Here is a 72,089-nt window from a genome sequence, read left to right as displayed (position 1 = left end):
GGACTGTCTTCTGAAATGCCTTTCTAATTTAAGACTGATTAAACTTATGAGACGATCAAACAATAAGAAGCTGACGAAAGTGTGATGAGTTCCTCACAGTGCTCCTTTTGTCACTCAGTATCGCCAGTAGATGTCACCATTTGCCTGATTTTGCTTTGCCAAGCTTAAGCTCTCTATCTCTTTGAGGCAAATTGTGGCCAACAGAAGTCTTATTCCAAATCTTCTGGAATGAATTTTGCTCGCAATCCAAGGTTCCACCGTATGGATTAGTAATTATAGACACGACCATCATTAATGAATTTGGTTATGTAGTGTAATATGGAGTGATTGTGATAGGTGTAGTAGTAAAGGATAGTAATGGATTTAGTTATTGATTATTGATCCCTTTTTTTAGCTTTAAAAAAGGGACGTCTGGACGTCTGTTCTCTGTCTGGAAAAAAATGAATTCAAACATTATTTCTATCAATTTGCAATCCTGTACCTTTTGAATTAAATTAGAAGCACCACTTTATTTAACATTACATTGAACAATGCCTTTATCTAGTTTGCTTCCATCAACAGTGGTGTCCACCAGCACAGACCAGAGTTACTGCTCAGATAGGCTTCCTGATCCAGCTGTCCTACAGATACCTCTGCATCGTCTCATGGCAAATTTAAAGGATTTCACCAACAGCTAAACAACTTTGAGAAGAGAAAAAGTCACCACATGCATCCTAAGCAGACCACATGGGCCCGCCATGTGACAAATCTTCAACCAGAAGGATGCCGACTCCATGCTGCTGTTGTTCAACCGCTAGTGCGGCAAATACACAGTCTCCAGTTTAAGGGAATCAAAAATAATGTCCAGGTTCTCAAAACGGGTTCTTATTCACAGTCCATAGGGACTAAACAGGAGAAGTCCTACAGGCAAGTCACAGTCCCTCTGAGATTTGTGTTAAAATTAAAACTTAAAAGAATTATCAAAAGTAAATAAAATTAAAGAGAATAAAAACAATTGAAAAAAAAATCAAATACATTTTTAAGAGTCTTGTTTGGAGTTTTGACACAAATATAACCAGTGGGTGGGTGTTACAGGGCGGATTCCTCATTGCCCAGCTGAAGGGGGTCTTACTGCACCGTCATTGGCCAGCTGTCAGCTGTCAAGTAGCATTTTTCTTTTAAAGCATTGTATCATTTACATTTCTCAAATAGTTGTCTTTATATTCAGTGGTTTATGATCTACACCCAACATTATTATTATTAGTAGTAGTAGAAGTAGTGCTCCGGATTTATTATTATTATTATTATTATTATTATTGTAATGCACCCGCGCATGTGTGCAAAAAGATGAAAAACAACACAGACAACAAAGATGTATGATATGTTAGCCTAAAACATTATTGTTTTATTGTGTTTATGTGCTTTAAATATACACTAAACAATAAACACTGCCTTGTGCAAAGTGAAAGTGAGTTGCGCGTGCGGCTTTTTCATCAAAAGGCTGATAAACGCGTGCGCAGATATGAGCAGATTAATTGATAAAACTACAGACATGAAATGAAACAAACACAAAAATATAAACTACTTGCTGAATACAACGCAACAGCACGCAGAATCCCCGGGCTTTGACTGCACTTTGTCTATTTGTTAGTACTGTAGTAGAAAAATGCTGGGTTTCTGTAAACACATGGTTGGGTTGTTTATGCTGGGTCAGAATTCTGTGTTATTTCGTGTACTTTAATCACACTGTTGGGTTGCTTTTGCTACGAAGACTAAAAGTGCTGCATGATTAAACTTAATGCAAAAAACGAAAAAAGAAACTTCTCCGTTTCCTCCCTTTTGTTCTGGTGTTTATGCAGTAACCCATGGGTGAACACGATGATTTAAGAATTTAATTAAACACTAATATAAGTGGCATTTTAATTCAAATCCAATATTTTAATGGTTAGTGACTGGTGCAAGGGCGTCAACTCGCACGTTCTGTAATTTTCCATTGTCATTCATACTGCTGTAGTTTTAGAGCCCTTTACTAAAGCATTCGCTAGTTGCAAATGGAAGATAAATGAATAAATAGTTTTAAATGGTACTTCAGCGTAGTAAAAGTACCCTAGCATGAGTTTATATATATTTATACACATATATTCGTGTTTAGTTAAATTCTTAAGATTTGAATGGTTAGTGATTGGTGCAGACATTCACACTATTTGGGGGGGGGGGGCTTGGGGGGGGGGCAGGGAGGGTCCTAAGCTATAAAAGAAATTGAATGAAACAACTGTAGGCATTTGCAGTTCCTACAGATATTAGCAGCAACGCACATGGAGGCAAAGACGTTTTATTCCATGAAGAATGTTGCTGTTTGTGTGGGCAAAAAACAGGAAACAAAGACAGCCTTTTAATAATATATTATAACTATTCAGTTACCAATTTTTCCACTGACTTTATTTGACATTCTGATTTTGGTGTACTTGTATCCTAACTCTTTACTGTCTGTACAGCGTTCTGGAAAAGAGAACAAGTCACCTTAAAGCACAAAAAAATTGTGAACACTTTGTAATACACCTGGCCATAAATAAAAGTGAATATTTAGGTCTAAAAGATGCTTTAAAATCGATCTAAAATTAATTCATTGGTGTGTATAAACCTGTGGCTCGCACTTTAACTTAACAAAAGGCAGCGTTTTGATTAAAAGGATGATAGACGCGTGCGATTTATCACTAAAAATGCAGACAGACCCCCATCATATAATATAACATATTTTTGCTGTGTATTTAATTTTTTCTGTGCATAAGAATTGCATTTCAATGAATGTTTCATGGTGCCCCAGATGGCCAGTCCTCTACTGCTCAAGACTTTCAAGACAATCTACCAGGTTTGTTATTCTCCAAAGAAAGCATAATGCGACTGTCCATACAGTAAATAAAAAGAAAAGTATCAAATCCAACTATTAAGTCTGATTTAATTGCTATCATTAATAAATAAAATTTAGGCAGAACGTCCGCTCTGTCTTGTTAATTCATCTAAACCCCCTACAGTATTTGCCAACAGCAGCAGTTTGATAAACTCACACCGATCGTGAATGAAAGGTGAGAAGAGATTCCGCAGAATCTTCTGACACAGTGCTTGCTCTGAAGGACTCGACAAGAATATAGAGAATAAGAATCATATTTATAATAAGATAATTAATTAAATATTACAAAAATATCAAATAAGGACTTTATCTAAAAGCCAGACCGACCAAATTCCTCAGTCACTGCTGAAGTAGTTAAATATGGTTATACTGTAGATACGTAGGTTACATTTAAAAAGTACAATCGCAAGCCCACAGAACCCCAGTTACTGTAATCCCTCTTCTCACCTTTAATTCACAATCGGTGTGAAGTTATCAAACCGGTTTCACTGATGGGGGAATCCACAGAATTAAGGAGGACCGAGCAGACGTCTCTGCCTACAATGTTATCACCAGGAAAACATAAATATAAATATAAATAAAATGTTCAATGGTACCAATTAAACCAGACTTGTTGGATTTGATACTTTGAGTGTCATTTATAAATTTACTGAATATATTCAGATTTTGTAAAATAATGAAACCTGTTTCCTTCCTAGACCTTTTGTCCACATCACAATGAACTGAAGCTCAGAACGTCTACACGTCTACTACGTCTTCTTGTTTTAATCTGTAATGTTTAAGTGGAATACATTTATATGTATACATGCGTATATGCTTAAATATTCCTATTTATTTATGAACGGATGTATTATGTTTAATCTGCAGAGAGGCGGGAGACGATGACTTTCTGGTGGAATGTGTCTGCATTTTATCGATAAATCGCATGCGTTTATCAGCCTTTTGATAAAAACGCTGCCTTTTGTAAAGTGAAAGTACGAGCCGCCGGTTCACGCACGCCGATGAACGTGCTAGGGGTTGTTCATTCAGCATCCGGGAACAGGTATGTACATTTTATTAGTACATTCTATTGTTCTCTGTGGTATGTACATGTTCAATTTGTTTCATTTTAATTAGTAACTATAGGTGGGTGCTGTGGACAAATGCATGAACGCTGCTGCTTTTGCCTGAATGCTGCTTTTGCTTGATTATTGATTTACTTTTGCTTCATTTAGTTTACTTTACTGTCACTGGATAAATATACACCATATACTGGCTTCACTGCTGTGTTGCATGACTGCTGCTTTATTGGCGGCCTGCTTTGCTATCTTACGGCGGTTTATGCATTCTTTGGGTTTATTTTTAAATTGTAAATTGTTTGTCCCTTTCCTTTCTTTCTCTCTTTTTTTGTTTTTAAATATATGTCTCAATCTTGTAGAGCTGTGAGCTAAAGGTGGTGGCAGTGCGACGTGTTGGGGTTCGTTTCCCCTCTTCGTGTGCGTGTTGGTCACTTCTCTGTGTCGATTGTCACAGTGAATTGTGTGTGGATGTGATTCACGTGTGTTTCGGGTGATTCTGGCCTGGATATTTATCCCCTCCTTGTCTTTCATAGTCTGCCATCCACTGGTAAGCTCCAGCTTCAATCTGATGGTACATTTTAGCATGTTCGCCATTTTTAGCTTAGCATATCCTTGATGTCGCCAAACTAAAGCTACTTTTAGTATTGTTATACATAACTTTTGGATTATTGCATTGTGTATGATTGTGCATGATTGTGAGAAAATAAACGTTTATGTACGAAACCCACGTCTATTGCATCTTCAGTGAGTGTGCCTTAGTTAATTTAATAATGAGGGTTGTTTATTTCCTTGGGTGCAATTTCCAAGGTGGCGTAATTGGCTACTAGTTAATTGACTAGTTAACAGTAGGGGACCGGCGGAGCGTGAGCCAGCGCCCCCCTAGCACTCGCTACATATGTATATGGAAAACAGTGAAACCTAAACACAAACAGAAAGGACGAATAAAGGAATGTATGAAACATTAACATCTTTAGCCCTTGTTTACACGGGCGTTAAGTTTTTGGATAAACGAACGCGCTCTGAACGTCCTAGATGTTTATGTTGTGTTTTGTAGTGGTGTTCGATTGACTTCTACACCGGCGTTCGTTTGTCTCTGTCTAACGTCAGTCTGCAGCCCAGATTGTAGTTTGTGTGTTAACCTGTGGGGGCAGTGTGTCGGGAACTGGATATGAAAGTCCTTGTCCTTTTATTTGAGGTGTCTCCTTTTAAAATATGGACCATTTTGCTATATTAGACTAAGACCAATCTTCTTGTATTAAAAATTATCGGAATACGGCGACGGAGGGAGAGAAAAAAATCGCCGCTGCTACTGGGTTCACCCTTTGACTGCACAACGTCAGATTAAAGGAAGTTTTTTTGTGGTTTATGAAGAAATGCAAAAATTTCTGCGTAAAATGAACGTGAAGAAAACGCACTAGAAGCGAAAGAAGTTTTTTTTATGCCATATAAACACGCAGCCCGACAAACGCACGTCACCAAAGCCCGTGTGAACACTCTCATTGACTTGTTTGACTATGTGTAGAAACCCTCGGCGCTTGAACGCCAGAAAAACGCTCGATTTTAAGGCTGTGTGAACAAGACCTAAAGAGTTACTGCATTATGTTTCAAGACATCCTTAATTTACACAAATATTTTGACAAAATACACTTATCAACAATGATCAAGAATTGCATTTCATATAATTGTCACATATGAGACGTGCGCACAAACATACTTATATAATATATTCACATACAAACATAAACACTGCGTTCAAAATTATTACGCAAATGATATCTTTCTCTGATTTTCATAATAAGTCAATGCAAATGACAGTCAGTATAATTTTAAAGTCACCAACCATTAGGGTATAATTAAAATTTTATTAAACAAACCTCCTAATGATAAAAGGTACCTAATGGAAAAAGGTACTCAAGCATTCGGGCCTCGCATCCAGACTGTGCAACAGCTTTTTTCCACAAGCCATCCGTCTCCTCAACAAAAAGGGACTGGACTGATAAACACACACACACACACACACACACACACACACACACACAAACATTATCACACAGCTTAACTCAACTACCTCAAAATATTGGGACTGGACTGACTAATCAACACAAGTGCAGACACACTGACCTACACCACCAAACTATCGTACACACCAACCTGTAAATGCTTCACTGTTTATCTTTTGCACAATGATCATTACTGGACTACTTTTTGCACTAATTCCTCAATTCTTGCTGCTGTTTTAAGGAATGTTTATGTTTACCCACTACCTCAACACCATATTTTTATGTTCTGTTATGTCGTGGTTGCGCACTGTCACTTTGTTGTTGCTCTTGTTTGCACATTTGCACGTGCACTTTATGTTGTCTGTTAAAATAGTTATACTTAGCTAGTTAGTTTTTGTTAATTTATGTTGTAATTTATGTTAGGTCTCTCTGTCCTGTCTCTGCTAGCCAGTTAACTAGGCCTATTGGTTAGCTAGTTTAGTGTCTATGGTAATTTATGTTGTAAATTTATGTTGCATGTAGCACCTTGGTCCTGGAGGAACGTTGTTTCGTTTCACTGTGTACTAACTGTATATGGTTGTAATGACAATAAAGCCTACTTGAACTTGAACTTGAATGATATTTATTTTAAAAAAAAACTGAAAACGCACTGTTCCAAATTATTATGCACAACAGCGTTAAAACATTTTATAGGTTGTAAAGAACTGAAAATAGGCTTTTGTTGAATTTGCAGCAATATGAGGTCATATTTACTGAAATTAAAAGCTATTTAAATCAAGAACATCCTAACAGGGCATGTTACATTTTAACATAGGACCCCTTATTTGATATCACCTTCACAATTCTTGCATCCACTGAACTTGTGAGTTTTTAAACAGTTTCTGCTTGATATTTTTTGCAGGATGTCAGAATAGCCTCCCAGAGCTGCTGTTTTGATGTGAACTGCCTCCCACCATCATAGATCTTTTGCTTGAGGATCCTCCAAAGGTTCTCAATGGGGTTGAGGTCAGGGGAGGATTGTAGCCACACCATAAGCGGGACTCCAGAGGCACCAGAAGCTTCAAATACCTGTTTGCTGCTTTGTAATGGCATTTTAGCAGCTGCTCTCTCAATCCGATGAATTCTGCCTTTATTTTCACGAACTCGTCTGTGCTCTGAATCAGCCACGAATGTCTTCACAGTACAATGATCACGCTTAAGTTTTCACAAAATATCTAATGTTATTATACCTTGTCCAAGGCATTGCAATATTTGACACTTTTCGGCAGCAGAGAGATGCTTTTTCTTTCCCGTATCGCTTGAAACCTGAGGCCTGCTTAATAATGTGGAACAACCTTCTTCAGTACTTTTACTTTAATTGAGCTTATTTGCCAAAGTTATTATTACACAATCTGAGTTTCATTTCAGTGATCCAAAGAGCTCTGACTCACAACACCATCCATGAGTTTAATTTAAAGACCAAACATTTAATGTTTATTAAATTTACAATTAATGTTTTCTTATATGCTCTTTGTTTGGCCTTTGCCACCTCTACCTTCACCTTACTCTGCATCTCCCTGTACTCCTGTCTACTCTCTTCAGTCCTCTCAGTGTCCCACTTCTTCTTAGCTAGCCTCTTTCCCTGTATACACTCCTGGACTTCCTCATTCCACCACCAAGTCTCCTTGTCCACTTTCCCCTTTCCACCAGGTACCTTCCTACCTGTTTTTCTGATCACCTTAGCTGTAGTCGCCAATTAACTGGAAGCACCTCCTGAGAACCCAGTGCCTGTCTCAACTCTGTCCTGAAACCTGCACAACATTCTGTCTTTGTTCTTTGTCTTTGTTCTCTTCGCCTTCCTCACCACCAGGGTTATCTTACACACCACCATTCTGTGTTGTCTGGCTACACTCTCCCCTACCAACACTTTGCAGTCACTGATCTCTTTCAGGTTACAACGTCGACACAAGATGTAGTCGACCTGAGTGCTTCTGCCTCCACTCTTATATGTCACCCTATGTTCCTGCCTCTTCTGGAAGAGGTCTTTAAACGACGACTCAAGACGCATCTGTTTCTCCAGTATTTGGACTAAACCCCCCCCGAAAAAAAAAAAAAAAAAAAAACTCGTTGTGTTGGACTAATGGTACTTAGTTATTAACCTAGTTAACCCAGTGTAAGTATGTATCCAATGTTGTAAACATTAAAGCACTTTTTGTAAGTCGCTCTGGATAAGAGCGTCTGCCAAATGCCTAATTGTAAATGTAAATGTAAGAAAGTATTTACTACTGCCATTTCCATCCTCTTTGCAAAGTCCACCACCATCTGTCCTCCTACATTCCTGTCCTGAAGACCAAACCTGCCCATCACATTTTCATCAGCTCTGTTCCCTTCCCCAACATGTCCATTGAAGTCTGCACCACTCACCAGTCTCTTACCTCTGGGGTGCCCTGCATCACTTCATCTAACTGGGTTTCAATTTTATTTATCACATACACAGTTATACACAGTACAATATGCAGTGAAATGCTTGGACAACTGCCCGTGACCTTAAAATATAGACAATGAATAGGAAATAAATATAAAAAGGAAAACAGAAGGTAAATTTGACTAAGTTAGAATAAAAAATATATAAAATTAAAAATAAAATAACACTATACAGTACAAAATATACAACATAAGAAAAATGTTTGAAAAATATAAAAAACTAAGAGACAGCTGTACTGTACAGGACAAAATATACAATATAAGAAACTTTTATGAAAAAAAAAACAGTTGTGTAATACAGAGATATAGAGTTTATGGAATTTTGTGGGAATGAAGTTGAATATAAATTGAATATAAACAGAAATGCCACATATTTAAAGTGCTCCTCCTCAGACACTCTGTGTTGGTCTTCAGGGAGCGGAATCGCTTACCTGACTTTAACAAAGAGAACAGTCCATTGCTGGGGTGGCCGAGGTCCTTCACAATCTTCCTGGCCTTGGTCCAGCACCGCTTGCTGTAAATTAAGTGCAGGTCAGGGAGCTTGGTGCGGGTGATGCGCTCAGCTGATCGCACCACCCTCTGTAGAGCTCTTCTGTCCTGCTGTTCCCAAACCAGGTTGAGGTGTTTCCTGTCAGGATGCTCTCTATGGTGCAGGAGTAAAAGTTCCTGAGAACCTTGGAGGGCAGTCTGAAATCTCTCAAGCGTCTGAGGTGGTAAAGATGCTGTCGGGCCTTTTTCACCATGGTGTTGGTGTGACAGGACCATGTGTGATGTAAACACAGAGGTATTTGAAGCTCTCCACTCTCTCCACTGGGCTTCCATTGATGATAGGGGTCTGGTAGCTCCTCTCCTGCTAAGTGTTGAAGTCCACTATTAACTCCTTTGTCTTACTGACGTTTAGAAGTAAGACAAAGAAGGTTGTTCCTCTGGCACTAGTTCTCCAGATTCCCAATCTCCTTCAGGTAGACCGACTCGTTGTTGTCAGAGATCAGGCCCACCACGACTGAGTCATCAACCAACTTGATGGTGGTGGAGCTGGTAGTGGCCACACAGTCATATGTGTACGAAGAGTACAGCAGGGGGCTCAGAACACAACCCTGGGGGGCTCCAGTGCTGAGAGTGATGGAGGCTGAGACATGTCCACCCATCCTTACTGCCTGTGGTCTGCCAGTTAGAAAATTAGAGATCCACTGGCACAGAGATGGGTTAAGTCCCAGGTGCTCCAGCTTGGTGGTGAGTGTGGAGGGAATTATGGTTGAATGCTGAGTTGTAGTCGATGAAGAGCATATCATAATATACATATACATAATTCCCCCTTCTAGTGTCCAAGTGAGTAAGTGATGTGTGGAGGAGATGAGAGATGGCATCATCAGTAGAACGGTTTGGACGGTAAGCAAACTGTAGTGGGTCCAGTGTGTCTGGTAATGAAGAAATAATGAAGTCCTTGACCAGGCATTCAAAGCACTTCATTTCTACTGAGGTGAGGGCTACAGGGTGATAGTCATTGAGAGAAGCAGGATGAGGTCTCTTTGGGACAGGAACAATGATGGACTCTTTGAAGCATGTGGGGATCACCGACTGAGATAGAGAGATGTTGAATATCTCTGTAAACACAGGTGCTAGCTGGTCTGCACAGGCTCAGTTCAAGTTCAAATCGGCTTTATTGTCACTTCAACCATATACAGTTAGTACACAGTGAAATGAAACAACGTTCCTCCAGGACCAAGGTGCTACATGCAACATAAATTTACAACATAAATTAACAGAGAAGCTAAACTAGCTAACTAAGAGGCCTAGTTAACTGGCTAGCAGAGACAAGACAGAGAGACCTAACATAAATTACAACATAAATTAACAAAAACTAACTAAAGACTAACTAACTAATAGACTATCTACAGGTTTTTTCCAGACAACAGACAACATAAAGTATACGTGCAAATGTGCAAACGAGCAACAACAAAGTGACAGTGCGACAACAACGACATATCAGAACATAAAATATGGTGTTGAGGTAGTAAAACCTAGCAGCAAGAATTGAGATTTGTGCAAAAAGTAATGAATATTGTGCAGAAGAGATAAACAGTGAGGCATTTACAGATGTGTGTACGATAGTTTGGTGGTGTAGGTCAGTGTGTCTGCGCTTGTGTTGATTAGTCAGTCCAGTCTCAATGTTTTGATGTATTGATGTAGTTGAGTTTAAGCCGAGTGATAATGTGTGTGTATGTGTGTGTGTGTGTGTGTGTGTGTGTGTGTGTGTGTGTTAATCAGTTCAGTCCCTTTTTGTTGAGGAGACGGATGGTTTGTGAAAAAAAGCTGTTGCACAGTCTGGATGTGTGTGCCCGAATGCTTCGGTACCTTTTTCCAGATGGCAGGAGTGTGAAGTGTGTGTGAGAGGGGTGTGTCCGATCAGCCACAATGCTGTTAGCTTTGCGGATGCAGCGTGTGGTGTAGATGTCTTCAATGGAGGGAGGAGAGACCCCATTGATCTTTTGACCGGGTTTTGCGGTCCGATATGGCACAATTCCCAAACCAGACAGTGATGCAGCCGCTCAGGATGCTCTCGATAGTTCCTCTATAGAAGGTGATCAGGATCGGTGGTGGAAGCTGGGCCTTTCTCAGTCTTCTCAGAAAGAAGAGACGCTGTTGGGCTTTCTTGCGCAGGGAGCTGGTGTTGAGGGACCAGTTGAGGTCCTTCTCCAGGTGGAAACCCAGGAATTTGGTGTTTTCGACAATCTCCACAGAGGAGCCGTTGATGCTCAGCGGAGAATGGTCGCCTCGTGTCCTCCTGAAGTCAACAACCATCTCTTTTGTCTTGTCAACATTCAGAGACAGGTTGTTGTTGTTGCACCAGTCCGTTAGCCTCTGCACTTCCTCTCTGTACGCTGACTCGTCGTTCTTGCTAAAGAGACCCACCAAGGTCGTGTCATCAGCGAACTTAATGATGTGATTTGAACTGTTTGTTGCTACACAGTCGTGAGTCAGCAGTGTGAACAGTGTTGTGGAAATTGATTGAAGACCCTGGCTTTGGTTTCAGAAGATCACGACCTTTATTTATTATGCAATAACGGCCGGGGGAGACTGCAGAATCGCAACACTGTCCCGTCGGCTCCCCACTTATATAGTCAACCAGGACAAAAGAATTAATTCTACATGCAACGATGTCATCCTAAACATCTGGGGTTCATCAAGCTTTCCCAGTCTCGGGGCCTCAATGTATATATCAGACTGTTTATGCAAGCAGAATCTCAGGCCTATACGTGCAGCTTCGCACACACATTTCTGAGTACTTTCCTATGGGCTACCATTTATTCCTTAAAAGGAAGTAAAATTACATAAAATCAAATAAAATCAAATAAAATTTACTTCCATAACAGCAGGGGACTGAGCACACAGCCTTGTGGGGCCCCAGTGCTCAGTGTGGTGGTGCTGGAGGTGCAGTTCCCGATCCGTACTGACTGAGGCCTTCCGGTCAGAAAGTCTAGGATCCAGTTGCAGAGGGAGGTGTTCAGGCCCAACAGGCTTAGCTTCCCGATCAGTTGTTGGGGGATGATAGTGTTGAATGCTGAGCTGAAGTCTATGTACAGCATTCGAACGTATGCGTCCTTCTTGTCCAAGTGTGTGAGGGCAAGATGGAGTGTAGTGGAGATGGCATCGTCCGTTGAGCGGTTAGGACGATACGCAAATTGCAGTGGGTCCAGTAAAGGGGGCAGCAGGGTCTTGATGTGTCTCATGACGAGCCGCTCGAAGCACTTCATGATGGTGGGTGTAAGTGCGAAGGGACGGTAGTCATTGAGACAGGACACAGTAGACTTCTTGGGCACAGGGACGATGGTGGTGGCTTTGAAGCAAGTGGGAACGACGGCGCTGCTCAGAGAGATGTTGAAGATGTTGGTGAGAACATCTGCCAGCTGTTCAGCACATTCTCTGAGCACTCTGCCTGGGATGTTGTCTGGTCCAGCAGCTTTACGTGGGTTGACTCTGCGTAGAGTTTTCCTCACCTCAGCTGTAGTGAGACACAGCACCTGGTCGTTCGGAGGAGGGGTGGTCTTTCTTGCCGCTACGTCGTTCTGCCTGTTGAACCGAGCGTAGAAGTTGTTCAGCGCATCTGGGAGGGAGCCTGAGTCGACCTGAGTGCTTCTGCCTCCACTCTTATATGTCACCCTATGTTCCTGCCTCTTCTGGAAGAAAGTATTTACCACTGCCATTTCCATCCTCTTTGCGAAGTCCACCACCATCTGTCCTTCTACATTCCTGTCCTGAAGACCAAACCTGCCCATCACATTTTCATCACCTCTGTTCCCTTCCCCAACATGTCCATTGAAGTCTGCACCAATCACCACTCTTTTACCTCTGGGGATGCTCTGCATCACTTCATCTAACTCACTCCAGAATTTCTCCTTCTCTTTTAACTCACATCCTACCTGTGGGGCATAACCACTAACAACATTGAACATTATCCCTTCTCAGAGCATCACGGATGGTTTTATCCACCCACGGTTTCTGGTTGGGAAACGTTCTGATAGTCTTTTTCTCTACGGTATAATCTGCTAGTTTCTCAATAAATCCCACAACCGCTTCTGTAAACACGCTGACGTCATTATCGGAGCTGTTCCTGAACATGTCCCAGTCTGCGTCATCGAGTGCGTCCTGTAACGCGGCCACCGATTCGTCCTTCCAGCGTGCGACTTCCCTCTAAACCGGAACTTCCTGTTTCAGCCTTTGTTTGTATTTAGGCATGAGGAAGATGGTGGCATGGTCGGATTTACCAAATGCTGGACGAGATTGTGCCTTGTAGCCGTCCTTGACTGTAGTGTAACAGTGGTCCAGTGTCCTGTCGCCCCTGGTGGGGCAGATGATATGTTGATAAAAGTGTCCCTTGAACTTTGAACTGTCTCATGAACAGTGTTGGATGTAATGCGTTACAAAGTAACACGTTGGAGCACTTGGATTACTTTTTTGATGTAACGAGTAATGTAACACGTTAGGTCGTCATTTAAGTACTAAGCGAGTGTGGTGTACAGTTGTTGGTTGTAATAGCGAACACAGAAGTCGTCATTCACTACCGACATCTGAGCCGTTAAGGACGCAGTGGCTGAATTTTGTTTTTAAAGCTAACGTCCCCACCGATCTACCTAAATGCGTTCATGTTTGCGCTAATCATTTTTCACCAGACTGCTTTATAAACAAGGGTCAATATAAAGCAGGTTTTGCTAGGAAGCTGCTCCTAAAAAATGGATCTGTACTAACGCTTCGTGTTCCTGCTTCATCTTCACCAGTCTCGGTGAGTGTGATTTATTTTTCTATGACTCTTTACAGATCGCCTTTTCTAATAATCACGATGAATGCGGAGTGTAAGTTAACTTACACTCTCATAGAGCATGGTTATGTCGTCTTCGCTATGTACATCCATCTCTAAATAATTCCTAATCGCATGTTTATAATAAACAATGCATTAAGATGATTGTCTAGTTGCAAACTGTGTACATAGTCGAAAACTATATTATGCTTACCTTTGTAACGCTAGATGGTTTATAACGATGTCTGTAGAAGATTAAGAAGTCATGTAAACACATCAGTAAACACATCGCGTTCGTATCTCTCTCAGTACGCTACTTACCCTGTGTTAGCTTCTCCGCTTTTTTTTGTCGTTGCTCGCGGCAGCGTAACAGCCCGTTAATTCATGCCCATGCAGTGATGAGAAAGACAAACGAGTCGATGCATGTCCATTCTTTTAATTTCTGCGTTGTCAGGCGATATTACAAACTTCCGGGTGGGTTCCGTACTTAAATCAAACCAAAAACTACTTAAGAAAACAGGCTCAGGCTCTATATTTCAGCTTATCTCACATTTTCGCGTTTTCGCACTTTGGACTGCATTACCCACAAAGCATTGGCCGCACTGGACTATACACCCGTGGCTATACCCCACATGTGAAGACACGCCCCACAGAACTGGGGGGCAGGCTCAGCAGAGATCATAAGCATTTAAAGGAGCATGTACTGCAATAGGTTGCTGAGAACAGAGCTAGTTTTTACCAGGTAAAAGTAGTGTTTTTTTTACACAACCATTGAGAATTTTTAATTAAAGTATATTACTTGAATGAATGAATGAAACATTTCATTAGGACCCTAAAGAATCATATTAACATTTAATGAAAAATGGGACTGTATGACCCCTTTAACACTGCATTTATGACCAATCCTTTTTCAACCCTATTTGCACTAAAACAACTGTAGGTAGTGACCTCATGGTCTTTTAGTACACTCTAAACAAACCATGTTTAATATAACACTACATCAATTTAATTTAGTTGAGGTAATTTAAACCCAATACTTTCACAATATTAGGGACACCATTAAGGTTTTACCCTGGGCTAGATCTAGTTGGTATTTCTCAACCTTGCCTACCAGCTCAGGCTCTTTTCCTGAGATAGATTATGTTTCATGTAGCAAGAGCCATTTTTATTGCCAAAAACTGAGAGCACCCTGTCACTCTCTCAACAGGCATTGCACTGAACCCTACTATGGTACTATGGTTCAGGCCAATTAACCCTTAGGCACTAGTTGGTCACTTGAGAGCTCTGCCCCCCCCAGGCCTGCCCCTAGTGACAGGTGCCAGTTTTTATGTTAGCAGGGTTACTGATTTTTTTTTACTTTTTATTATTATGATTTTTTATTATTACAAATCACATAGTTCTATGCAGATCAAAATAGGGATTGATCTGCATAGAACTATGTGAGACTGGAAGTTTAGTATAACAGGAAATGTGTTAAATTAAATGGAGTCCAGTTTGTAGTAAATTTTAGTCCTGAACTATTGAGCAACTGAAGTCACAGGTCCTCAGAGAATAGCTGTCTGCATCAGTCGAGGACAGGACCACCTTTATGGAAAAGTGGAACCACCATCCCCAGTCACCACACGCATTTCAGGCAGACCACACGGGGCATCCATGTGATGAGATCTCCAACCAGAGGTAGGACTTCAGGACGAGTTAGACAGGTCCAAAGGACAGAGGAGGTCTGAATCACTGGCAGCTCAGGAGCGACATGTATGGCTCGACAGAGAGATAGGTAGAGGAAAAAAGGAGAGAGGGAGAGAGAGAGCAGAAGAGGAGAGAGCAAAAGAGATGGAGAGATGGCAGTTAGGTATGGACCTTATTTATGCATCTACATTACTAAGGTAGAGTTATTTAAATTATAAACCAACATACTATTTTTTTCATAAATTAAACCCATGACTTTTATGATCTAGAATCTATTTCTGCTAGTGGAGTTAAAACAAACAAACATAATGTTTGGCCATGTAATATCCAAAACGCCACTTACCAATATTTATTTCTTTTTATACTGTTGTATAAACTGACATTGTATTGACAATATTCATCGTAACCTTATTCTTATATATATTTTATAATATTGGTTTAAAATTTGCTAAATTTTTCACTCATAATTTAGGAACCAACTAATAAAAAGTTTAAATGAGTCCAAAAAGGGCATGTCATATCTAACAAACAGATAATATCAATAGTTATTATTATTATTATTATTATTATTATTTTATTATTAATAAACCTGAAATGGTGGAAATTTTCTTTTTTTGTCTCTTGTTTAAACCACCAGTGTTGGTGATTAAAACATTTTTGCAATATAAAACAATAAATAAATAAATTGTGTTTTAGTAAAAAAAAAATAGATATTGCACAAATCCGGTACACTTCACACTAGTAAAGAGCATTAGGACTCACTAATTGTGCCAGTTTTAAAAGCAGTAAAATAAATAAAACATGAGATTTTGTAATGTGAGTTTATATATTTTTTTTCTTTTTTGGGGGAAATTCTGTAAAGAGTCTTAAAACTCTAACAAGAAAACTTCCTGGTAGATGCTGTGCTGACCTTTGACCTGATTAAACACAGTGGTCCATCATCACACACTCCACAAACTACCAGTGACTGTGCAAACGTTATACTGAACCTCAAGCAGCTTGAACTCTGTGCCTCTCATCTCTTCCTCCAGACACAGGGACCTTGATTTCCAAGTAAAATGCAAAATTTACTGTATCGCCTGCAGAAAGAAGCTCCTCTCTGTGTTGGCCTTCAGGGAGTGGAATCGCTTTCCTGACCGCAACAGAGAGAACAGCCTCCATTGTTGGAGTGGCTGAGGTCCTTCACAATCTTCCTGGCCTTGGTCCAGCACCACATGCTGTAGATTGAGTGTAGTTCAGGGAGCTCGATGTGGATGATGCGTTCAGCTGATCGCACCACCGTTTATAGAGCTCGTCTGTCCTGCATTGAGCTGTTCCGGAACCAGGTTTTGATGTTTCCCGTCAGGATGCTCTCTATGGTGCAGAAGTAAAAGTTTCTAGGCACCTGAGGGGGCAGTCTAAAGCCTTTTTCACCTTGATGTTGATGTGACAGGACCATGATGTGAACACAGGTATCTGAAGCTTTCAATTCTCTTCACTGGGCTCCCGTTCATGACGGGGGTCTGATAGGTCCGCTCCTGCTTAGTACTAAAGTCCACTATCAGCTCTGTTGTCTAGGTGACATTCAGGAGGAGGTTGTTCATCTGGCACCAGTTCTCCACATTCCTAATCTCCTTCAGGTAGGCCGTCGCATTGTTGTCAGAGATCAGGCCCACCATGATGGTCTCATTAGCACACTTAATGATGGTGGTGGAGTAGGTAGTAGCTACGGAGTCATAGTTGTACATTGAGTACAGAAGAGGACCCAGAACACAACTCTGGGGGGCCCCAGTGCTGAGTGTGGAGGAGGCTGAGACATGTCCGCCCATCCTTACTGCCAGGCAGTCAGGAAATTGGAGATCTGCTGACACAGAGATGGGTTGAGTCCCAGGTGCTGCAGCTTAATGAGGGTGGATGGAATTATAGTGTTAAATCCTGAACTGTAGTCGACAAAGAGTTAAGTTATTTTAACATAATTCCCCCTCCTGGTGTCCAGGTAAGTGAGTGATGTATGAAGAACGTGAGAGATGGCATCTTCAGTAGAGCGATTCAGACGGTATGCAAACTGTAGTGGATCCACTATGTCGGGTGGTGAAGAGATGATGACCAGCCACTCAAAACATTTAATCAGTTTCTCTTTTTGAATTAAATAAATAAAATGAATCAACTTCTAGATACCATTATAATTTATTGAGGTGCACCTATATATATATATATATATATATATATATATATATTTGCTTGCAGTGTTTGGGACTATTTCTTCCACAAGATGGAACTAGATGTGCAAGGAGTTCTTAAATGAAGCTTCATGAATTTAACGTTTTGGTGAAACTATCGGCTGGGAAACCTTGATTCCCTGAATGAGGCTTCATCTCACCCTTACTAGTCTATAGACACAGAAAGCACCCAGGTTATATTTTCATCCAAAAACATATAACCCCTGGGAATGACCATCTCACAGAGAATTCATGCTCCACACCTCTTCTTTTATATTGGAGGCCAAAACAAGATGGCTGCCACAGGAAATGCTTCTAACAAGATGGCTGCTACCCCAGTAGTATAAGTCATGACATGTGTTTGTTCATACCAGAATTGTTCAGCACTAGAAAAAATACACGTAATATTAAAAGATACCCCTGGGTTAGGGTTAGTACATAAGTAGACTGGCAGTAATAAAACACAGTAATCACATGTTTTCAGCTGCCTTTTTCAGTCGCCTGTTGTCTGTTATATCTGAGGACTGACCACGCCCCAATGCCACAGGCATCTTTTGTGCACCATGTAGAGCTACGCTGTCTTACAATCTCTTATCCAGGAATTTACCTGCTGCTTCTGATTTCCTCAACACACACACAAATAAAAAAGGTAAGCCTTTCTCATTTTAAAGCATAATGCAAAGAGCTGTGTTTCCTCTTCACACAGTAAAAGGGAATTTATTGCTATATTTACAGTCATGGCATTTACAGCAAAAAGTGCTTTGAAATCTTGAGCCTAAAAGCACCAACACATTAACAGCCTTTAATCATGTTATAGAGGATTGTGCTGATACAGTATTCATACAATACAAATCTCTTTTCTACATTTAGTACTTAAGTGTTTAGTGAGGACACCAACTATGTCCTCACAGTCCTAGTCCATGTGCCAATGATCCTGCACTGATGGGCTCCATTTAAAAGAATTAGTGCGGGATCATTGGAACATGAACTAGGGCTAGACCTCTTTCTATGAGGACTATGAAGCCATTTTTTTATCATTCAGCCAGCAACCCGCACTAAAATCTCAATATAAACCCGTATGTCTTCTGATTTCTTGTCCTTGCCATGGCTTACCTTTGGATTAACAACTTCTTGACAATGGCTTATTATTGTCATGAATTTATTCACGGGTTTGTCAGAAGACCGTGTCCATGGTACGAATGGATCCATGGGCTTGTTGTAGTAGCATATGAGTGGTATGAACCCATTCACCGGCTGGTTGAAACGACCTACGTTAGGTGTGAATCCATTTGTGAGTTTATCAGAAGAACTTACATTATGTACGGATCCATTTGTGAGTTCCATCCATGGATCCATGGGCTTGTTGTAGTAGCATATGAGTGGGATGAACCCATTCACCAGCTGGTTGAAACGACCTACGTTAGGTGTGAATCCATTTGTGAGTTTATCAGAAGAACTTACATTATGTACAGATCCATTCATGAGTTCCATCCATGGATCCATGGGCTTGTTGGAGTAGCATATGAGAGGGATGAACCCATTCACCAGCTGGTTGAAACGACCTACGTTAGGTGTGGATCCATTTGTGAGTTTATCAGAAGAACTTACACTATGTACAAATCCTTTTATGGGTTTGTCGTGATGGTGTATGTCCTGTATGAATCTATTCACCGTATTTTAATAATATTTCATGAGTACCAGTGATGAGATCAGGAGCGTTATAACGCTGTGCTGCCAAACAGTCTACAATCTTCCTTTCATCAACTTTTTGCCGATTGCATGTAACGTTTTTGGATCGCGCTACGGTTCATCTTGTTATAACCACTTTTGTCGAATGTTGAATGGCTCATCGTCTCATTGGAAAAAGATTTTGTGTGGTATAAAACAAGACGTTATTAAATGAAAAAATAAAATTTAAGCTTTCAAAATAAAATCAGTTGATGTGTTTATTTTACATTAATAAATCTTTGTTAGGGATTTTTGTAATAAACTGTCCCTACTCCTGAATCCAGCCATGGTAGTAGTGTATTCACTGTAGTGGTATATGTTATATATTTTGTATATATGATATGGAGACGGTCACAGCACAGAACTCACAGCACATAGGGAGCTCACTGTAACATGGACTCATCCGAATTTGAGTAAATTGTATAGACCATCAACATTTTAATTCCTTCAAATGAGCTCATGTGATTAAAGCTGTTAACCAAAGAGACTTACAGCTGAGACAGGATGCAACTGAGCAGATGAAGGTTTAAGCGTCAAGTCTAAGGACACAACAGTAGCAGTTTAGTGGTGCTGGGATTTGAACTCATGGCCTTCTGATCACTAGCCTTTATGTGTACATGTGTTTATTCATACAAGAATTGTTCAGCACTAAAAAAAGCCAGAGAGACACTTAATATTGGAAAATAAACCTGAAGCAGAATCAGGACAAAAGATTTGTGAATCTGGTCCTCATGCAGTTTTGCTGCACAATGCAGATGTTTGGTAATAACACTGTGCTTAAAAACATTCTAACCATTTTCATTACAACTTTCTGACCATGAATTGTAATTTTTTGGATCATGCTACTGTAGACCTTCTTTTCATAACCACTTTGGTACGGTATGTAATGACTCACAGTCTCGCTGGAGATTTTGCGCGGTGGTTAATGTGTCACAGTTTCATTGGAGGATATTTTGCGCGGTGGTGGGTAATGTGTCACAGTTTCATTGGAGGACATTTTGCGCGGTGGTGGGTAATGTGTCACAGTTTCATTTTGCGCGGTGGTGGGTAATGTGTCACAGTTTCATTGGAGGACATTTTGCGCGGTGGTGGGTAATGTGTCACAGTTTCATTGGAGGACATTTTACGCGGTGGTGGTTGATGTGTCACAGTTTCATTGGAGGATATTTTGCGCGGTGGTTAATGTGTCACAGTTTCATTGGAGGATATTTTGCGCGGTGGTGGGTAATGTGTCACAGTTTCATTGGAGGACATTTTGCGCGGTGGTGGGTAATGTGTCACAGTTTCATTGGAGGACATTTTACGCGGTGGTGGTTGATGTGTCACAGTTTCATTGTAGGATATTTTGCGCGGTGGTTAATGTGTCACAGTTTCATTGGAGGACATTTTGCGCGGTGGTGGGTGATGTGTCACAGTTTCATTGGAGGACATTTTGCGCGGTGGTGGGTGATGTGTCACAGTTTCATTGGAGGACATTTTGCGCGGTGGTGGGTGATGTGTCACAGTTTCATTGGAGGACATTTTGCGCGGTGGTGGGTGATGTGTCAGTTTCATTGGAGGACATTTTGTGCGGTGGTGGGTACATTTTGCGCGGTGGTGGGTAATGTGTCACAGTTTCATTGGAGGACATTTTGTGCGGTGGTGGGTAATGTGTCACAGTTTCATTGGAGGACATTTTGTGCGGTGGTGGGTAATGTGTCACAGTTTCATTGGAGGACATTTTGCGCGGTGGTGGGTAATGTGTCACAGTTTCATTGGAGGACATTTTGCGCGGTGGTGGGTAAGGTGTCAGTTTCATTGGAGGACATTTTGCGCGGTGGTGGGTAAGGTGTCACAGTTTCATTGGAGGACATTTTACGCGGGTGGTGGGTATTGTGTCACAGTTTCATTGGAGGACATTTTGTGCGGTGGTGGGTAATGTGTCACAGTTTCATTTTGCGCGGTGGTGGGTAATGTGTCACAGTTTCATTGGAGGACATTTTGCGCGGTGGTGGGTAATGTGTCACAGTTTTATTGGAGGACATTTTGCGCGGTGGTGGTTAATGTGTCACAGTTTCATTGTAGGACATTTTGCGCGGTGGTTAATGTGTCACAGTTTCATTGGAGGATATTTTGCGCGGTGGTGGGTAATGTGTCACAGTTTCATTGGAGGACATTTTGCGCGGTGGTGGGTAATGTGTCACAGTTTCATTGGAGGACATTTTACGCGGGTGGTGGGTAAGGTGTCAGTTTCATTGGAGGACATTTTGCGCGGTGGTGGGTAAGGTGTCACAGTTTTATTGGAGGACATTTTGCGCGGTGGTGGGTAATGTGTCACAGTTTCATTGGAGGACATTTTGCGCGGTGGTGGGTGATGTGTCACAGTTTCATTGGAGGACATTTTGTGCGGTGGTGGGTGATGTGTCACAGTTTCATTGGAGGACATTTTGCGCGGTGGTGGGTAATGTGTCAGTTTCATTGGAGGACATTTTGTGCGGTGGTGGGTACATTTTGCGCGGTGGTGGGTAATGTGTCACAGTTTCATTGGAGGACATTTTGTGCGGTGGTGGGTAATGTGTCACAGTTTCATTGGAGGACATTTTGTGCGGTGGTGGGTAATGTGTCACAGTTTCATTGGAGGACATTTTGCGCGGTGGTGGGTAATGTGTCACAGTTTCATTGGAGGACATTTTGCGCGGTGGTGGGTAAGGTGTCAGTTTCATTGGAGGACATTTTGCGCGGTGGTGGGTAAGGTGTCACAGTTTTATTGGAGGACATTTTGCGCGGTGGTGGGTACATTTTGCGCGGTGGTGGGTAATGTGTCACAGTTTCATTGGAGGACATTTTGCGCGGTGGTGGGTAATGTGTCACAGTTTCATTGGAGGACATTTTGCGCGGTGGTGGGTAATGTGTCACAGTTTCATTGGAGGACATTTTGTGCGGTGGTGGGTAATGTGTCACAGTTTCATTTTGCGCGGTGGTGGGTAATGTGTCACAGTTTTATTGAAGGACATTTTGCGCGGTGGTGGGTGATGTGTCACAGTTTCATTGGAGGACATTTTGCGCGGTGGTGGGTGATGTGTCACAGTTTCATTGGAGGACATTTTGCGCGGTGGTGGGTGATGTGTCACAGGTTCATTGGAGGACATTTTGTGTGGTGGTGGGTGATGTGTCACAGGTTCATTGGAGGACATTTAGTTCTATATAAATTGATCCACATGTAATAAATATATATAAATAAAATTGAAGCTTAAAAAATAAAATCAGTTCATGTGTTTATTTTACATTATTAAAGCTCGCTAATGTTGAGGTCAAAAGTGATGTCATGGATAGTCCAGTCTTTCCACATGTGGGATTTTACACCAGATTTAATGTAGAACTTTTTTGTCTGTTTGTTTCTCTTAGATGAAGACGAGGTGAAGATCAAATCAGATGAGGAGAAAACTCACAGTGGGAGGAAGAACACTTTAACACACACACACACACACACTACATACCTCCTACCACATCAGACTCAGGATGTAACACACTACTGGTCACACTGCACATTTACACACTTCCTGATACGTTGCACATTCCGTTGGTTCCTGTTTAAACACTGCCCATGTGTTACACTAACGAGGAATAACTGCAGTTTGTAATTCCTTCTGAATAGTCTGTAATTTATCCTGAATCATTTCTACACTTTAACACCTCATACACTTCTACTGTAAATATGTTCTGTTTAGCATCCTTATAAATATAATACATTTTCCAGCTTAAAGTTCTATATGTTGTATATATTTTAAAAAATTATATTTTTATCACACTGTGTATGGCTGTGTATGTGACAAATAAAATGAGAGTCTTTCCTTTGAATTGGATTTTTATTTGAACATTCACACAGTATATTTTATTCTGTATGAGTTTTGGTAACGTTTTGCACACACACAGGGACGCAGCAGTTTGTTGTAGACATTGAATGAATTGAGTTTCTGTAAACAAAGAACCAGTCCAAACTCCTGCAGATCTTCTTCAAACAGTGCAGAGAACATGAAGAAACTCGTCTCACTCAGTCTCCACCCAGAGACCTGCCTTTAGAAATGTTCATATCTGTCAGACTTTCTCTTCTTTATGTAGCCAGGTTTGTGCTCGGTCTGTTCTCCATCTCCTGATGCGCTGAAGTTTGACAAATCATGTGGCCACCAGAACGTCTGATTCCAAGAGCTCTAGTGCTTTTGCTTCTGCACCTGATTAACTGTAACTTTAATTCAAGGTCTCTTAGGACAGTCCTTAACAGGGCCGGACTGGGACACAATTTCAGGCTGGGAAACTCCACTCAGTATAATGTGATTGTTTAGAACCTAAGTAAATTTGTATTTATTTATCGTAAAATGACTTAAATACCCAAATGAGCAAAACGATAAATTTTATCCAATATGTTAAAATAATAAATGATTTTTTCTTATTTTCCTTCTCCCTCTCTCAGTCCCTGACTGAATCTGATGTGTGATCACTGCACCTGAGCGAGGACTTCACTGTCTCCACCTTCATACTCTGAGTAGGCACAGAGGTGTGGAGCAAACATAGTGTAACGATGCCAGTCAAGACTAACAGAATCAGATTAATGAACAGATTAATATTGTCATTATTAATTTTTCATTAACTAGTTGAATGAAATAATCACTGTAGTACGTTAGGTGGGCAATAATATAAAAATACAGTGAAACCTTGGATTGGGAGCCTGATTCATTCCGGAAGCGTGCTTGTATATCAAAACGCTCGTATATCAAAGTGAATTTAACAGGACAATGCAAACAAGAGGGGTGGGGGGCAGTAGCTGTGTAGGATGACTTTTACACACACACATATGGTTTACCGAATAGAGACCCACCCTCACAAGCATGTGGGTGACTCTCTATTTGGTAAACTGGTGTGTGTCAAAGTCGTCCCCCACACACACACACACACACACACAAAGACATAATAAAAGATGCTTTAAGCAAACACACGTGGTCATGGTGTTATAGTAAACACTATATGTGTGCATGGATGTTGACTATATGAGTGATGCACGCGCACTGAGACCGAACATGAGAGACGAGTACCCACAACATCATTATCGATTGTGGAAACCTCACAGTGGGCCTCAAGCAACTTCTGTGCCTCTCCTCTCTTTCCCCAGACTCTGGGAGCTTGATTTCTAGCTCAGGAGCAGCATGTGTAGCTCAAAACCATCATGAAGCAGAATCCAGTTGGAGCTGGTCCTTCTCTGTATGCCTCAGGATGCTCGCAGGGTTGGCCTTTGTCTTCTGAAGCTGTCAAAATCTCCAGATGTCTAGAAAAATATGCCTCTGTTGGCATCTTTGGTTCAAGAGTGGCTTCACACGAGGAATGCGACAATTATAGCCCATGTTTTGGATACGTCCGTGTGGGGTGGCTCTTAAAGCTGGAGTCCACTCCTGTTGAATCTCCACAAGTTCTTAGATGGGCTTAGTTTTATAATCCTTTCAAGGCTGCGGTTATCCCTGTTGTTAGTGTACATTTTTCTACCACATTAGAAACACATTAGTACTCTGTGAACAGCCTGCTTGTTTAGCAATGACTGAACCAGACTGAGAGACCATTTGAAGGCTGAGGTAACCTATAATGAATCTATATAATATATGAGTATCTGTCTTTGAAGTAAATAAACGAAATAGATCTAGATACTATTTTAATTTATTGAGGTGCACCCGTCTATACACAGTATATAAATTTACTTGCAATGTTTGGGACTATCCCGTCTCTGTGTGCGTGAAGTTTGGATGTTCTCCCCGTGCTTGGTGAGTTTCCCCCGGGTACCCTGGTTTCCGCCTACAGTCCAAAGACCTGCAGATTAGGCTAATTAGCATTTCCAAATTGCCCGTAGTGTGTGAATGAATGTGTGAGTGTGTGTGAGTGTGCCCTGCGATGGCTTGTACCCCGCCTCATGCCCTAAGTCTCCTGGGATAGGCTCCAGGTCCCTACGACCCTGAATACAGGATAAAGCGGTAGAGACGATGAGTGAGTGAGAGTGTTTGGTCTATTTGTTACACAACATTTATCCACTAGATGGCAGTACACAAAGTTCGTAAATGAAGCTTCATGAATTTAACGTTTTGGTGAAACTATCGGCTGGGAAACCTTGATTCCCTGAATGAGGCTTCATCTCACCCTTACTAGTCTATAGACACAGAAAGCACCCAGGTTATATTCTCATCCAAAAACATATAACCCCTGGGAATGACCATCTCACAGAGAATTCATGCTCCACACCTCTTCTTTTATATTGGAGCCTAAAACAAGATGGCTGCCACAGGAAATGCTTCTAACAAGATGGCTGCTACCCCAGTAGTGTAAGTCATGACATGTGTTTGTTCATACCAGAATTGTTCAGCACTAGAAAAAATACACGTACTATTAAAAGATACCCCTGGGTTAGGGTTAGTACATAAGTAGACTGGCAGTAATAAAACACAGTAATCACATGTTTTCAGCTGCCTTTTTCAGTCGCCTGTTGTCTGTTATATCTGAGGACTGACCACGCCCCAATGCCACAGGCATCTTTTGTGCACCATGTAGAGCTACGCTGTCTTACAATCTCTTATCCAGGAATTTACCTGCTGCTTCTGATTTCCTCAACACACACACAAATAAAAAAGGTAAGCCTTTCTCATTTTAAAGCATAATGCAAAGAGCTGTGTTTCCTCTTCACACAGTAAAAGGGAATTTATTGCTATATTTACAGTCATGGCATTTACAGCAAAAAGTGCTTTGAAATCTTGAGCCTAAAAGCACCAACACATTAACAGCCTTTAATCATGTTATAGAGGATTGTGCTGATACAGTATTCATACAATACAAATCTCTTTTCTACATTTAGTACTTAAGTGTTTAGTGAGGACACCAACTATGTCCTCACAGTCCTAGTCCATGTGCCAATGATCCTGCACTGATGGGCTCCATTTAAAAGAATTAGTGCGGGATCATTGGAACATGAACTAGGGCTAGACCTCTTTCTATGAGGACTATGAAGCCATTTTTTTATCATTCAGCCAGCAACCCGCACTAAAATCTCAATATAAACCCGTATGTCTTCTGATTTCTTGTCCTTGCCATGGCTTACCTTTGGATAAACAACTTCATGACAATGGCTTATTATTGTCATGAATTTCACAGGTTTGTCAGAAGAGCATATCAATGGTACGAACGGATCCATGGGCTTGTTGTAGTAGCATATGAGTGGTATGAACCCATTCACCGGCTGGTTGAAACGACCTACGTTAGGTGTGAATCCATTTGTGAGTTTATCAGAAGAACTTACATTATGTACGGATCCATTTGTGAGTTCCATCCATGGATCCATGGGCTTGTTGTAGTAGCATATGAGTGGGATGAACCCATTCACCAGCTGGTTGAAACGACCTACGTTAGGTGTGAATCCATTTATGAGTTTATCAGAAGAACTTACATTTTTTACGAATCCATTTATGAGTTTCATCCATGGATCCATGGGCTTGTTGGAGTAGCATATGAGAGGGATGAACCCATTCACCAGCTGGTTGAAACGACCTACGCTAGGTGTGAATCCATTTATGGGTTTATCAGAAGAACTTACATTATGTACGGATCCATTTGTGAGTTCCATCCATGGATCCATGGGCTTGTTGGAGTAGCATATGAGAGGGATGAACCCATTCACCAGCTGGTTGAAGCGACCTACGTTAGGTGTGGATCCATTTGTGAGTTTATCAGAAGAACTTACATTATGTACGGATCCATTTGTGAGTTTATCCATGGATCCATGGGCTTGTTGTAGTAGCATATGAGTGGGATGAACCCATTCACCAGCTGGTTGAAACGACCTACGTTAGGTGTGAATCCATTTGTGAGTTTATCAGAAGAACTTACACTATGTACAAATCCTTTTATGGGTTTGTCGTGATGGTGTATGTCCTGTATGAATCTATTCACCGTATTTTAATGATATTTCATGAGTACCAGTGATGAGATCAGGAGCGTTATAACGCTGTGCTGCCAAACAGTCTACAATCTTCCTTTCATCAACTTTTTGCCGATTGCATGTAACGTTTTTGGATCGCGCTACGGTTCATCTTGTTATAACCACTTTTGTCGAATGTTGAATGGCTCATCGTCTCATTGGAAAAAGATTTTGTGTGGTATAAAACAAGACATGTTATTAAATGAAAAAATAAAAATAAAATTTAAGCTTTCAAAATAAAATCAGTTGATGTGTTTATTTTACATTAATAAATCTTTGTTAGGGATTTTTGTAATAAACTGTCCCTACTCCTGAATCCAGCCATGGTAGTAGTGTATTCACTGTAGTGGTATATGTTATATATTTTGTATATATGATATGGAGACGGTCACAGCACATAGGGAGCTCACTGTAACATGGACTCATCCGAATTTGAGTAAATTGTATAGACCATCAACATTTTAATTCCTTCAAATGAGCTCATGTGATTAAAGCTGTTAACCAAAGAGACTTACAGCTGAGACAGGATGCAACTGAGCAGATGAAGGTTTAAGCGTCAAGTCTAAGGACACAACAGTAGCAGTTTAGTGGTGCTGGGATTTGAACTCATGGCCTTCTGATCACTAGCCTTTATGTGTACATGTGTTTATTCATACAAGAATTGTTCAGCACTAAAAAAAGCCAGAGAGACACTTAATATTGGAAAATAAACCTGAAGCAGAATCAGGACAAAAGATTTGTAAATCTGGTCTTCATGCAGTTTTGCTGCACAATGCAGATGTTTGGATCAACATTCTAACCATTTTCATTACAACTTTCTGACCATGAATTGTAATTTTTTGGATCATGCTACTGTAGACCTTTTTTTCATAACCACTTTGGTACGGTATGTAATGACTCCACAGTCTCGCTGGAGATTTTGCGCGGTGGTTAATGTGTCACAGTTTCATTGGAGGACATTTTACGCGGGTGGTGGGTATTGTGTCACAGTTTCATTGGAGGACATTTTGTGCGGTGGTGGGTAATGTCACAGTTTCATTTTGCGCGGTGGTGGGTAATGTGTCACAGTTTCATTGGAGGACATTTTGCGCGGTGGTGGGTAATGTGTCACAGTTTCATTGGAGGACATTTTGCGCAGTGGTGGGTAATGTGTCACAGTTTCATTGGAGGACATTTTGCGCGGTGGTGGGTAATGTGTCACAGTTTCATTGGAGGACATTTTACGCGGTGGTGGTTGATGTGTCACAGTTTCATTGTAGGATATTTTGCGCGGTGGTTAATGTGTCACAGTTTCATTGGAGGACATTTTGCGCGGTGGTGGGTAATGTGTCACAGTTTCATTGGAGGACATTTTACGCGGGTGGTGGGTATTGTGTCACAGTTTCATTGGAGGACATTTTACGCGGGTGGTGGGTATTGTGTCACAGTTTCATTGGAGGACATTTTACGCGGGTGGTGGGTATTGTGTCACAGTTTCATTGGAGGACATTTTGCGCGGTGGTGGGTGATGTGTCACAGTTTCATTGTAGGATATTTTGTGCGGTCGTGGTTAATGTGTCACAGTTTCATTGGAGGACATTTTACGCGGGTGGTGGTTATTGTGTCACAGTTTCATTGGAGGACATTTTGCGCGGTGGTGGGTAATGTGTCACAGTTTCATTGGAGGACATTTTGCGCGGTGGTGGGTAATGTGTCACAGTTTCATTTTGCGCGGTGGTGGGTAATGTGTCACAGTTTCATTGGAGGACATTTTGTGCGGTGGTGGGTAATGTGTCACAGTTTCATTGGAGGACATTTTGTGCGGTGGTGGGTAATGTGTCACAGTTTCATTGGAGGACATTTTGTGCGGTGGTGGGTAATGTGTCACAGTTTCATTTTGCGCGGTGGTGGGTAATGTGTCACAGTTTCTTTGGAGGACATTTTGCGCGGTGGTGGGTAATGTGTCACAGTTTCTTTGGAGGACATTTTGCGCGGTGGTGGGTAATGTGTCACAGTTTCATTGGAGGACATTTTGTGCGGTGGTGGGTAATGTGTCACAGTTTCATTTTGCGCGGTGGTGGGTAATGTGTCACAGTTTCATTTTGTGCTGTGGTGGGTAATGTGTCACAGTTTCATTAGAGGACATTTTGCGCGGTGGTGGGTAATGTGTCACAGTTTCATTGGAGGACATTTTGTGCGGTGGTGGGTAATGTGTCACAGTTTCATTGGAGGACATTTTGCGCGGTGGTGGGTAATGTGTCACAGTTTCATTTTGCGCGGTGGTGGGTAATGTGTCACAGTTTCATTGGAGGACATTTTGTGCGGTGGTGGGTAATGTGTCACAGTTTCATTTTGCGCGGTGGTGGGTAATGTGTCACAGTTTCTTTGGAGGACATTTTGCGCGGTGGTGGGTAATGTGTCACAATTTCTTTGGAGGACATTTTGCGCGGTGGTGGGTAATGTGTCACAGTTTAATTGGAGGACATTTTGTGCGGTGGTGGGTAATGTGTCACAGTTTCATTTTGCGCGGTGGTGGGTAATGTGTCACAGTTTCATTTTGTGCTGTGGTGGGTAATGTGTCACAGTTTCATTAGAGGACATTTTGCGCGGTGGTGGGTAATGTGTCACAGTTTCATTGGAGGACATTTTGTGCGGTGGTGGGTAATGTGTCACAGTTTCATTGGAGGACATTTTGCGCGGTGGTGGGTAATGTGTCACAGTTTCATTTTGCGCGGTGGAGGGTAATGTGTCACAGTTTCATTGGAGGACATTTTGTGCGGTGGTGGGTAATGTGTCACAGTTTCATTGGAGGACATTTTGTGCGGTGGTGGGTAATGTGTCACAGTTTCATTGGAGGACATTTTGTGCGGTGGTGGGTAATGTGTCACAGTTTCATTTTGCGCGGTGGTGGGTAATGTGTCACAGTTTCTTTGGAGGACATTTTGCGCGGTGGTGGGTAATGTGTCACAGTTTCTTTGGAGGACATTTTGCGCGGTGGTGGGTAATGTGTCACAGTTTCATTGGAGGACATTTTGTGCGGTGGTGGGTAATGTGTCACAGTTTCATTTTGCGCGGTGGTGGGTAATGTGTCACAGTTTCATTTTGTGCGGTGGTGGGTAATGTGTCACAGTTTCATTAGAGGACATTTTGCGCGGTGGTGGGTAATGTGTCATAGTTTCATTGGAGGACATTTTGTGCGGTGGTGGGTAATGTGTCACAGTTTCATTGGAGGACATTTTGTGCGGTGGTGGGTAATGTGTCACAGTTTCATTGGAGGACATTTTGTGCGGTGGTGGGTAATGTGTCACAGTTTCATTTTGCGCGGTGGTGGGTAATGTGTCACAGTTTTATTTTGTGTGGTGGTGGGTAATGTGTCACAGTTTCATTGGAGGACATTTTGCGCGGTGGTGGGTAATGTGTCACAGTTTCATTGGAGGACATTTTGCACGGTGGTGGGTAAGGTGTCAGTTTCATTGGAGGACATTTTGCGCGGTGGTGGGTACATTTTGCGCGGTGGTGGGTAAGGTGTCAGTTTCATTGGAGGACATTTTGCGCGGTGGTGGGTAAGGTGTCACAGTTTTATTGGAGGACATTTTGCGCAGTGGTGGGTAATGTGTCACAGTTTCATTGGAGGACATTTTGTGCGGTCGTGGTTAATGTGTCACAGTTTCATTGGAGGACATTTTACGCGGGTGGTGGGTATTGTGTCACAGTTTCATTGGAGGACATTTTACGCGGGTGGTGGGTATTGTGTCACAGTTTCATTGGAGGACATTTTGCGCTGTGGTGGGTAATGTGTCACAGTTTCATTTTGCGCGGTGGTGGGTAATGTGTCACAGTTTCATTGGAGGACATTTTGTGCGGTGGTGGGTAATGTGTCACAGTTTCATTGGAGGACATTTTGTGCGGTGGTGGGTAATGTGTCACAGTTTCATTTTGCGCGGTGGTGGGTAATGTGTCACAGTTTCTTTGGAGGACATTTTGCGCGGTGGTGGGTAATGTGTCGCAGTTTCTTTGGAGGACATTTTGCGCGGTGGTGGGTAATGTGTCACAGTTTCATTGGAGGACATTTTGTGCGGTGGTGGGTAATGTGTCACAGTTTCATTTTGTGCGGTGGTGGGTAATGTGTCACAGTTTCATTGGAGGACATTTTGCGCGGTGGTGGGTAATGTGTCAGTTTCATTGGAGGACATTTTGTGCGGTGGTGGGTGATGTGTCACAGTTTCATTGGAGGACATTTTGCGCGGTGGTGGGTAATGTGTCACAGTTTCATTGGAGGACATTTTGTGCGGTGGTGGGTAATGTGTCACAGTTTCATTTTGCGCGGTGGTGGGTAATGTGTCACAGTTTCATTTTGTGTGGTGGTGGGTAATGTGTCACAGTTTCATTGGAGGACATTTTGCGCGGTGGTGGGTAATGTGTCACAGTTTCATTGGAGGACATTTTGCACGGTGGTGGGTAAGGTGTCAGTTTCATTGGAGGACATTTTGCGCGGTGGTGGGTATTGTGTCACAGTTTCATTGGAGGACATTTTGCGCGGTGGTGGGTAATGTGTCACAGTTTCATTGGAGGACATTTTGCGCGGTGGTGGGTAATGTGTCACAGTTTCATTTTGCGCGGTGGTGGGTGATGTGTCACAGTTTCATTGGAGGACATTTTGTGCGGTGGTGGGTGATGTGTCACAGTTTCATTGGAGGACATTTTGTGCGGTGGTGGGTGATGTGTCACACTTTCATTGGAGGACATTTTGTGCGGTGGTGGGTGATGTGTCACAGTTTCATTTTGCGCGGTGGTGGGTAATGTGTCACAGTTTCTTTGGAGGACATTTTGCGCGGTGGTGGGTAATGTGTCACAGTTTCTTTGGAGGACATTTTGCGCGGTGGTGGGTAATGTGTCACAGTTTCATTGGAGGACATTTTGTGCGGTGGTGGGTAATGTGCCACAGTTTCATTTTGCGCGGTGGTGGGTAATGTGTCACAGTTTCATTTTGTGCTGTGGTGGGTAATGTGTCACAGTTTCATTAGAGGACATTTTGCGCGGTGGTGGGTAATGTGTCATAGTTTCATTGGAGGACATTTTGTGCGGTGGTGGGTAATGTGTCACAGTTTCATTGGAGGACATTTTGTGCGGTGGTGGGTAATGTGTCACAGTTTCATTGGAGGACATTTTGCGCGGTGGTGGGTAATGTGTCACAGTTTCATTTTGCGCGGTGGAGGGTAATGTGTCACAGTTTCATTGGAGGACATTTTGTGCGGTGGTGGGTAATGTGTCACAGTTTCATTGGAGGACAGTTTGTGCGGTGGTGGGTAATGTGTCACAGTTTCATTGGAGGACATTTTGTGCGGTGGTGGGTAATGTGTCACAGTTTCATTTTGCGCGGTGGTGGGTAATGTGTCACAGTTTCATTTTGCGCGGTGGTGGGTAATGTGTCACAGTTTCTTTGGAGGACATTTTGCGCGGTGGTGGGTAATGTGTCACAGTTTCATTGGAGGACATTTTGTGCGGTGGTGGGTAATGTGTCACAGTTTCATTTTGCGCGGTGGTGGGTAATGTGTCACAGTTTCATTTTGTGCGGTGGTGGGTAATGTGTCACAGTTTCATTAGAGGACATTTTGCGCGGTGGTGGGTAATGTGTCATAGTTTCATTGGAGGACATTTTGTGCGGTGGTGGGTAATGTGTCACAGTTTCATTGGAGGACATTTTGTGCGGTGGTGGGTAAGGTGTCAGTTTCATTGGAGGACATTTTGCGCGGTGGTGGGTAATGTGTCATAGTTTCATTGGAGGACATTTTGTGTGGTGGTGGGTAATGTGTCACAGTTTCATTGGAGGACATTTTGTGCGGTGGTGGGTAATGTGTCACAGTTTCATTGGAGGACATTTTGCACGGTGGTGGGTAATGTGTCACAGTTTCATTTTGCGCGGTGGAGGGTAATGTGTCACAGTTTCATTGGAGGACATTTTGTGCGGTGGTGGGTAATGTGTCACAGTTTCATTGGAGGACAGTTTGTGCGGTGGTGGGTAATGTGTCACAGTTTCATTGGAGGACATTTTGTGCGGTGGTGGGTAATGTGTCACAGTTTCATTTTGCGCGGTGGTGGGTAATGTGTCACAGTTTCTTTGGAGGACATTTTGCGCGGTGGTGGGTAATGTGTCACAGTTTCTTTGGAGGACATTTTGCGCGGTGGTGGGTAATGTGTCACAGTTTCATTGGAGGACATTTTGTGCGGTGGTGGGTAATGTGTCACAGTTTCATTGGAGGACATTTTGCGCGGTGGTGGGTAATGTGTCACAGTTTCATTTTGCGCGGTGGAGGGTAATGTGTCACAGTTTCATTGGAGGACATTTTGTGCGGTGGTGGGTAATGTGTCACAGTTTCATTGGAGGACAGTTTGTGCGGTGGTGGGTAATGTGTCACAGTTTCATTGGAGGACATTTTGTGCGGTGGTGGGTAATGTGTCACAGTTTCATTTTGCGCGGTGGTGGGTAATGTGTCACAGTTTCTTTGGAGGACATTTTGCGCGGTGGTGGGTAATGTGTCACAGTTTCTTTGGAGGACATTTTGCGCGGTGGTGGGTAATGTCACAGTTTCATTGGAGGACATTTTGTGCGGTGGTGGGTAATGTGTCACAGTTTCATTTTGTGCGGTGGTGGGTAATGTGTCACAGTTTCATTAGAGGACATTTTGCGCGGTGGTGGGTAATGTGTCATAGTTTCATTGGAGGACATTTTGTGCGGTGGTGGGTAATGTGTCACAGTTTCATTGGAGGACATTTTGTGCGGTGGTGGGTAATGTGTCACAGTTTCATTGGAGGACATTTTGTGCGGTGGTGGGTAATGTGTCACAGTTTCATTTTGCGCGGTGGTGGGTAATGTGTCACAGTTTTATTTTGTGTGGTGGTGGGTAATGTGTCACAGTTTCATTGGAGGACATTTTGCGCGGTGGTGGGTAATGTGTCACAGTTTCATTGGAGGACATTTTGCACGGTGGTGGGTAAGGTGTCAGTTTCATTGGAGGACATTTTGCGCGGTGGTGGGTACATTTTGCGCGGTGGTGGGTAAGGTGTCAGTTTCATTGGAGGACATTTTGCGCGGTGGTGGGTAAGGTGTCACAGTTTTATTGGAGGACATTTTGCGCAGTGGTGGGTAATGTGTCACAGTTTCATTGGAGGACATTTTGCGCGGTGGTGGGTAATGTGTCACAGTTTCATTGGAGGACATTTTGCACGGTGGTGGGTAAGGTGTCAGTTTCATTGGAGGACATTTTGCGCGGTGGTGGGTATTGTGTCACAGTTTCATTGGAGGACATTTTGCGCGGTGGTGGGTAATGTGTCACAGTTTCATTGGAGGACATTTTGCGCGGTGGTGGGTTATGTGTCACAGTTTCATTTTGCGCGGTGGTGGGTAATGTGTCACAGTTTCATTGGAGGACATTTTGTGCGGTGGTGGGTAATGTGTCACAGTTTCATTGGAGGACATTTTGTGCGGTGGTGGGTAATGTGTCACAGTTTCATTTTGCGCGGTGGTGGGTAATGTGTCACAGTTTCTTTGGAGGACATTTTGCGCGGTGGTGGGTAATGTGTCACAGTTTCATTGGAGGACATTTTGTGCGGTGGTGGGTAATGTGTCACAGTTTCATTTTGCGCGGTGGTGGGTAATGTGTCACAGTTTCATTTTGTGCTGTGGTGGGTAATGTGTCACAGTTTCATTAGAGGACATTTTGCGCGGTGGTGGGTAATGTGTCATAGTTTCATTGGAGGACATTTTGTGCGGTGGTGGGTAATGTGTCACAGTTTCATTGGAGGACATTTTGTGCGGTGGTGGGTAATGTGTCACAGTTTCATTGGAGGACATTTTGCGCGGTGGTGGGTAATGTGTCACAGTTTCATTTTGCGCGGTGGAGGGTAATGTGTCACAGTTTCATTGGAGGACATTTTGTGCGGTGGTGGGTAATGTGTCACAGTTTCATTGGAGGACATTTTGTGCGGTGGTGGGTAATGTGTCACAGTTTCATTGGAGGACATTTTGTGCGGTGGTGGGTAATGTGTCACAGTTTCATTTTGCGCGGTGGTGGGTAATGTGTCACAGTTTCTTTGGAGGACATTTTGCGCGGTGTTGGGTAATGTGTCACAGTTTCTTTGGAGGACATTTTGCGCGGTGGTGGGTAATGTGTCACAGTTTCATTGGAGGACATTTTGTGCGGTGGTGGGTAATGTGTCACAGTTTCATTTTGCGCGGTGGTGGGTAATGTGTCACAGTTTCATTTTGTGCGGTGGTGGGTAATGTGTCACAGTTTCATTAGAGGACATTTTGCGCGGTGGTGGGTAATGTGTCATAGTTTCATTGGAGGACATTTTGTGCGGTGGTGGGTAATGTGTCACAGTTTCATTGGAGGACATTTTGTGCGGTGGTGGGTAATGTGTCACAGTTTCATTGGAGGACATTTTGTGCGGTGGTGGGTAATGTGTCACAGTTTCATTTTGCGCGGTGGTGGGTAATGTGTCACAGTTTTATTTTGTGTGGTGGTGGGTAATGTGTCACAGTTTCATTGGAGGACATTTTGCGCGGTGGTGGGTAATGTGTCACAGTTTCATTGGAGGACATTTTGCACGGTGGTGGGTAAGGTGTCAGTTTCATTGGAGGACATTTTGCGCGGTGGTGGGTACATTTTGCGCGGTGGTGGGTAAGGTGTCAGTTTCATTGGAGGACATTTTGCGCGGTGATGGGTAAGGTGTCACAGTTTTATTGGAGGACATTTTACGCGGTGGTGGTTGATGTGTCACAGTTTCATTGTAGGATATTTTGCGCGGTGGTTAATGTGTCACAGTTTCATTGGAGGACATTTTACGCGGGTGGTGGGTATTGTGTCACAGTTTCATTGGAGGACATTTTGCGCGGTGGTGGGTAATGTGTCACAGTTTCATTGGAGGACATTTTGCGCTGTGGTGGGTAATGTGTCACAGTTTCATTTTGCGCGGTGGTGGGTAATGTGTCACAGTTTCATTGGAGGACATTTTGTGCGGTGGTGGGTAATGTGTCACAGTTTCATTGGAGGACATTTTGTGCGGTGGTGGGTAATGTGTCACAGTTTCATTTTGCGCGGTGGTGGGTAATGTGTCACAGTTTCATTGGAGGACATTTTGCGCGGTGGTGGGTAATGTGTCACAGTTTCTTTGGAGGACATTTTGCGCGGTGGTGGGTAATGTGTCACAATTTCTTTGGAGGACATTTTGCGCGGTGGTGGGTAATGTGTCACAGTTTCATTGGAGGACATTTTGTGCGGTCGTGGTTAATGTGTCACAGTTTCATTGGAGGACATTTTACGCGGGTGGTGGGTATTGTGTCACAGTTTCATTGGAGGACATTTTGTGCGGTGGTGGGTAATGTGTCACAGTTTCATTTTGCGCGGTGGTGGGTAATGTGTCACAGTTTCATTTTGTGCTGTGGTGGGTAATGTGTCACAGTTTCATTAGAGGACATTTTGCGCGGTGGTGGGTAATGTGTCATAGTTTCATTGGAGGACATTTTGTGCGGTGGTGGGTAATGTGTCACAGTTTCATTGGAGGACATTTTGTGCGGTGGTGGGTAATGTGTCACAGTTTCATTGGAGGACATTTTGCGCGGTGGTGGGTAATGTGTCACAGTTTCATTTTGCGCGGTGGAGGGTAATGTGTCACAGTTTCATTGGAGGACATTTTGTGCGGTGGTGGGTAATGTGTCACAGTTTCATTGGAGGACATTTTGTGCGGTGGTGGGTAATGTGTCACAGTTTCATTGGAGGACATTTTGTGCGGTGGTGGGTAATGTGTCACAGTTTCATTGGAGGACATTTTGTGCGGTCGTGGTTAATGTGTCACAGTTTCATTGGAGGACATTTTACGCGGGTGGTGGGTATTGTGTCACAGTTTCATTGGAGGACATTTTACGCGGGTGGTGGGTATTGTGTCACAGTTTCATTGGAGGACATTTTGCGCTGTGGTGGGTAATGTGTCACAGTTTCATTTTGCGCGGTGGTGGGTAATGTGTCACAGTTTCATTGGAGGACATTTTGTGCGGTGGTGGGTAATGTGTCACAGTTTCATTGGAGGACATTTTGTGCGGTGGTGGGTAATGTGTCACAGTTTCATTTTGCGCGGTGGTGGGTAATGTGTCACAGTTTCTTTGGAGGACATTTTGCGCGGTGGTGGGTAATGTGTCGCAGTTTCTTTGGAGGACATTTTGCGCGGTGGTGGGTAATGTGTCACAGTTTCATTGGAGGACATTTTGTGCGGTGGTGGGTAATGTGTCACAGTTTCATTTTGTGCGGTGGTGGGTAATGTGTCACAGTTTCATTGGAGGACATTTTGCGCGGTGGTGGGTGATGTGTCACAGTTTCATTGGAGGACATTTTGTGCGGTGGTGGGTGATGTGTCACAGTTTCATTGGAGGACATTTTGCGCGGTGGTGGGTGATGTGTCACAGTTTCATTGGAGGACATTTTGTGCGGTGGTGGGTGATGTGTCACAGTTTCATTGGAGGACATTTTGCGCGGTGGTGGGTGATGTGTCACAGTTTCATTGGAGGACATTTTGCACGGTGGTGGGTAAGGTGTCAGTTTCATTGGAGGACATTTTGCGCGGTGGTGGGTACATTTTGCGCGGTGGTGGGTAATGTGTCACAGTTTCATTGGAGGACATTTTGCGCGGTGGTGGGTAATGTGTCACAGTTTCATTGGAGGACATTTTGTGCGGTGGTGGGTAATGTGTCACAGTTTCATTGGAGGGCATTTTGCGCGGTGGTGGGTAATGTGTCACAGTTTCATTGGAGGACATTTTGCGCGGTGGTGGGTAAGGTGTCAGTTTCATTGGAGGACATTTTGCGCGGTGGTGGGTAAGGTGTCACAGTTTTATTGGAGGACATTTTGCGCAGTGGTGGGTAAGGTGTCACAGTTTCATTGGAGGACATTTTGCGCGGTGGTGGGTACATTTTGCGCGGTGGTGGGTAATGTGTCACAGTTTCATTGGAGGACATTTTGCGCGGTGGTGGGTAATGTGTCACAGTTTCATTGGAGGACATTTTACGCGGTGGTGGTTGATGTGTCACAGTTTCATTGTAGGATATTTTGCGCGGTGGTTAATGTGTCACAGTTTCATTGGAGGACATTTTGCGCGGTGGTGGGTAATGTGTCACAGTTTCATTGGAGGACATTTTACGCGGGTGGTGGGTATTGTGTCACAGTTTCATTTTGCGCGGTGGTGGGTAATGTGTCACAGTTTCTTTGGAGGACATTTTGCGCGGTGGTGGGTAATGTGTCGCAGTTTCTTTGGAGGACATTTTGCGCGGTGGTGGGTAATGTGTCACAGTTTCATTGGAGGACATTTTGTGCGGTGGTGGGTAATGTGTCACAGTTTCATTTTGTGCGGTGGTGGGTAATGTGTCACAGTTTCATTGGAGGACATTTTGCGCGGTGGTGGGTAATGTGTCACAGTTTCATTGGAGGACATTTTGTGCGGTGGTGGGTAATGTGTCACAGTTTCATTGGAGGGCATTTTGCGCGGTGGTGGGTAATGTGTCACAGTTTCATTGGAGGACATTTTGCGCGGTGGTGGGTAAGGTGTCAGTTTCATTGGAGGACATTTTGCGCGGTGGTGGGTAAGGTGTCACAGTTTTATTGGAGGACATTTTGCGCAGTGGTGGGTAAGGTGTCACAGTTTCATTGGAGGACATTTTGCGCGGTGGTGGGTACATTTTGCGCGGTGGTGGGTAATGTGTCACAGTTTCATTGGAGGACATTTTGCGCGGTGGTGGGTAATGTGTCACAGTTTCATTGGAGGACATTTTGCGCGGTGGTGGGTAATGTGTCACAGTTTCATTGGAGGACATTTTGCGCGGTGGTGGGTAATGTGTCACAGTTTCATTGGAGGACATTTTGCGCGGTGGTGGGTAATGTGTCACAGTTTCATTGGAGGACATTTTGCGCGGTGGTGGGTAATGTGTCACAGTTTCATTGGAGGACATTTTGCGCGGTGGTGGGTGATGTGTCACAGTTTCATTGGAGGACATTTTGTGCGGTGGTGGGTATTGTGTCACAGTTTCATTTTGCGCGGTGGTGGGTAATGTGTCACAGTTTTATTGAAGGACATTTTGCGCGGTGGTGGGTTATGTGTCACAGTTTTATTGGAGGACATTTTGCGCGGTGGTGGGTAATGTGTCACAGTTTCATTGGAGGACATTTTGCGCGGTGGTGGGTAATGTGTCACAGTTTCATTTTGCGCGGTGGTGGGTAATGTGTCACAGTTTCATTGGAGGACATTTTGCGCGGTGGTGGGTAAGGTGTCAGTTTCATTGGAGGACATTTTGCGCGGTGGTGGGTAAGGTGTCACAGTTTTATTGGAGGACATTTTGCGCAGTGGTGGGTAAGGTGTCACAGTTTCATTGGAGGACATTTTGCGCGGTGGTGGGTAACGTGTCACAGTTTCATTGGAGGACATTTTGCGCGGTGGTGGGTAATGTGTCACAGTTTCATTGGAGGACATTTTGCGCGGTGGTGGGTAAGGTGTCAGTTTCATTGGAGGACATTTTGCGCGGTGGTGGGTAAGGTGTCACAGTTTTATTGGAGGACATTTTGCGCGGTGGTGGGTACATTTTGCGCGGTGGTGGGTAATGTGTCACAGTTTCATTGGAGGACATTTTGCGCGGTGGTGGGTGATGTGTCACAGTTTCATTGGAGGACATTTTGCGCGGTGGTGGGTAATGTGTCACAGTTTCATTGGAGGACATTTTGTGCGGTGGTGGGTGATGTGTCACAGTTTCATTTTGCGCGGTGGTGGGTAATGTGTCACAGTTTTATTGAAGGACATTTTGCGCGGTGGTGGGTTATGTGTCACAGTTTTATTGGAGGACATTTTGCGCGGTGGTGGGTGATGTGTCACAGTTTCATTGGAGGACATTTTGCGCGGTGGTGGGTGATGTGTCACAGGTTCATTGGAGGACATTTTGTGTGGTGGTGGGTGATGTGTCACAGGTTCATTGGAGGACATTTAGTTCTATATAAATTGATCCACATGTAATAAATATATATAAATAAAATTGAAGCTTAAAAAATAAAATCAGTTCATGTGTTTATTTTACATTATTAAAGCTCGCTAATGTTGAGGTCAAAAGTGATGTCATGGACAGTCCAGTCTTTCCACATGTGGGATTTTACACCAGATTTAATGTAGAACTTTTTTGTCTGTTTGTTTCTCTTAGATGAAGACGAGGTGAAGATCAAATCAGATGAGGAGAAAACTCACAGTGGGAGGAAGAACACTTTAACACACACACACACACACACTACATACCTCCTACCACATCAGACTCAGGATGTAACACACTACTGGTCACACTGCACATTTACACACTTCCTGATACGTTGCACATTCCGTTGGTTCCTGTTTAAACACTGCCCATGTGTTACACTAACGAGGAATAACTGCAGTTTGTAATTCCTTCTGAATAGTCTGTAATTTATCCTGAATCATTTCTACACTTTAACACCTCATACACTTCTACTGTAAATATGTTCTGTTTAGCATCCTTATAAATATAATACATTTTCCAGCTTAAAGTTCTATATGTTGTATATATTTTAAAAAATTATATTTTTATCACACTGTGTATGGCTGTGTATGTGACAAATAAAATGAGAGTCTTTCCTTTGAATTGGATTTTTATTTGAACATTCACACAGTATATTTTATTCTGTATGAGTTTTGGTAACGTTTTGCACACACACAGGGACGCAGCAGTTTGTTGTAGACATTGAATGAATTGAGTTTCTGTAAACAAAGAACCAGTCCAAACTCCTGCAGATCTTCTTCAAACAGTGCAGAGAACATGAAGAAACTCGTCTCACTCAGTCTCCACCCAGAGACCTGCCTTTAGAAATGTTCATATCTGTCAGACTTTCTCTTCTTTATGTAGCCAGGTTTGTGCTCGGTCTGTTCTCCATCTCCTGATGTGCTGAAGTTTGACAAATCATGTGGCCACCAGAACGTCTGATTCCAAGAGCTCTAGTGCTTTTGCTTCTGCACCTGATTAACTGTAACTTTAATTAAAGGTCTCTTAGGACAGTCCTTAACAGGGCCGGACTGGGACACAATTTCAGGCTGGGAAACTCCACTCAGTATAATGTGATTGTTTAGAACCTAAGTAAATTTGTATTTATTTATCGTAAAATGACTTAAATACCCAAATGAGCAAAACGATAAATTTTATCCAATATGTTAAAATAATAAATGATTTTTTCTTATTATCCTTCTCCCTCTCTCAGTCCCTGACTGAATCTGATGTGTGATCACTGCACCTGAGCGAGGACTTCACTGTCTCCACCTTCATACTCTGAGTAGGCACAGAGGTGTGGAGCAAACATAGTGTAACGATGCCAGTCAAGACTAACAGAATCAGATTAATGAACAAATTAATATTGTCATTATTCATTTTTTATTAACTAGTTGAATGCCAATGTCAGAAATATTTACTGTAGTACGTTAGGTGGGCAATAATATAAAAATACAGTGAAACCTTGGATTGGGAGCCTGATTCATTCCGGAAGCGTGCTTGTATATCAAAACGCTCGTATATCAAAGTGAATTTGACAGGACAATGCAGACAAGAGGGGTGGGGGGCAGTGGCTGTGTAGGATGACTTTCACACACACACATATGGTTTACCTAATAGAGACCCATCCTCACAAGCACGTGGGTGACTCTCTATTTGGTAAACTGAGACACACAAAGACATAATAAAAGATGCTTTAAGCAAACACACGTGGTCATGGTGTTATAGTAAACACTATATGTGTGCATGGATGTTGACTATATGAGTGATGCACGCGCACTGAGACCGAACATGAGAGACGAGTACCCACAACATCATTATCGATTGTGGAAACCTCACAGTGGGCCTCAAGCAACTTCTGTGCCTCTCCTCTCTTTCCCCAGACTCTGGGAGCTTGATTTCTAGCTCAGGAGCAGCATGTGTAGCTCAAAACCATCATGAAGCAGAATCCAGTTGGAGCTGGTCCTTCTCTGGATGCCTCAGGATCCTCGCAGGGTTGGCCTTTGTCTTCTGAAGCTGTCAAAATCTCCAGATGCCTAGAAAAATATGCCTCTGAGTGGCTTCACACGAGGAATGCGACAATTATAGCCCATGTTTTGGATACGTCCGTGTGGGGTGGCTCTTAAAGCACTGACTCCAGCTGCAGTCCACTCCTGCTGAATCTCCACAAGTTCTTAAATGGGCTTAGTTTTATAATCCTTTCAAGGCTGCGGTTATCCCTGTTGTTAGTGTACATTTTTCTACCACATTAGAAACACATTAGTACTCTGTGAACAGCCTGCTTGTTTAGCAATGACTGAACCAGACTGAGAGACCATTTGAAGGCTGAGGTAACCTATAATGAATCTATATAATATATGAGTATCTGTCTTTGAAGTAAATAAACGAAATAGATCTAGATACTATTTTAATTTATTGAGGTGCACCCGTCTATACACAGTATATAAATTTACTTGCAATGTTTGGGACTATCCCGTCTCTGTGTGCGTGAAGTTTGGATGTTCTCCCCGTGCTTGGTGAGTTTCCCTGGTTTACCCTGGTTTCCGCCTACAGTCCAAAGACCTGCAGATTAGGCTAATTAGCATTTCCAAATTGCCCGTAGTGTGTGAATGAATGTGTGAGTGTGTGTGAGTGTGCCCTGCGATGGCTTGTACCCCGCCTCATGCCCTAAGTCTCCTGGGATAGGCTCCAGGTCCCTACGACCCTGAATACAGGATAAAGCGGTAGAGACGATGAGTGAGTGAGTGAGTGAGTGAGAGTGTTTGGTCTATTTGTTACACAACATTTATCCACTAGATGGCAGTACACAAAGTTCGTAAATGAAGCTTCATGAAATTACCTTTTTTGGTGAAGCTATCCGCTGGGAAACCTTGATACCTGAATGAGGCTTCATCTCACCATCACTAGTCTATAGACACAGAAAGCACCCAGGTTATATTCTCATCCAAAAACATATAACCCCTGGGAATGACCATCTCACAGAGAATTCATGCTCCACACCTCTTCTTTTATATTGGAGCCTAAAACAAGATGGCTGCCACAGGAAATGCTTCTAACAAGATGGCTGCTACCCCAGTAGTGTAAGTCATGACATGTGTTTGTTCATACCAGAATTGTTCAGCACTAGAAAAAATACACGTAATATTAAAAGATACCCCTGGGTTAGGGTTAGTACATAAGTAGACTGGCAGTAATAAAACACAGTAATCACATGTTTTCAGCTGCCTTTTTCAGTCGCCTGTTGTCTGTTATATCTGAGGACTGACCACGCCCCAATGCCACAGGCATCTTTTGTGCACCATGTAGAGCTACGCTGTCTTACAATCTCTCATCCAGGAATTTACCTGCTGCTTCTGATTTCCTCAACACACACACAAATAAAAAAGGTAAGCCTTTCTCATTTTAAAGCATAATGCAAAGAGCTGTGTTTCCTCTTCACACAGTAAATGGGAATTTATTGCTATATTTACAGTCATGGCATTTACAGCAAAAAGTGCTTTGAAATCTTGAGACTAAAAGCACCAACACATTAACAGCCTTTAATCATGTTACAGAGGATTGTGCTGATACAGTATTCATACAATACAAATCTCTTTTCTACATTTAGTACTTAAGTGTTTAGTGAGGACACCAACTATGTCCTCACAGTCCTAGTCCATGTGCCAATGATCCTGCACTGATGGGCTCCATTTAAAAGAATTAGTGCGGGATCATTGGAACATGAACTAGGGCTAGACCTCTTTCTATGAGGACTATGAAGCCATTTTTTTATCATTCAGCCAGCAACCCGCACTAAAATCTCAATATAAACCCGTATGTCTTCTGATTTCTTGTCCTTGCCATGGCTTACCTTTGGATAAACAACTTCATGACAATGGCTTATTATTGTCATGAATTTCACAGGTTTGTCAGAAGAGCATATCAATGGTACGAACGGATCCATGGGCTTGTTGTAACAGGATATGTAATAGAGTGGTATGAACCCATTCACCAGCTGGTTGAAACGACCTACGCTAGGTGTGAATCCATTTATGGGTTTATCAGAAGAACTTACATTATGTACGGATCCATTTGTGAGTTCCATCCATGGATCCATGGGCTTGTTGGAGTAGCATATGAGTGGGATGAACCCATTCACCAGCTGGTTGAAACGACCTACGTTAGGTGTGAATCCATTTATGAGTTTATCAGAAAAACCTACATTATGTACGGATCCATTTGTGAGTTCCATCCATGGATCCATGGGCTTGTTGGAGTAGCATATGAGAGGGATGAACCCATTCACCAGCTGGTTGAAACGACCTACGCTAGGTGTGAATCCATTTATGGGTTTATCAGAAGAACTTACATTATGTACGGATCCATTTGTGAGTTCCATCCATGGATCCATGGGCTTGTTGGAGTAGCATATGAGAGGGATGAACCCATTCACCAGCTGGTTGAAGCGACCTACGTTAGGTGTGGATCCATTTGTGAGTTTATCAGAAGAATTTACACTATGTACAAATCCTTTTATGGGTTTGTCGTGATGGTGTATGTCCTGTATGAATCTATTCACCGTATTTTAATAATATTTGATGAGTACCAGTGATGAGATCAGGAGCGTTATAACGCTGTGCTGCCAAACAGTCTACAATCTTCCTTTCATCAACTTTTTGCCGATTGCATGTAACGTTTTTGGATCGCGCTACGGTTCATCTTGTTATAACCACTTTTGTCGAATGTTGAATGGCTCATCGTCTCATTGGAAAAAGATTTTGTGTGGTATAAAACAAGACATGTTATTAAGTGAAATGAAAATAAAATTTAAGCTTTCAAAATAAAATCAGTTCATGTGTTTATTTTACATTAATAAATCTTTGTTAGGGATTTTTGTAATATACTGTACCTACTCCTGAATTCAGCCATGGTAGTAGTGTATTCACTGTAGTGGTATATGTTATATATTACGTATATATGATATGGAGACGGTCACAGCACAGAACTCACAGCACATAGGGAGCTCACTGTAACATGGACTCATCCGAATTTGAGTAAATTGTATAGACCATCAACATTTTAATTCCTTCAAATGAGCTCATGTGATTAAAGCTGTTAACCAAAGAGACTTACAGCTGAGACAGGATGCAACTGAGCAGATGAAGGTTTAAGCTTCAAGTCTAAGGACACAACAGTAGCAGTTTAGTGGTGCTGGGATTTGAACTCATGGCCTTCTGATCACTAGCCTTTATGTGTACATGTGTTTATTCATACAAGAATTGTTCAGCACTAAAAAAAAGCCAGAGAGACACTTAATATTGGAAAATTAACCTGAAGCAGAATCAAGACAAAAGATTTGTGAATCTGGTCCTCATGCAGTTTTGCTGCACAATGCAGATGTTTGGATCAACATTCTAACCATTTTCATTACAACTTTCTGACCATGAATTGTAATTTTTTGGATCATGCTACTGTAGACCTTCTTTTCATAACCACTTTGGTACGGTATGTAATGACTCACAGTCTCGCTGGAGATTTTGCGCGGTGGTTAATGTGTCACAGTTTCATTGGAGGATATTTTGCGCGGGTGGTGGGTAATGTGTCACAGTTTCATTGGAGGACATTTTGCGCGGTGGTGGGTAATGTCACAGTTTCATTGGAGGACATTTTGTGCGGTGGTGGGTAATGTGTCACAGTTTCATTTTGCGCGGTGGTGGGTAATGTGTCACAGTTTCATTGGAGGACAATTTGCGCGGTGGTGGGTAATGTGTCACAGTTTTATTGGAGGACATTTTGCACGGTGGTGGGTAATGTGTCACCGTTTCATTGGAGGACATTTTGCGCGGTGGTGGGTAATGTGTCACAGTTTCATTGGAGGACATTTTGTGCGGTGGTGGGTAATGTGTCACAGTTTCATTTTGCGCGGTGGTGGGTGATGTGTCACAGTTTCATTGGAGGACATTTTGCGCGGTGGTGGGTGATGTGTCACAGGTTCATTGGAGGACATTTTGCGCGGTGGTGGGTGATGTGTCACAGGTTCATTGGAGGACATTTTGTGTGGTGGTGGGTGATGTGTCACAGGTTCATTGGAGGACATTTAGTTCTATATAAGTTGATCCACATGGAATATGGATCAACTTATATATAAATAAAATTGAAGCTTTAAAAATAAAATCACTTCATGTGTTTATTTTACATTATTAAAGCTCACTAATGTTGAGGTCAAAAGTGATGTCATGGACAGTCCAGTCTTTCCACATGTGGGATTTTACACCAGATTTAATGTAGAACTTTTTTGTCTGTTTGTTTCTCTTAGATGAAGACGAGGTGAAGATCAAATCAGATGAGGAGAAAACTCACAGTGGGAGGAAGAACACTTTAACACACACACACACACACACTACATACCTCCTACCACATCAGACTCAGGATGTAACACACTACTGGTCACACTGCACATTTACACACTTCCTGATACGTTGCACATTCCGTTGGTTCCTGTTTAAACACTGCTCATGTGTCACACTAACGAGGAATAACTGCAGTTTGTAATTCCTTCTGAATCGTCTGTAATTTATCCTGAATCATTTCTACACTTTAACACCTCATACACTTCTACTGTAAATATGTTCTGTTTAGCAACCTTATAAATATAATACATTTTCCAGCTTAAAGTTCTATATGTTGTAAAATATGTTTTTAAAAAATTATATTTTTATCACACTGTGTATGGCTGTGTATGTGACAAATAAAATGAGAGTCTTTCCTTTGAATTGGATTTTTATGTGAACATTCACACAGTATATTTTATTCTGTATGAGTTTTGGTAACGTTTTGCACACACACAGGGACGCAGCAGTTTGTTGTAGACATTGAATGAATTGAGTTTCTGTAAACAAAGAACCAGTCCAAACTCCTGCAGATCTTCTTCAAACAGCACAGAGAACATGAAGAAACTCGTCTCACTCAGTCTCCACCCAGAGACCTGCCTTTAGAAATGTTCATATCTGTCAGACTTTCTCTTCTTTATGTAGCCAGGTTTGTGCTCGGTCTGTTCTCCATCTCCTGATGCGCTGAAGTTTGACAAATCATGTGGCCACCAGAACGTCTGATTCCAAGAGCTCTAGTGCTTTTGCTTCTGCACCTGATTAACTGTAACTTTAATTCAAGGTCTCTTAGGACAGTCCTTAACAGGGCCGGACTGGGACACAATTTCAGCTCCACTAAATAAATAAACTTTGTTTCACCCAAATAAATTCAGACAGCCTTATAATAATAATAATAATAATAATAATAATGCATTTTATTTAACCTCCTGACTACCAGGAAAAAAATATTTTCAAATTTCTTTTATTTTTCCTTTTTCTAATTGTTTGAAAGGCAATGAGCATACTGACAAGTTTTTTTTTTAGTTTTAGTTTTATTTTCACAATATGTTGTGTCCACCACACTGGACAACGGAAGTTAGTATATCCGAAAACGAACCATGAACACAACAAGGAAATTACAAAGAAAATATTAGGAATCAGTATAAACTTTGACTGGAACTAACACATCATTGTAAGTGTGGTGTTTGTATTTTGAAATTTTTACAAATTTTTTGAAACTATTATCTCTCAGGCTTATTCTTCTTTTTTTTCTTCTTCTTCTGTACAAAAGTTTGGCACGTAACAAGTCCCACACCGTTTGTCGTAGACCCATGAATGAGGTGTCAAATCATTCGCCTTATTCGGGAATGGGGTGCTATGACTTTTCTAAGGGGTGGGTGGTTAATTGCCTCTGCCCCAAAAAGTCTCATAGACTTATCATTGAGACCAACATCAGCTATGACATCATGGAAATGACATCATAGCTATGTTTATGATGCCACGGCAAGCACCACTCACATTTCTTCAGGAAATGTGCCCCCCTAGTATGTATTTCTTGGTTATGGGGTATGATATTTCAAAAAGCGATACCCCCTTCTACACCAGGGTGTTCAAAAGGTTGACAGTCGTAAAGTATTGGTCAAAGACCAAGTAGGTTTCTCTGGGAATAGATTTAGTCAAATGAAGAACAGCTTGTGCTCCGATGCCCTGTCCTGCTGTGATTGGGAAGGTGGTCTTGCCTTGGTACACAACAAAATCTAAGACCACGCCATTTGTTGTGGCCAAGACAAACACCTTCAGTCCAGTTGGGTATGGTTTCCCCGAGAACATACTGGTGAACTGGCGAATCTTAAAAAAGCATGAAACGTTATTAGATTGATCAGAATATATAATTTATCAGAAAATTAAGTAAAAAGTAAAAACCTATAGGTACTGTTAATAGTGATATATATTTAGAAGACAATGACAGGGTGTACATTGTAGTCTTGGCCCAGAGGAGACGATGACCAGATGTGGATGGTTGTTCTCTCGCTGTCTCTTTACTCTGTTTGGCCTGTCTGAACATCATCTGTGCTTTCTGACTCCTCTGACTTTGCCTCCAACTCTGCATTTTCATCTTCCTCATTTGACAACTTATTATCTGAGTTTTCACAAACAATTTGCAGCAAAATTCTCTCTGCCTCTGAAAGTGACTCCCTTCCTGCTTACGATAATCACAATTTTGGTAATAATTACAACTGTCCACTGAGGAGGACATTTTTTAAATGCTCACTTATCATGGAAAAACATTCATACATTACATTAGAAATTTCATTAAAGTGTTTTTTAGAGATTCATGTAAAATAAAACAACAACATTTCAAGATAAAATTGTATCAATAAAAAAGATTAAGCACTACTCGGATTTTTTTGCTGCTTCTTCCCGATGTGCTTTCTTTTTGTGTGCCCTCTCCTCTTCTGCTTCATCTAGTTGCTTTTTTTTTGTTCTAGCACGTCTGGGGAGGCACAGAGCAAACATAGCATAACGATGCCAGTCAGGACTAACAGATTCAGATTAAGGAACAGATTAATATTGTTTTTTTTAGTTAATTAACTCATTGAATGACACTTAATAATCACTTTAGTACATTGGATGAGCATAATAAAATAAATGTAAAAAAGCTGGCTGGCAGCAGGTCAAATCAGTCACCAGAATCCTCCCGGTGCTCCTGATGGCCACTCTGGGCCTATAATGCCTATAATAAGTCCTACACAGACTTCGTGCAGTTGGCTCCATAGTATCCACCAGTATATGCCAGGGTTAATGCTTTAAACTACTTTTCTTCCACAGCTGTTCTAAAGATACCCTTACAGTTAAGCATCTACATTCTATAGTCCATTCCATTTTCTATCAGCACTCAGTACTTGGTCAGAGTTCCTTTAGCACAAATTATTATAGCAGTGTGGCGTGACATAAACGTGATCATCTGTGGCACTGCTGAGGTGTTACTACAGAGCAAATTGAAACCTTCAGATCATCTGTATTGTTAGGTTGGTGTTTCTCATCTTCCTCCTCACAATAGCTCAGAGATTCTCTATAAGGTTCAGGCCTGGCAAGTTGGCTGGCTGATCAGGCACAGTACTGTCCAGGGGTGCATTTCCCAAAAGCATCGTCAGCCAACTATGGTCGCAAGTTTCGTCGTTACCAACATAGTTCAACAATTCGGTGTTTCTCGAAACCATAGTTCAAACGAACATTCGCAAACAGTGTCGCAAACTTACGTGGTTGGAACTACAGCCTTCGACCTGTGGTTAGAAGCATAGTTCCCTGCCGCGGCTGGGTGTGTTCTATTCACAGTTCACGACCCTACGCTCTATTAGTTTCTAAAAATTTTCCCAACCACTTTGAGCGATTTGGAAAACTTAATGTTTTGGTGCTCAGATATTAGGTTATTTATTTTTGGTTATTTTGATTACAAATTCACTTTGAAACAATATAACAGCGATACCATCGCAATTATTCCCCCTTCGAAGTGCCCTACGAAAGCATTATTTATGCCGGTTGGAACACAGCCTTGGTTTCGTTTGTGCGAAGAAAAGGTGAGTTTTTAAGTGAGTATCTTTGTTGTGCTCTCAGAAGTAGAAGTAGTATATATATATATACTGTATATATCATCATCAGAAGTGTCATCTTCCTCATCCACAGCAGCACCAGAAAGACCCCCTCTTCCTCATCAAAAAGCCGGAAATTTTCCTCGACTGCAATGTTGTGGAGAATTGCAGTAACTACAGTTACATAGCAGCTTTTGGAGGGGTTCAGTGTTAGGCCACCACTGGACTTGCTTGTTTGGTCACACTTGCAAAGTCCCTCCACTTGTTTTTGACTTCCTCTGGGCTTCTCTCATACGCATTTCCAGAAGCATTAATTTTTTGTGCGATTTCATTCCATGTTTTTTTTTTTTTCAGAATTTGTAACTTTGTGTTTTTTAATTTGGAGAAAAGCAAGATTTGATTGTTTCCCACCTCCTCCAAAAGAACTTCAAGCTCTTTTGTAGTAAAATGTGGTTTTCGTGTCATTTTTTCACATTAACTCTCATTAAAACATGGCTGTACTTAAAGGGCCTTATATAGGAAATGATTTTGGGCAAAATAGGTAACAGGTAACAAGTCTATGTTGTTCACAACACAATCCCAGCATTTTCAAAACCCATAATTTCTTTTTATTTTAATTCTACTTATGTATCAATACCAAATAAAAAATAAGTTCAAATGAAATATAATTAAGTTATAGACTTTGTTATCCGAAAAGAGCACATTTAAACTGTGTATGCCTATATATGTTTTATTGTACAAATAATGAATGTTGCGTTCGTGACATTATTACACCAGTTCTACGTAACGTCACTGCGAAAGCGCATTGAATGCGAGCCGAAGAGAGAGAAAAAACACTTTACAGTAGGGGGCGATATGTGCCTCTGGCACTACTCCGGCATTGTATCGAAGAAGAAGAACGACAGATTAAACCAACATGGTTTTAACGATGGAAGTGCAACACAGGTACTGTTGGGAAACAGTCGAGACTAGTTAGTTATTTTCTTCAACGTTGCATCGTACAACGGTGGTTAAGCAAAGAGCTACATCGTTGTACGGGAAACGCACCCCAGGTTATCAAAATAATTAGTGGTAGTTTTGCTAGGAAATAAAACCATAGTTCCCATAACTTGATGTTGGACTTGATAAAACATAGTAGATCAACATCAGCAGATGACACAACTCCCCAAATGATCACTGACTGTAGAAACCTCACACTGTTTGGATTCTGTGCCTCTCCTCTCCTGATTTTTTTTTTACCCATCCTCAGGCATCTGGAGATTGTGCCAGCTTCAGTAGACAAAGGCCAACCCTGCGAGGATCCTGAGGCATCCAGAGAAGGACCAGCTCCAGCTGGATTATGCTTCATGATGGTTGGAGCTACACATCCTGCTCCTGTGCTCCCAGTGATCCAGATCCCATCTGCCCTCTGCACCTACTGACTCCCTGTGCTGAATTGGACTTCATGTTAATTTAAAGAATTTTTGTTATATTGAACTTTCAGCTGCACAACACACATGGTGTTATATCATCTCTATCCGTTATCACCCAAATGAGGATGGGTTCCCTGTTGAGTCTGGTTCCTCTCAAGGTTTCTTCCTATTACCATCTCAGGGAGTTTTTCCTTGCGACTGTCGCCTTCACCCTTGGCGACAGTCTTGCTCAGAGACATTTCATTCATCATTTATTCCTTCATCTCATTATTATCTAGACACATTTTTCTCACACATACACGGTTTCATAAATGTTTTTTTTTAAATTCGTTCATTTTTGTGAAGCTGCTTTGAGACAATGACCATTGTTAAAAGCGCTATATAAATAAAATTGAATTGAACTGAATTCAATTGATGCTTCTGACGTTGTCTCTGGTTCAGGAGTGGATCGATACTACTGTAGAATTGAGCAGTTGTAGCCCATTTCCTGAAGACGTGTGTGTGTGTGGTGACTCTTGATGCACTGACTCCAGCCTCCCTCCACTCCTTGTGAGTCTCTCCCAATTTGTCTGTGAACACCTTTTCGTTCCAGTCAACTTTTCATGAATATGGTTCCAAACAGCACTTCCAAAAATTTCAGTGACGACTTTCTTTGGATGTCAATCATCAGCCTGTACTTAACTAAACTGAGAGATACACTGTATTTATACTGTATGAATAGTAATTAGTAAAAAACAAAATGGTAGGTGTTTTACTAGGTGACTCTACTCACGGAACAGCTATTAATTAAAATCAATTTAAATTACATTTTATTTTATTTATATAGTGCTTTTGGCAATGGTCATTGTCTTAAAGTAGCTTCACAAAATTAAAAGAAAATTATGCAAATGTGTATGAGATTTAATAAAAATGTGTATAAATCATATTAGATCCCCTTTAGTTGGTCTACCAAGCAAACAGGTCAGTGGATGATGCAATTCAATTCAGTAAATTTTTTTTGTATAGCGCAATTGACATTGTCACAAAGCAGCTTTACACAATCAAAAGAATTATTGATTCAATTCAATTCAATTCAATTTTATTTATATAGCGCTTTTAACAATGGTCATTGTCTCAAAGCAGCTTCACAAAAAATTAAAGAATTGTTTTTTTTTTAGAAAAGAAAAGAAAAGAAAATATTTGGAAGTGTGTATGTGTGAGAAAAATGTGTCTAGATAATAATGAGATGAATGAATGATGAATGAAATGTCTCTGATGAGCAAGCCAAGGGTGACGGCGACGATTAATCTAGACAACTTGGATATTTCATCTGGTTTTGTTGAGATATATAATTGGGTATCATCAGCATAACAATGGAAACTAATCCCATGCCTTCTAATGATGTTTCCCAAGGGAAGCATGTATATTGAGAACAGCAGAGGTCCTAAAACTGACCCTTGTGGGACCCCATATTTTACTGGCATTACATCAGACGGTACTCCATTTAGATCAAAATGGTATCGATCAGACAGGTATGATCTAAACCATTTTAATGCCTGTCCCTGAATACCTATATGATTTTGTAGGCGGTCTATGAGAATATTATGATCTATGGTGTCGAATGCAGCACTAAGATCAAGTAAGACTAGAATTGAGATGCAGCCTTGGTCCGAAGCTAAAAACAAGTCGTTTGCAATCTTAACTAGTGCAGTTTCTGTACTATGATGGGGCCTGAAACCTGACTGAAATTCTTCTAGGATGTTGTTTTCCTGCAAGAATGTGCATATTTGAGCTGATACTACTTTTTCTAATATTTTTGATATGAACGGAAGGTTTGAAATCGGTCTATAATTTGTTATTTCATTCGCGTCCAAATTAGATTTTTTAAGAAGCGGCTTAATAACTGCCAACTTGAAAGGTTTAGAGACGTGACCTAGATATAATGAAGAATTAATAATGTTTAGAAGTGGCTCTCCAACTGTAAGCATCACTTCTTTTAAAAATCTGGTTGGTATTGGGTCTAACAGGCACGTTGTTGATTTAGCTGAGGTGATAAGTTTATAAAGCTCTTCCTGTCCTATACCTGTAAAGCACTGAAAATCTAAATGTGAAGCTATGGGCTGAACTTGATCGTGAGATACTATTAGAGGTTGAACCTCCGTTATTTTCTTCCAGATACTATTGATTTTTTCACTAAAGAAGACCATAAAGACTTCACTACTAAAATGTTGTGGAGTACTCTCTGCAGGCATCTTAGATTTTGTTAGGCGAGCCACTGTACTAAATAAGAACTTGGGATTGTTTTGGTTTCTTGCTATCAGTTGGCTAAGATGCTCGGTCCTAGCAGTTTTTAGAGCCTGTCTATAGCTGCACATACTGTCTTTAAACGCAATTTGAAAAACTTCTAATTTAGTTTTCCTCTATTTTCGCTCGATTCATTTGAAATGACAATTTGTATGAATCAAAATGATCAGATCGTCCCTGATGAACGAGCCAAGGACGATGGCGACAGCGGCAAAGCAAAACCCCCTGAGATGGTAATAGAAGGAAACCTTGAGAGGAACCAGACTCAACAGGGAACCCATCCTCATCTGGGTGATAACGGATAGCAGGGATTGATCTGCACTCATACTGTGTGTTAGGAGGCTGGAGGTTCAGTATAACAGGAGATGTGGAGAAGTTCATATGGAGTCCAGTTGGTTATTGGAGGCTCAGGTAGACTGTAGGAAACTCCAGTCCTGAACTATCGAGTGACTGCAGTCACGAGTCCTCAGAGAACAGCTGTCTGTATCAGCCGACGCAGGACTGTCTTCATGGTAAAGTGGAACCGTCCCCAGTCACCACACGCATCCCAATCAGACCACACGGGGCGTCCATGTGACGAGATCTCCAACCAGAAGTGGGACACAGGGACAAGTCAGACAGGTCCAGAGGACAGAGGGGGTCTGGATCACTGGCGGCTCAGGATAGACATGTGTAGTGAGACAGAGAGAGAGATGGGGAGAAGGAAAGAGAAAAGGGAGAGAGGAAAAAATAAATAAATAAATTATATATATATATATATATATATATATATATATATATATATATATATATATATACATATTAAGCCAAATAAGGAAAATGTTTGTTTTTGTCATCATTTTGCTGGTTAAAAAGTAAATATTTTAAAGTAAATTTTTATGTACAATGCTCAAAATACTGATGTATTTACACAGACTAGAGTCACAGCTGTCCAAAGATGCTGTAATGATGATGATAAAGAACAGCTGAGCTACAGTGACCAAGCTGATGGTGAAAGTACCGAGGTGAATGATGATGAGGAAGATGCAGAGCCACCTGATATAAAAGACAATCTGAGCCAATGGACACTTTGTTTGTATGCATTTATTTTCATCCACCATGCTGAGAAAAAAAGTGTTTGTACTATATGTTTATTTTGTAGTTTATCATCATAAGGGTAATGCATATATTTAGTTTGTTATACATTAGTTAGTAGTTTCATATACATTAGTTTGTAATCACTTTATCACAAATAAAATGAATAAATACATTCCTGGAGATATAAATGTGCTTTCTTATTATTGGCACTGATGAAAAGAGTCTAATATAACCAACGTTGTGCCAACACTGACCCCCCACCCCCAACCCCCTTGCCATTATCTACTGATTCAACCTATCTTTGCCCCCACCAATGAGCCAACGTTGGGCCAATGGACTAAATGACATTGGTGCGACCACTGAGGCCAACATTAGCCCAATGTATGCACTGCCATTGGCCCGGCATTGGCCCTTCAGCAGTGTGCTATCTGGGCAGTGCCTGTTGTTTTCCCTGTGATGACCATATACTGTACACTACTCCCGGGTCTTTATAAAGATCTTTTTGAGGATCTTTGGAAATTGTTTGAAGAGCTCTTTGTGTGACACATACATTTTAAAGATTTTTTTTTTTACAGTAGTATCATTATTAGCGGTCTAGTATTTCTGGTCTATATTTCATGTAAATAGCTACAAATAGTTAACGTCTTGAAAACATTCTTCCTCACACTGTAAATGAAAGCTTTTACACATTAAATAATCTCTTTACATGAATGGGACGCTGCTGTCCTTTGTGTCCGTGTTGAAACAGAACAGTCTTCCTAGAATACAGGAATTCTATTATTATGTAAATTTTGTGCAGGCTTGTATAGACTTACTTACAGATGAGAAAAATCTGTAGGGTTTAAAATGACAAGTTGCTGTAAATCACATATTTTCATAAAAGTAAGAAAATAGTTTTTTTTCTTTTACAAGTTTTAATACTTCAATAACATTAAAAACTTGTTGGTAGACTGAGCATAGACTGAACTGAGACACTGTGCTGAAATAAAGTTTATTATAGTTCAGAGTAACACAGAGAAGGGCGGTAACTATATACATTTACTTTGTCACTGTACTTAAGTACACTTTTCAAATATCTGTTCCTTTACTTGTAGTATTATTAGTGAATACATTTAACTATTTGTTCAATTAATTTTACAACAAATGTCTATACTTAAGACTTTAGACTGCATTTCTGTATGGCAGTGTTTTCCATAAACAGTGCTGTGTAGTATTTGATGTTCTAATATTATCATTGTGAAATGATCTAATAACATGGATAGAATTAATATTACAGTGAGTAGGTGAAGGTACACAGTCTTTATTTGAACTAATGGGTTGAAATGTGTTCACTCAGCCAATCATCATATGAATGAATAAAAGAATTCACAGTCTGATTGGAACTATGTACACATGGAGGATTCAACCCTTTAATTTGATAGCACAGAGGTAGTGTGAAACAATTCTCACACAAAGGATTGTGCATTACTTTAATAGGTTTCTTTTTTTTACTTTTATCTAAATAAAAGCTTGATTGAAAAAAAAGTCTAATTTTAAGAGTGTCTAATTTGTGTCAAATTTCTCCATAAGATAAGGAGTTTTGTAAGAGATTGTGTTCATCATGCGAATGTACTCACTGAATCACATGGTCCACCCTGACATATGAATAGCTAAAAATAATTAACCCTACACTGCACATGAAAGCTTTGACACATTAATGTGCCTCAACATGCAACAAATAATCTCTAGAGTTTATCTTCCAGAGTTTGAAGCTGCTGTTGTGTACGTGTAGAAACACAACCTGTCTGACTGGATTACAGGAATCTTATTATTGTCTTTAGAGCAGAATTGTAGGGACTTATTTACACATTGGAAGTAATCTGTAGGGTTTAAAAGAAACGACAAGCTGAGAGGAAAGAGAGGAAATTCAGTAATTTCCTTTGCTAAAATAGCCCTAAGCAAGGAAAGAAAATAAGTTAAAGAGCTTGGACCAGATCGAGTTGAGCACTTCTTATGCCTATTTACAGGCAATTATTAAAAGTTTAATGTTTACATTTACATTTAGGCATTTGGCAGACTCTCTTATCCAGAGCGACTTACAAAAAGTGCTTTAAAGTTTATATCATTGGATACATACTTACACTGGGTTAACTAGGTTAATAATTAAGTGCCATCAGTCCAACACAACTGGGAAGAGTTTTTTTGTGTGTGTGTGTGTGTGTGTTAGTCCGAGTACTGGAGAAACAGATGCGTCTTGAGTTGTCGTTTAAAGATAGTCAAAGTCTCTGATGTACGGACATCTAGAGGAAGTTCATTTCACCACCTAGGTGCCAGAACAGAAAAGAGCCTGGATGAATGCCGCCCTCGATCCCTGAGAGATGGTGGGATGAGGCGAGCAGTGCTGGAGGATCGGAGGGAACGTGGTGCAGTGCGTGGTGTAATTAGAGCAGAAAGGTAAGTGGGTGCTGGGCCATTTTTAGCTTTGTAGGCAAGCATCAGCCTTTTGAATTTGATGCGGGCAGCTACAGGAAGCCAGTGCAGGGAGCGGAGGAGTGGGGTGGTGTGGGAGAACTTGGGAAGGTTAAAAACGAGACGTGCTGCTGCATTCTGGATTGTGGACAGAGGCAGGCCTGCCAGGAGTGAGTTGCAGTAGTCCATTCTTGAAATAACAAGGGACTGAACAAGCACCTGAGTAGCCTGTGAAGAAAGAAATGGGCGGATTCTTCTGATATTGTAAGGAAGAAATCTACAAGAGCAAGTAAGGTTAGCGATGTGATAATTGTCCACGGTTACCCCAAGATTGCGGGCGGTGGTTGAAGGAGTGATTTGGCTGTTGTCCAGGGATATCACAAGGTCTTGACATGGGGATGAGTCACAAGGGATAAACAACAGTTTGGTTTTACTGAGATTGAGCTTCAGCTGATGAGCAGCCATCCATACCTAACAATGGTATGAAAATTCATGCGATGATATGACCTTACCAAGAGACCGGGTATAGAGGGAGAACAGAAGAGGACCAAGTACTGAGCCCTGCGGGACACCAGTAGAGAGTCTACGTGGGGCAGATGTAGATCCCCTCCATGTTACCTCATATGACCTATCTTCTAGGTAAGAAGCAAACCATTGCCACGCTGTTCCACAAATTCCAAGGCTTGTGAGAATAGATAATAGAATCTTGTGGTTCACTGTGTCAAATGCAGCTGACAGGTCCAGGAGGATGAGGACAGATGACAGTTTAGCTTATCTAGCAGCATGGAGCTTCTCAGTGACTAAAAGAAGGGCAGTCTCGACCACTCGAGTCTTGAGTAGTGAGGAGAAGATGTTGTGGAGTTTGCCAGGATCATGTGCAGAGGCTTCCAGCTTTTCTCCGAAGAAGGTAGTTTTGGCAGAAGTCACGTCACATGAGAATTTCGAGAGAAGAGTCTGCAGTTCTTATTTCTCTCCTGTTGTTGCGCACTACATCAGATAGCCAAGGAGCAGGACAAGACGTCTTCTATGGTTTAGATGACAGCGGGCAAAGGAGATCTATGGATGAGGAGAGAGAGGAGAGGAAAGTTTCAGTCGCAGTCTCTAGTGGTAGAGAGGAGAAGTAGTCTGGGTCTGGGAGGGATGATAAGGTGCAGGAAGACACAGAGGAAGGGAAGACAGAGTGAAGGTTTTTGCGGGTAAAAGAAACATTTTGATGGTTAGGTTTACATAGAATAGGAAGGGTTATGGTGAAGGATACCAGATAATGATCAGATTTATGAAGAGGAATAGTAGTGATACCTATGACTGGGGAGGAGGGGGGGCAAAAAACGAGGTCGAGAGAATTCCCTACCTTGTGTGTGGGAGGGCAGCTTTCACACACAAGGCAGGGAGTTTAGAGTTAAAGAGAAGAAGTTAAGGAGAGGGCGAAGGAAAGAGGATTGGAGTTTATCAGATGGAAGGTTGAAATCTCCTAGAACAGTGAGAGGAGTGTTAGCAGAAGGAAAAATACTAAGTAGCATGTCCATTTCATCTAAAAAGTTTCCTAGAGAGCCAGGAGAACGGTAAATAACTAAGATGTGGAGGTTAACTGGAGAGGTTACCTTAACTGCATGAAATTCAAATAATGAAAAACTGAGATGAGACAGGGGGGTAGGCGAGAAGGACCATCTCTTGGACAAAAGGAGACCTGTACCACCACCTCTGCCAGTTTCTTGTGGAGTGTGAGAGAATACATAGGCAGAGGATAGGGCAGCCGGTGTAGCTGAGTTCTGAGGAGATATCCAGGTCTCAGTTAGTGCCAGAAAGACAAAAGAGTAATGGGTAGCTAGGGCAGAGATAAAATCTGCTTTCTTTACAGCAGATCGGCAGTTCCAGAGCCCACCTACCACCAGTGCAGGGCAATAAGACAATACTGGAGGGTAGATAAGGTTTCTGGGAGATCTGCCTCTGCTGTGTGAGTAAAAGCATATTGGTCTGTGAGAACTGAAAGAGATAGGTTGAAGACACATGCTTGACTGAGGTAATTGTCTATAAAACTTGTAATTTCTTGGTAAACAAGAGTTTGAGTCAATTCTCTATGTTAATTTTGTTTGCGCCCAAACAAACCGTACTGGTCCGCTGATGCTAGTAAAATCAATTGAATGCAATTTTATTTGCAAAACACCTTAATTCAATTCAGACCAGAGTTTATAGTGATAGTAATATCATTTAATGATGGCGATCTAATCAAATATTATTTAGATAATTTGGAATTGGTGTTAATTTTGTGCTTGGTGTATGTCTTTTTCCATATGTTATATGGCCATGAAAAACATCAACAAAGCCATTTGCAGGCGAGAAACATTAGCGCCCTGCCTGAACAGAAGAACCCTGACCTAGAGTAAACGATGACTTATTCGCAGTGCACAACATATAAGTATAAACATTTTTAATGCTTTCTGTTTAAAGTGATGAAAAGCTTTCTCTATATTTGTGCATTTACACATCAAACAAGGGAATAAATTATCTGAAAGTAAACAAGAGATGGGTTTTGAATAGTTTGGTTTTAGCTGAAAATGAAGAGAAGATACCACATCATTATTTGAATTAATGACCCGCTTAACCAGATATGGAATGACGTGAGAGAAAGGAATAATAGATTAGGATAGATGAGTGAGCTAAGGTTCTGTTTAAACCACAACATTATCTAGAGCCAAATATTAATAGCGTTGAGGTAGCATTATAACTGGAGTTACCAGTTTGAGGCGGTGAGAGAGTATATTAGGTTACGGTATACAAGACAGCACAAAGCTCATTTCATAGAACAAATTCGAAGAGCAACTACATGCATAACATTAGATGTGTTCAGACAAGTTAATCGTGAGTGTTAGAGATGAATGTGTATCAATAGTATAATGCATTGGCCTGGAATAGCAAACATTTTCTCTCTCATTAAACAACTCAGGCACTAAACACATTAAAATACAAGAGGGGAATTAGGAGTGGCAAATTCTGATTACGTGCCGATCACGCCACTATCACATGATCCAGACAACAACAACAGTCAGCCAATGAATCTCCACCACGCAGACTTAAAGATCTTATTGGCCAAAAACGTAGGGGAGGAGTGGCAAGCGTCTACAGATTTCAAATAAAATGTCTGGACCTTACCGTCTTTTGCCAGTGATTCTAGGACAGCATGGCGGTTACACAACGAGGGCGAGAGTTTATCGCGCGTGGATGGATCTGCTGTACGCGAAGCTTCCGCACACCATCGCTGGATTTAAACCAGGTACGGTCCAGCCGGGTGCAATGTTCTATCGGGACAGCTTGCACTTGCATTCGCGGAGCACTATGGTTGATCGAGACCGGTTGTGTGTTGTCCAACCGAGTGCAATGGGTTATCAAGATGGTGCGTGTATGGTCCGACCCAGTGCAATGGTTTATCGAGGCAGCTTGCACATGGATCCGCCAGGGAGGGGCGGGGCCAGCCTTCCACAGCGGGGGAGAAATCGTTTAGGAAGTGTGCAGGAGTGCTGCATTTGCGTGCTTTGTTCTGCCACTTCGCCCACTCCCGCCAACTGCGATTCGCCAACCACAACCTTTAAGGGTGGTGTACACCTGGTAGAGCTCGTTGAAATGGCGGGTGCCTGGCCTGACTGCTCACTCACGCATCGTTGGGGATGGCGTAACACACTCGGAGGGCAGCACTATCCCCTCCTTCTGGTTGACGGGGGTCACAGACGGTGTGGAGTCCTGGGTGTAGGCTTATTTTTAATAAACAATCAAACTGTAAAGTAAATAAAAGTTGTATGTAAAATTTTAGTGTGTCTATTTTGTGTAAACCAAAAATTCTCAAAAATTACCTTGGCTGTAGGGCAGTCGCATGTGAAATCTTGCCATCTCGGCCGTAAGGGAAATGCACCCGCTGCCTCGGCACCTCTGCCGTAGGGTGGACGAGACTGCCACCCCTATGGCACCTTGGCCGTAGGCCGGGCACGGCAGCAGTCCTATGCCTGGTACAACTCTGTTTAATGAGCTTGATACAGCGGTGTACGCCTGGTACAACTCCGTTCACTAGCTCATTGGAGTGGTGGGTGCCTGACATGACATGAGCTTTTTAACTTATTTAAAAAAAACAACCAACCTGGGGGCGCTGTTGAGCTCGTGATGGAGTTGGACGTGTTTTGGCAGGCTCCAGAGGATTATTGTTAAAATTGTTATTAAATTGCGCTTTCCAGTTTTAATTTTACTGTCATTCTTCCCCATTAACAGTTTTATTTGTACATTTGTCTCTAAAGGTGGTTACAATGTCCGGTAAAAACACTAAAACTCGTAGTACAACGCAGTCACAACTGAGGCCTTATCCACAGGTCACGGGCTCACCTTCGCGTGATTCGCCGCCGCGCGCTGACCCCACGGTTCACCAGGCAGTCTCTGTGATTGACACGGGTGCACTGAAGCTCAAGATATTGTCCTCATTGAGGAACGAAATCGCGGATATTTTTAAGGTGGAACTGCTTGCTGCATTGGGTGATGACTTGTCCACAATTAAATCGGAATTACAGGCTGTAAAGACACAACTGGCTAATGACAAGGCCGCCATTGATGCTGGACTGTCTGCGCTAAAGGGTACCGTATGTGAGATGGAGCGTTCGCTCTGCGGTTGTACTGATGATATTACTACAATGCAAAGTAAGATACAACGTCTTACAGCAGATTTAATTAAACTGAATAACAAATGCGAAGATTTGGACGCTAGATCACGTCGTAATAATGTTCGCATAATTGGTGTTCCTGAGGGTCCTAACAGCTGCACTACCTCTAGCATCGCTGCGTTGCTTAAAGAGGCGCTAAGCCTGGAGAAGGAGCCGACTTTAGACCGATCTCACCGCACTCTACAGCCTGTAACAAAACCTGGTGAACGACCTCGAGCTGTTGTGGCCAGATTTCAGTACCACAGTGGATGCCTTGATGTTTTACGGCGTGCCAGAGAGTTAGGGCAGATTAAATTAAAGGATGTATGTGTGTGTGTGTGTGTGGGGGGGGGGGTTCATTTTTCTTTTCATTTGATAATAATAATACATTTAATTAGTTGCTTCTGTAATGTTTATGTATGACAATTGTTTAATAAAAAAACTTTGAAAAAAAAGAGAAAAAAATAAATAAACAACCAACCTATAAAGTAAATAACTGTTTTATGTAAAATTTAAATGTCTATTTCGTGTAAACTAAATTACTTGTTACAACACATACAGTACCTATATGTGACACACAGAGCTCAAAGGAATAAATTGCTCACTGTAGGTTTATGTTTGCTAATGGACTGTTTTTTTTTCAATACAGGATGTTGGGGATTGTTGTCCTGGTGGAAGCTATAATTACCGTGATGTTTTGTGATACTGTGGTGTTTCCATCTCCAAACCTAACTGCAGGTATAGTATTCTAGTAGTCTTATGCAAATTAAAAAGATTTTCTAAATCCTGTCTAACCAGACTAAATTCTCTCAGTATTCCACATGCGTCTCCCAATATTCTGCAGCTAAAGTCAAAAGAATTTCATCATGCCTTTCTTCAGTAATGGACCTTCCAGGGTAAATGGAGACCATAGCGGTAAAGATCACTGTCTGTTGTGACAAATATATCTGCTGTTTCCAGGTCTTTCTAGGAAACTTCTACTCCCTTCTAGTTTTGTAAATAGTTTTTCACTCTATCCAATCATGAGATGTTTCATCCACTGCTTAACAAGTGATTTGTTTGCTTGTGTTTAGTGATGAGTTTCTTTTTTTCACAGAGTCAAAGTATGAACTTACCAACACCCACTTATCCAACGTGACCTTAACTGGAACAGGTAAGAGAACTACTGAGTAATATTACATTTGTGAGAACTTTTTACAATTTTAACCTGATGATTTTCCCCAAAAAATTAAACCAATTCTTTCACACTATTCTTCACAATTCACTGATCATGTGTGTGAACGTGCTTTGCTGTTTCTACTGTGTTGGAACAAGTGCAATAAAAAAAAATGTAACAAAAAAATGTTATCATGAGAGTTTCTGAATAATTAAAGAAATAAATCAGAACAAAATACCTTTTTGTCCTTTTGTCCTGTAAAAGTGTCCTTTTACTTCCTGTCACCTCCTTTACTTAATGAAACACCACCACCTGCTGGTGTAATTATGTACAGGCAAGAAACTGTTTGATCTCTGAGTAATAAACATAAATACATCTAAAACATTACCACAGAGACTGAAGAAGGTGATAAATGACCAAGGTCTTACAATCTAAAGATGGTAAAAGTTAGGATCATTTTTATGTCATAATATGCCATAATTAAATGCCATAAAAATCTACCTTTAAAAAGTTGCTTATTGCCTTTTTAGGGAAAAAATACTGCTAATCACAACCTCGATATTATAACGTGTGCCTCACGGTCTTTGGCTGCGTATTCTTTAATCTAATATACTTCATCGCCTCTCTCTGTTTCTTCATTCACTTTATACCGTTTAATAAAGTTATCATTTAGCTAACCAGTACCACATTCTCAGCTAGTTCCCTTAACTGAAGAACCTTTTTTCTTTACCCGTCCTGAGTGGTTTAGTTAATAAAATAAGGTTCCTGATATTAATGTGTAACTCATTCTAATGTGTGATGCTGTAAGAACTGATCAAATCAGGAAATGAAGTTTGTGTAATGGGTAAATAATCAGGTAATCTAACGTAACATTAACACTATGGGGCTAGCTCTGAGATTAGCCTGATAGCATTTCTCTCACACGGAGCTGCAGTAGTTAGCGCTGGTTTAGGGAGGGAACAGCCGGACATGATTGTGTATTTTTGTACAACATGTCACATTTACACATCAGCAGTTTAAACTTATGAATTAAATGTCCCGTTATATTCATCTGTTTTAGCTCTGGAGGCGGGGCCTGTCTAGCACGAGCCAATCAAATCAGAGACCTTATGTACAAAAACAAGTCATAATAACTACATAATACAGAATAAGGAATTAAATTATTAAATATTCACCCCAAATAGACACCAAGTGGAAAACTAGAGCTTGAATATTTTTTTCCACTGCCACTATAGATTTTTGAGAGTGTATTGAGAAATGTGTTTTTAAATGGTGAAACTGTTAAAATGAAAACTTTTAAATAGTGTGAAAATATTCCATTCCATTCACACTCGCGCATCATCTAAACTATATTCAGGGTTGTGGGGGCCTGGAGCCCATCCCAGGAGGGCACGAGGCAGAGTACATCCTGAATGGGTGCCAATTCATCGCAGGGCACACACACTTACACACACACTTACACACTCATACACACACACAAACACTCAATCACACACACACTAAAATATGATTCTGTGGCCTCGTAAATTTCACAATATGAAAAAGGTTATGTTCCCATAATAAGATCTCTAAAAATCACATACATCATTGTTTTAGTTGGACATATTATAATAAATGCAACTATGAATTTAGTTTTAAATTTACACTATAATTTAAATTTATTTTACAAATATAAATTAACATTTGACTAACTGAACTATATCTTTAACATGCACTTAATATTTTTAATACATTTTAGTTAAAATATCTGGTAATGGAGTAATTATACTGATTAGTTTCAAGAACTACAATCATCACTCATAAAAACTCAATATTCCTTATGTTTAACTTAATATTTGCGTAAAAAATTACATTACAGTACATTGCCCCACGCAAGAGCTCATAAGAAGTCTGATATAATAATAATAATAATAATAATAATAATAATCATGCATTTTATTTATATAGGCGCCTTCCTGGTCACCCAAGGTGACCTTTCAGATCAAACAAGAATAAATTATAGAATAAAACAGGATTAGATTGGTAACAGAGATAACATTAAGTAGTAAAAGAAGATTTAAAGAAAATTTAATGAAAAGAGACAGTGTCATAATTTAAGACATAAACTCTGGTGTAAAAGGAGAGATTTATTCGTTTAACACCCAGCATGCACGTGCATGTCCACCTCACACACTGTACCACGAGTCTGATTGTTTCACTCGGACACTTTAAGGAGGAAACGCAGACCAAAGCAGGTTTAAACAGCGGAAATGAGGTGCAGTGTCCGGACTCTGGCAGTGTTTAGGCAGGGAGCATGATGGGGCAGTAAAGGATCTGCCCAGCCCAACTGTGGTTCTCTCCTTTCGCCGCTCACTGCGGTCAGTCCTGAGGCTCCGCCCACCCGCTTTATTTATGTGCGTATTTTTAACATTGTTAAACACTAAGCATGCTGCGGTAGTTTGAAAACCGTAAATGCATCAGCTGTGCGTCCAGCAGGAGTAACACTGCAGAGAGCAACAGCTTTGAGTCCAGTAGTAATGAGTCGTTCACAAATGATTTGAGTTCAGTAGTGATGAGTCGTTCATGAATGATTCGTTCTTTTTACATAAGTCTTTAACATGAAGAATGAGTACTGTCGGAGAGTGATTAGTTCATTTTCGACTGGAGGCGCAAGCGCAAAGCATCGCAAAACCTCCATAGGTTATGTACAGGAAACAGAATTGAGTACAGTGAAGCCTTGGATTACAAACACGTATTAGTTCCTGAAGTGGCTCGTATTGCAAAACACTCGTAAACCAAATTTTATTTTCCCATAAAAAATAATGGAAACTCGAATTTTTCATTCCACAGCCCAAAAAATAAATACATAAAAATAATTAACACAAAATCTAAAGTAAAAGTAAAACAAATTAACCTGCATTTTACCTTTAAAAAAGTAAAAAAAAACGTTTCTGTTTGTGCGTGCAGAGGCTGTGTTTGTGTGTGTGTGAAGCTAAAGTACGAAAGTAACAAGCTTTTCACACACGCACACACACAGCCAAAACACTGTCTTATCGGGAAAATAAACAAGAAATCTCTCCAATGACACTCGATTGAGTGACACACTAACGGAATCACTGCTGTAAAGTACAAATAAAACTAATTAACCTGAACTTTACCTTTAAAAAGAATCATGACAGAGCAGTGTTTCACTGTAGAGCAGAGAGAGAGTGTGTGAAGACAAAAGGAGGAGGGGTTTGTGTGTGTGTGTGTGTGTGTGTGTGTGTGTGTGTGTGTGTGAGAAGGCGAGAGGAGGAGGGGTGTGTGTGTGGCACGGTGTCCAATGTCGCGAACACACAAGGAGCAGGCTGATACAGAGAGAGTAAATCGATCTATAACTCCTTTAAGGAGACTTTCTTTTGCTTTACACGCACGCTGTACACACGCACTTACAAACACAAAATAAAATATGTTTTACACACACACACACGTGGTCACAGTGTTATAGTGAACAGTACACACGTGCACGAATGTTGATTATACCAGTAAGAGATGAGCACTAAGACCCAGCAGAGGAGACGATTACCCACAATTCCGCAGCGAAAAAGAGAGAAAAACCGTTGGCTCAGTTGTGATCACGTGACGCTCGGCGTCAAAACCAGAAGCGCATGTGTGATACATGATACTCGGTATTCGTAAACCAAGACTTGTTCGTTTTTCAAGTCTAAATTTATAAAAAATCTTTGCTCGTCTTGAGGAACCTACAGGGTGCTGGTCGAAATTGGGCTACTGTTGGTCGAAGAAGGAGAGGAGGAAGGTGTGTTCGAAAACAGAGAGAGAAGAGGAAAGGCAAGAGTTTAGGAGTGATAGTAGGGACATCTCTGATATGATGCAGAGAAGGAAGGTGGATATACTGTGTGTCCAGGAGACCAGGTGGAAAGGTAGCAAGACCAGAAGCTTAGGATCAGGGTTCAAATTGTTTTACCAATTGTGTTGGTAGGGGAGAGTGTAGCCAGACAACACAGAATGGTCGTGTGTAAAATGACCCTGGTGGTGAGGAAGGTGAAGTAGACAAAGGCAGAGCAGAGGACAAAGTGGTGGAAGCTGAGAAAGGAAGAATGTAAAGTCTTTAGGGAGGAGTTGAGACAGGCTATGGGTGGTCAGGAGGTGCTTTCAGCTGACTGGACAACTATAGCCAAGGTGATCAGGGAGACAGGTAGGAGGGTACTTGGTGTATCATCAGGTAAGGGAAAAGTGGACAAGGAGACTTGGTGGTGGAATGAGGAAGTCCAGGAGTGTATACAGGGAAAGAGGCTAGCTAAGAAGAAGTGGGACACTGAGAGGACTGAAGAGAGTAGACAGGAGTACAGGGAGATGCAGAGTAAGGTGAAGGTAGAGGTGGCAAAGGCCAAACAAAGAGCATATGAGGACTTGTATGCTAGGCTAGACAGTAAGGAGGAAGGGGTGAATCTGTTGGAATGGGTGGAGAAAAGTGTCAGGTGTGTTGTGCGATAAAAGAGTATCAGCGAGAATGAAAGGAAAGGTGTACAGGACAGTGGTGAGACCAGCGATGCTCTACGGCTTAGAGACAGTGGCACTGAAGAAAAGACAGGAGGCAGAGTTGGAGGTAGCAGAGCTGAAGATGTTGAGGTTCTCCTTGGGAGTGACAAGGATGGATAGGATCAAGAATGAGTTTATCAGAGGGACAACCCACGTTAGATGTTTTGGAGATAAAGTCAGAGAGGCCAGATTGAGGTGGTTTGGACATGTTCAGAGGAGAGATGGTGAATATATCGGTAGAAGGATGCTGAGGTTGGAACTGCCAGGCAGGAGGTCTAGAGGAAGACCAAAGAGGAGATTTATGGATGCAGTGAGAGAGGACATGAAGTTAGTTGGTGTGAGAGAAGAGGATGCAGAGGATAGGGTTAGATGGAGGCAGATGATTTGCTGTGGTGACCCCTGAAAGGGAACAGCCCAAAGACAAAGAAGAAGAAGAAGACAGGCAGCTTAATTAGCAGCATAATGCAGCATAACTTTGTTTACAAAACAGGACTTTAAACTTTTTACTCCAGCTAAAGTCCTTAGTACATGATGTTCTTAAATCTATTTAAAGTGCAAAAGTGCTACAAGTACTCCACAAACAACAGACTTAAAGGTGCTATTTAACTAAAACTGTGAAATAAATGTAGTATTTATCTATTTTAGTTGGGAGAAAGTAATATAAAATGGAAAATTAAAGTGAGATGTTATATACTGTATGTTGTGATACAGTAAGTAGAATAAAAGTAACTATTTTTATAAAATTGTTTTGTAAAACATTTTAGATATTTTGTCTATGTATTATATCTCTTTTATAGCAGCAACACCACTAAAGAAGAAAAGTTAAATGTAGAAAACAAAACATAGAAGGTAAATGTCAAACTTTCATTTTAATGTTATTTTAAAGTATAAATATGTAACAATTCACTCAAAGATCCCAACATATAAGTTATGAGTTACACCTTGATTAAGTGGACTGGGAGCGTTTATAGGAAACAGAAACATCGGAAACATCTGGATAACAATCATCAGTCCAAATGTTGAATTTGTAAATACAGCAACACCTCATGGTCCTGATGCAGATCTTAATTAATCTGGTTATGTAGAGTGCAATTAAAAATAAAAAAAAAGAATATTGTGGAAAAGTTACTGTTCTTTTAAAAAGTGTATCTTTTTCACAATATTCCAATTTTCCCTAGATTATTCATTAACTGAAGTTGAAAATTGGTATAGTTGATATTAATACAAATATATTTGATATTAAAATGAAGTTGTGTATCATTCTTATACTGTACATGGGACATTCAAGTCAAAGCGGGACTTTTGATTGTGCAGAATAGCAGAACACACTAAAAGCTCCCTTTATTTCTCTCTCCATGTACATTTCTCTATATACAAGGTTGTGCAGTGTTCTGAAATGACGTAATGCCTTTGGTAATCAGATCAGACTGTTGTTCCTAAAAGCATTCCCCTGGAATGTTCACTGGAATGACTGTAGTGAGCTCTGAGCTATCAGCCAGGAGCAGTTGGCACCATTCAAGTGGTTTACTGTGGGTTCGAGTCTCATCACCATCCTGTGCTGGAAGTCTTCTGTAAATGTCAGAATCAAATCAAGATTTAGACTGTCATTACTCCATCAAAACGCATTTGTGTAGTTTCTACACTTTGCAGGACACTAAAGAGTGTGAAGGTGTAAAATCTCTCAGATGTATAATGGGTGACTTATTAGATTCTAATACAAAGTCCACTTTCCACATCATAACTGTATCATGTTAGTGGCAGATGTATTGCCTGAGAGATCGATTCAGCTCAATGTTTTTATGATCTTGTTAAATGTTATTTGCAAAGTAAACCAGGTTGAGTTTCCACTTTGTCTTGTCAAATTTGATAAATAAAAGTTTAATTAAAAGGGTAATGTGTGTATTGTTTCTTTGTTTATAATTTGGTGTCATTAGATACACTGTACACCTGAAATAAGTAAGTATATCAGTTAAAATATTTAGTAAATGTAGCACATTTGTGCTTGTTTGTTATATAATAGTCCAAATAATAATAATAAAAAAAAAAACTCAAAAAATTGAGTTCAGGACAGTTTTATTTTTTAGAGTACACTACAGGTAATATGGGAACACCAATAAGCCTAACATGCTGATCTACAGACTGTGGGAGGAAACCGGAGTACCCAGAGGAAACCCATCAAGCACATGAAGAACATGCAAACTCCATGCACACAGAACTCGGGGCGGGAATCAAACCCAGAACCTGGAGGTGCAAGGTGATAGTGCTAACCACTACTCCACCATGTGGCCAGGTTGGAATCCATTACCGCCAACTGTAGCGCTCACTTTCCCTGTGTGTGTGTGATGTATGACGGCGTCGGAATCCCGGTGTGTATCCTCAGTGTTCCGGGTTTATCCAGGGCGAAGCAGGGCAGCACGTTGTGTGTGAAGCAGCACCTGAAGGTGTATAAGTGCTGCTGCAGGTGTGTGTTGTAGAAGGAGAGAGCGCCCCTGTCGTAATCCAGGAACACGCCGACGCGCAGCGGCTGCACGGTGATGCGCACGTCTGCACTCCAGCCGTTATGCAGGAACTCGTACTTGTGTCTGGAGTGATGAAGCGGTAATAAAATTAATCATGGTGCTGCATCATGGTCCGATATATTCAAGTGTGTGTGTGTGTGTGTGTGTGTGTGTGTGTGTGTCTCACCTAGAGGGTGTGCGAATGTGTCTCATGCACCAGGAGGTAGCGTTAGCACCAAGATAAGAGCTGCGCTGTGTGTCCTCATAGGCCACGCCCACTCTGTACTCTGTCCAGTCGTCCAGTTCTATCTCCCAGAAGTGACGCCCGCGTACAGGGATGAGGTCACCCAGCACGGCTACACAACTACACACACACACACACACACACACACACACTTATGAAGAGTAATAAGATGAGTGAGATACGATTATAGACACGTGTGTGTGTGTGTGTGTGTGTGTGTGTGTGTGTGTGTGTGTGTGTGTGTGAGAGAGAGAGAGACCTGTTGAAGCTGCTGTCACTCAACACCACGTCACTCAGAGGAAGATCCTCGTCCGGGTAAACGATGGTGAAACCGTCATCCATCACACACAGGCTCGGGTGAGCCGTCTCCCTCAGGAGGTGGAAAAAGGTCCCTACACACACACACACACACACACACACACAGAGGGAGATTACTGGCCGTCCTGTTTCAGATGTAGTAGTGTGTGTGTGATGTCGTACCCGTAGTGGAGATTCTGATGGGTCGACTCTTCTCACTCGCACCGCCGATGTTCACGGCCCGGACTGTGATGATGTAACGTTTCCACGGCTGCAGCTGCACCACACACTCACAGGTGGGGATCGCCACTATTGACCTGCACACACACACACACACACACACACACACACACACACACACACACACAGACAGTGTTAGAAATCTGGCAGTAGTAATAATTTCTCATCAGAGCACAGAGAGCTGTGTGTGTGTGTGTGTGTGTGTGTGTGTGTGTGTGTGTGTGTGTGTGTGTCTCACTCGGTCACTGAGTTGTCCGTCTCTCCGTCCTCACACAGCTCGAGTGTGTACGACTCCACAGGGTTTGTGTTTCCAGAGTCCCACCGGATCAGCGCCGCCTCCAGACAGCTCACACACTCATACTCTTTAATAACAGGAGGAGAGGGGACTACACACACACACACACACACACACACACATAGACACACACACACACACACACACACACACACCATTAACAAGGTCACACAACTGATATTAACATGAAATGTACATTACACTGTGTGTGTGTGTGTGTGTGTGTGTGTGTGTGTGTGTGTGTACCGGTCATATACACAGCCTTCTCACTGGCTGGACTGATTCCTGTTGTGTTTGTTGCTGTGACCCAAAACTCGTACTGAGAGTTAGGGTGAAGGTCCCTGACCACACAGTGAGTCTCCTTTACTCTCATCACCGATGCTGCACACACACACACACACACACACACACACACACACACACACACACACACACACACACATCACATCATAGTAAAATAAGTAAAGAAAGTTTATTGTACACAAGGAAGACATGAGGACTGTGACGTGTGTATCATCCATGTGTGATGAGGTGTGTTTCTGTAACCATGGTTACCGTCCTGCATGGTTTCCGTGGCGACGTCCTCAGAGATCTGACGGCAGTAAAGTTTGTAAAAATCCACCGTATCATCAGAGAACAGACTCCAACACACAC

At 41.7% G+C, this 72,089-nt stretch overlaps 1 protein-coding gene and 3 long non-coding RNA genes across 4 annotated transcripts in view; 3 read left to right on the top strand and 1 right to left on the bottom strand.

Moving 5' to 3' along the window:
- Positions 1–25,574: 25,574 nt before the first annotated feature.
- On the top strand, positions 25,575–40,847 carry LOC128527538 (uncharacterized). Its single transcript, XR_008360887.1, has 3 exons — positions 25,575–25,651; positions 25,793–25,957; positions 40,505–40,847. It is a non-coding gene; the product is annotated as an uncharacterized LOC128527538 (long non-coding RNA).
- Positions 40,848–43,368: 2,521 nt separating this feature from the next.
- Positions 43,369–47,469, top strand: LOC128527539 (uncharacterized). Its single transcript, XR_008360888.1, has 3 exons — positions 43,369–43,434; positions 43,576–43,740; positions 46,650–47,469. It is a non-coding gene; the product is annotated as an uncharacterized LOC128527539 (long non-coding RNA).
- A 13,215-nt stretch (positions 47,470–60,684) lies between these two features.
- LOC128527537 (uncharacterized) lies at positions 60,685–63,580 on the top strand. The gene is made up of 2 exons (XR_008360886.1): positions 60,685–60,782; positions 62,837–63,580. It is a non-coding gene; the product is annotated as an uncharacterized LOC128527537 (long non-coding RNA).
- Positions 63,581–69,917: 6,337 nt separating this feature from the next.
- Positions 69,918–72,089, bottom strand: part of LOC128527509 (fibronectin type III and SPRY domain-containing protein 2) — a 4,368-nt gene continuing 2,196 nt past the window's right edge. Inside the window, exons 7-13 of the mRNA XM_053499932.1 lie at positions 71,991–72,089; positions 71,682–71,816; positions 71,379–71,526; positions 71,084–71,217; positions 70,863–70,995; positions 70,547–70,723; positions 69,918–70,443 (exon numbers count right to left, since the gene is read on the bottom strand). The exon at positions 71,991–72,089 is cut by the window's right edge and continues 60 nt beyond it. Of these exons, the coding sequence (XP_053355907.1) occupies positions 70,182–70,443; positions 70,547–70,723; positions 70,863–70,995; positions 71,084–71,217; positions 71,379–71,526; positions 71,682–71,816; positions 71,991–72,089 (1,088 nt within the window). The 3' untranslated portion in view covers positions 69,918–70,181. The remainder of the gene's footprint in view (positions 70,444–70,546; positions 70,724–70,862; positions 70,996–71,083; positions 71,218–71,378; positions 71,527–71,681; positions 71,817–71,990) is intronic.

The sequence above is a fragment of the Clarias gariepinus genome, chromosome 7, assembly GCF_024256425.1.
Source record: "Clarias gariepinus isolate MV-2021 ecotype Netherlands chromosome 7, CGAR_prim_01v2, whole genome shotgun sequence".
NCBI classification, from domain to species: Eukaryota; Metazoa; Chordata; class Actinopteri; order Siluriformes; family Clariidae; genus Clarias; species Clarias gariepinus.
Note: the sequence above shows the minus strand (reverse complement) of the source record. Positions and strands in the feature narration are given on the sequence as shown.